At 40.9% G+C, this 56,498-nt stretch overlaps 8 protein-coding genes and 1 pseudogene across 12 annotated transcripts; 4 read left to right on the forward strand and 5 right to left on the reverse strand.

Annotated features, from left to right (window-relative positions):
* Positions 1-4,383: 4,383 nt before the first annotated feature.
* Positions 4,384-10,209, forward strand: LOC120294897 (annotated as a pseudogene). Its single transcript, XR_005552245.1, has 8 exons — positions 4,384-5,069; positions 5,192-5,307; positions 5,520-5,660; positions 5,805-5,978; positions 7,111-7,318; positions 7,403-7,578; positions 8,800-8,885; positions 9,840-10,209. The product of XR_005552245.1 is annotated as a heterogeneous nuclear ribonucleoprotein Q-like (transcript).
* A 2,104-nt stretch (positions 10,210-12,313) lies between these two features.
* LOC104433974 (H/ACA ribonucleoprotein complex non-core subunit NAF1) lies at positions 12,314-15,710 on the reverse strand. The gene is made up of 3 exons (XM_010046903.3): positions 14,592-15,710; positions 13,999-14,076; positions 12,314-13,810 (listed from the first exon to the last, which is right to left on the reverse strand). Exons 1-3 carry the CDS (start codon positions 15,501-15,503, stop codon positions 12,635-12,637), a joined length of 2,166 nt encoding a protein of 721 aa, XP_010045205.2. The 5' UTR covers positions 15,504-15,710; the 3' UTR covers positions 12,314-12,634.
* Positions 15,711-19,325: 3,615 nt separating this feature from the next.
* LOC104433975 (ferredoxin, root R-B2) lies at positions 19,326-21,420 on the reverse strand. Its single transcript, XM_039316103.1, has 2 exons — positions 21,286-21,420; positions 19,326-20,028 (listed from the first exon to the last, which is right to left on the reverse strand). The coding sequence occupies exon 2, from the start codon at positions 20,017-20,019 to the stop codon at positions 19,567-19,569; it is 453 nt and encodes a 150-aa protein (XP_039172037.1). The 5' UTR covers positions 20,020-20,028; positions 21,286-21,420; the 3' UTR covers positions 19,326-19,566.
* Positions 21,421-23,672: 2,252 nt separating this feature from the next.
* Positions 23,673-26,411, reverse strand: LOC104433976 (60S ribosomal protein L10a). The gene is made up of 6 exons (XM_010046905.3): positions 26,295-26,411; positions 25,970-26,017; positions 25,099-25,318; positions 24,619-24,784; positions 24,104-24,309; positions 23,673-23,951 (listed from the first exon to the last, which is right to left on the reverse strand). The coding sequence occupies exons 2-6, from the start codon at positions 25,972-25,974 to the stop codon at positions 23,898-23,900; spliced, it is 651 nt and encodes a 216-aa protein (XP_010045207.1). The 5' UTR covers positions 25,975-26,017; positions 26,295-26,411; the 3' UTR covers positions 23,673-23,897.
* Positions 26,412-27,520: 1,109 nt separating this feature from the next.
* LOC104433977 (protein BIC2) lies at positions 27,521-28,551 on the reverse strand. Its single transcript, XM_010046906.3, has one exon. The coding sequence runs from the start codon at positions 28,225-28,227 to the stop codon at positions 27,736-27,738; it is 492 nt and encodes a 163-aa protein (XP_010045208.2). The 5' UTR covers positions 28,228-28,551; the 3' UTR covers positions 27,521-27,735.
* A 3,934-nt stretch (positions 28,552-32,485) lies between these two features.
* LOC104433978 (transmembrane 9 superfamily member 5) lies at positions 32,486-37,005 on the reverse strand. 3 transcript variants are annotated; one of them, XM_039315343.1, is made up of 7 exons: positions 36,761-37,005; positions 36,214-36,254; positions 35,314-35,899; positions 35,089-35,220; positions 34,173-34,329; positions 33,588-34,072; positions 32,486-33,067 (listed from the first exon to the last, which is right to left on the reverse strand). In XM_039315343.1, exons 1-7 carry the CDS (start codon positions 36,922-36,924, stop codon positions 32,851-32,853), a joined length of 1,782 nt encoding a protein of 593 aa, XP_039171277.1. In that variant the 5' UTR covers positions 36,925-37,005; the 3' UTR covers positions 32,486-32,850. The 3 variants fall into 3 exon arrangements, with proteins under 3 accessions (XP_039171277.1, XP_010045209.1, XP_018724782.1); XM_010046907.3 differs by having other exon boundaries at positions 35,311-35,899; positions 36,761-37,004; XM_018869237.2 differs by lacking the exon at positions 36,214-36,254 and having other exon boundaries at positions 35,311-35,899; positions 36,761-36,964.
* Positions 37,006-37,588: 583 nt separating this feature from the next.
* On the forward strand, positions 37,589-39,503 carry LOC104433980 (F-box/LRR-repeat protein At1g67190). Its single transcript, XM_010046908.3, has one exon. The coding sequence runs from the start codon at positions 38,100-38,102 to the stop codon at positions 39,360-39,362; it is 1,263 nt and encodes a 420-aa protein (XP_010045210.2). The 5' UTR covers positions 37,589-38,099; the 3' UTR covers positions 39,363-39,503.
* Positions 39,504-45,304: 5,801 nt separating this feature from the next.
* On the forward strand, positions 45,305-50,617 carry LOC104433981 (transcription factor TGA9). Of its 2 annotated transcripts, none has more exons than XM_010046910.2 (12): positions 45,305-45,446; positions 45,714-45,895; positions 46,012-46,106; positions 46,492-46,580; positions 46,896-47,141; positions 48,016-48,063; positions 48,211-48,270; positions 48,391-48,517; positions 48,687-48,958; positions 49,429-49,650; positions 50,011-50,153; positions 50,304-50,617. In XM_010046910.2, the coding sequence occupies exons 2-12, from the start codon at positions 45,768-45,770 to the stop codon at positions 50,392-50,394; spliced, it is 1,521 nt and encodes a 506-aa protein (XP_010045212.1). In that variant the 5' UTR covers positions 45,305-45,446; positions 45,714-45,767; the 3' UTR covers positions 50,395-50,617. The 2 variants fall into 2 exon arrangements, with proteins under 2 accessions (XP_010045212.1, XP_010045211.1); XM_010046909.2 differs by lacking the exon at positions 45,305-45,446 and adding an exon at positions 45,455-45,616.
* Positions 50,618-52,960: 2,343 nt separating this feature from the next.
* LOC104433982 lies at positions 52,961-55,951 on the forward strand. Its single transcript, XM_010046913.3, has 5 exons — positions 52,961-53,589; positions 53,676-53,956; positions 54,457-54,668; positions 54,740-55,001; positions 55,194-55,951. Exons 2-5 carry the CDS (start codon positions 53,708-53,710, stop codon positions 55,524-55,526), a joined length of 1,056 nt encoding a protein of 351 aa, XP_010045215.1. The 5' UTR covers positions 52,961-53,589; positions 53,676-53,707; the 3' UTR covers positions 55,527-55,951.
* Positions 55,952-56,498: the final 547 nt, after the last annotated feature.

A 56,498-nucleotide genomic window follows, 5' to 3' on the forward strand; every position in this document is an offset into this window, starting at 1 on the left:
GGTGGGATAAATGTGGCTAGAATTTCTAATGTTCATAATATGAAAGTTATTTTTCTCGTATAACAAACTTATTAAATTAATAAAATTGAAATTATATTTCAATATAAATAATATTTGAATTCTAATTTAAGAAATTAAAAATGAAAAAATAGAAATTTATTATAAATTAATCTTATTTTAATTTATATATTCAACTTTAATTCTATCTTATAATAAACATTCAATTTATAAATTAAATATTTATATTTATTATATATGTTAGGTATTTTTGTATTTTAGGTATGTTAGTACAATTTATTATTTGATAAAATTTTATTAAATAATGATGAAAGGGAAAAAAGAAATAATAAAGAAAATAATATAAAAAGAGGAAAAAATAAAATAAAAATAAATTAAGAAATAATGTTACGAGAGATTTTCACCATATCCATTTATGAATATTTAGGTTCATTTATAATGATATGCCATTTATATTAAAAATGTACATGATATGATGTGAATATATCCGACTTTTAATACTACTGATTCACCAAACAATTGATTGAATATAAAAAATTCCGGGATTTCATATTTTATTATATCCAAATTTATTATGATTAAAAATCCGAACGACCAAACGTAGCCTTAGGTTAATTATCTGATTAAATGACTACACAAACGATGCCCAAGAAATTGAAAAGAAAGAAGAAGAAATGGGTTAGTTTGTTAGTGTAATTTCAAATTATTTTAAAATATTTTGTAATAAAGCTCGAAAACAGACAATTACTCGTTTCCAATGTACGTGTGTGATTCAACTGGAATTAGAACATTTTTTTCTAATGGAAGTTAAGATATTAGAAGATGGAGTAAATGGATATATTTTATCTCTATGAATATGCACGTTTTTTCGTATTGGCGAGCAAAGGCCATTTTGCAATTTCTTGTCATGTATAGTTTTCCGGCTCAATTTCTTGTATACTTCATTAAAACTCAAGCTATATTTCGTGATGACCTAGACTTGTTGAAACGACAAAAACTTGAATTTTAACGATCATTAATGCGGTGGATTAATGGAATTCAAAGTGAATTTCAAGTTAAAACAAGCGAAAAAAACAAGTTGAAGGTTCCAAAATTTATACTAGGGATAAATTAAAAAGAAGGTTCTAAAATTCGAAGGACGTGGTGGATCGAATTAATTAACGAGGCTATAAAATTGTCGATTCTGATCTAGTGCAAATGCTAAGAAATGAAAGGTTGCAAGAGCTCAAACAACTTTGGAAATTGAAGGTTGCTCGGATTGTAAGTTATTTGAAAAAAAAAAAATTCATAAAATTGCATAACAATAGAGGTGAACATGGTTTTGGAAGTACCGGCGCGGTGGGCCCCCATTGGAAAGCGCAACGAGCATGGCCGAGGTGAAGGGTTTAAAACCAGGGAGGCGGTAAGTGTATTAAGTGTGACTCCGGAGTGGTGGGTTTCGCTTAAGTGTCACGTGGCGGTTTCTGCGCGCGGTGTCGCCTATGGCCAGGCTCTCGACAAAAAAAAAAAAAAAAAAAAAAAAAAAACATGGTTTTGGGATAACCGGACCGGTTTGATTCTAGGATAGATTTCAAATTTCAAAAATTAGGAAATCAGTTGTAACAAGCAAATTTATGGTTTCGGGTGAAGCTTATAATTTAAAATAAGTTTTAGTGTTTTTCTTATTATGTGTTTTCGTGCAATCCTACACTTTCCATGGCATTAACTAGAATTGCTAATCCGAACTTCCATTTCCAACATATCTATAACCGATTTATTTTGTTAATGCTTTATATCATTTGTGCATTTAAATATGAGTTTTGGTCAACGGATTGCCGTGACAAATATAGTTATTAGAAGTTATTACTCAAGTGATGATTCACTCTAATAATTTAATTAAGAATATAGATGGAACCTTAATAGACTTTAAAACCCGCGGCATGATAAGTGTCACAATGTAAGTGTGAATGAGTTATATTAGAAAAATATCATATCGGATAATTGATGGGGTGTAGTTAATATATTACGGTTGGTTCATAACTCATTAACTTAAATTTTTAAGTGAAGGTAGGCTAAATTGGATATGTAGACAGGTTCGGACTTGAGCTCCTTCTTGGCAATCTTTTACTGCATATCCTCAATAAAATGGTATTAGAGTCTATGGTTGTGATTTTCGGACAAATGGGCGTTATGGTATAGTAACGCAAGTCCTTAGAAAGTTTTATATCCCACCAACGACAATTATTGCAAATAATTATGGATTCAAAATCTTTAAATAGTTCCCAAATGTATATGCAATTTAAACACGACGTTCTATTGTCCAAGTGATGATCATTTACAGGAAATTATAAATCCTGAGAATATCCCTTTATATCTTTTAGAAAAGATAGTTAGTATAAAATATTTTCACTAACTGGAACTATTTTTACGAAAGATAAAAATGTTTTCTATTTATTTATTTATTTTTAACAAGCAATACAAATCACTATCCTCGTCAGTTTTTCCATGAAATAATGGAATAGAAAAACACAATCCACCAGCCGCATCTTCATTTCAGAATCCATCATACGACCCTTTTCTCGAAAAGGGAAATGGGAAATTTATTATTTTATAGGACGGAAAACAGCAGAGAGAGGAGAGAGAGAGAAGTCGACGCTGGTGGTCGTCTCGAAATTGAAGAGAGAGAGAGATAGAGAGAGAGAGAGAGAGCGAGGTCAGCGAGGGTCGAACTCCAGCTTCCACTCGCGTTCGCCTACCTCGAACCCTAAATCTCCCTCAGCTTTCGCTCTACGGTATACTCTCCCTCCCTCCCTCCCTCTCTCTCTCCGTCTCTCTCTATTCGCATGATGTTGTGGAGTCTCTGAATCGCGTGCGGCGTAAGACGTGGCGTCGGCGTCGCTTTCTCCGTTTAGCGGACGCCCGCGCGGTTTCGCTTTCCGATTCGCGGATCAAAGGGAAAATGCAACTCGGTCGAGCTCGATTTCGCGCGCCAGTCGGAGTAATTTGGGGATTTTTCCGTGCGGATTCTGTCGGAATGATGCTCGGCCCTAACTGTTAGATCTTGGGAGCGGGTCGTTTTGTGGTGGGGAATAACTCGTTTCCCTTTGATAGTGACGCTTGGGCCTGTTCAATTTGAGGGTCGGTGTTTTAAAAAAAAAAAAATTGTTTCGGTGAATTCTGGCGGCATCTTTGATTGAACAACGAAACCAGTGCTTGATGTTTGATGACGACGAACATGTAATCTCAGGCATGCGATAAAAAGAGCTAACTGCCGAGTTAAGTAGGTCATTTATCATCGCGAGGAGAAACAAGAAGAACTCGTCCCATCGCATCCCGCCGTACGTGGGATGTTTAGATGTTCATCAATTGGAATCTAATTACGGATGCCGCCGATACTGAAACTCGTTGCCCGCCGATAAAATATGGTTACCTTATAGATTACCTAATAGAAAAGATATGGGATGAGTTACTTCGGCCTCACTTCACTTCCTCATATTCATTTCATTGAATTGTTGTCGGTCTGTCTGAATGTGGATTATTTGTTTCTTCTCTTTCGATCAGTAATTTCTCGCCACGTTGTATGTTGGGTATCGCCGATAACAGTGGGTTTCAGAGGCCATTGGTTATATATTTTGGGGATTGTGTTAGCAATCTAGGTTGTTCTTCTTTGGAAACCTTGCATAGTCAGCCTTTTTCACGGTTTCACCCAATTGTCATGTGTTGTTAAGATTCTATGAGAATTTGACCATTCTACAACGATGTTAATTATGTTGATAAGGGCCTTTGTATGCAATTGCTGCGATAGCAAAATAATGTCACGATGCACTCCAACATGTTATATCACTCACAAGAAATTCTGATTTCACAGAGAATAAGATACGTTTTATTTTTTTCTTCGAACGTTGAAATTCTATCTGATAGTAACTTTGGCATATCGTGTACACACCAATCTTAGTCCTTATCAATTTATTGCAGGAAGGTGCTCAGATTGGTACGTTTAATTTGGAACTGGTATTATTTGTGTGAGATTGGACAGTTGTTCTGGCTTGAATCTCCTAGTTGTTGGGACAGTCACTTCCTTATTATCTGAGTGGCTCTAAATAGAATCGTGGACGACTTTTCTCATTAACGTTGTCTCATAATCTTTTATTACCTTCAAGCGCCATGGCTGTCTCCATACAAGCTTCTGAACTCGTCTGATTCTTTGATTCTTAATTTTGTTATGGGGTTGATGCTTGCCCCTCAAATGAGTATGATGGGAACACCTAAACTTGTCATCACCTTTCTTGCAGCATTCTCATTCTGTTCAAGATTCATTTCTTGAAATTGCACCGACCTTTACTATCCATTTTTGTCATTCGGACATCAATTTTGGCTCGACTCTACCGAGTCCTACTTATTTTAGCATGATCTCCAATAATAACTCTTTCGCGTGGCAACACTCCCTTTCGTATCTCATAACACTGGCTCAATTGAGTTTGATGCTCTTCTGATCTTCCTTATCACCTTTATTGCTTTTCTTCTTTTCGATATTTATATTCTTCTTCCCATGGATTCTTCTGGACCCTTTGCCTTCTCCACAGTTTCTTGCAAGCTTTTCTAGTTAGATACCTAGAATGCCAAGGGCAAAGGCAAATGCATCATCAGCTACTAAGCCAGTTGAGCCGGAAAAGCCAGTTGAATCCGATGAGAGGGTTGACCTTGAAGAAGAGAATGATCCTGAGGAGGAAATGGATGAAGAGGTTGAGTATGAGGAAGTAGAAGAAGAGGAGGAAGTGGAAGAGATAGAGGAAGAGGCAGAAGAAGAAGAGGTGGAAGTGGAAGAAGAAGAAGTGGAGGAGGAGGAGGAGTTGGAGGAGGAGGATAATAATGATAATGCCAATGCAACTAATGCCCATAAAACGCTCGATGGAAATGATACAATGGTTGTGGATGAGGACGAGAAGAAAAAACATGATGAACTTCTTGCCCTTCCTCCTCATGGTTCTGAAGTGTACATCGGCGGTATACCTCATGATGCTTCAGAGGAGGATCTGAGAACTTTCTGCGAGTCCATTGGAGAAGTTACTGAGGTGAGCCTCACTACTCTGTTTTTCTTTTGAATAAGACGTGAACTCCACAGTTATTTACAACATATCCTTTCTGCGTCCTCTTTGAGGATAATGGAAATTTATACCTTCATCTGTGGCTGTAGGTCCGGATTATGAAAGCCAAAGATTCAGCTGAAAACAAGGATTTGCCTTTGTTACTTTTAGAAATGTGGAATTGGCATCCAAAGCCATTGAGGAGCTGAATGAGTCTGATTTTAAGGTACTAAGACAATATGGCCATGTTATATAGTCCCTATCTTGACAAAAGCAAACAGTAGGCATAAGGCCGAAAACCAAAATGTCTGACGAGAAAATTGAAAGAAATAATTACTGAAATAGTATGGTAAACTCTTCTTTTCATTCCTTTTCGTTGTTATGATTGTGAGAAGTTTGAGGACCACTCAAATACAACTTTGTTCATATGCTACTCAGGGTAAGAAAATAAAATGTTCAACGTCGCAAGCAAAGCATCGATTATTTATTGGTAATGTTCCTAGGAGCTGGGGAGATGAAGATCTGAGGAAAGTTGTCACACAGATTGGACCTGGCGTGACTGGTATAGAGTTGGTGAAGGTTAGTGAGATCTGGAGCATGACATGATAAGCTGTGCTTCCCAAGTTCTGCTTGTACCACCTTTGCTGCATGTGGAATTTTATCCCCCTTCCTATATGAAACTTTACAATCTGGTTTATTTTCCCTTACTTTTTTCCTTGACAGGATTTGAAGAATACTAGCAATAATCGTGGCTTTGCTTTTATTGATTATCACAACCATGCGTGTGCTGAATATTCTAGACAGAAGATGATGAATCCAAAGTTTAAGCTGGACAAAAATGCTCCTACTGTTAGCTGGGCTGATCCTAAAAATTCTGATTCTTCTGCTTCTTCTCAGGTTTGCCGTGATACTAATCTAATCTATCTATATTCTGATAATATCGAGATTGAGGACATTTGATGCATTTTTAATTCTTTTACGTTCTTCTTGTGTATGATTGAGGACATTTGATGCATTTTTAATTCTTTTACGTTCTTCTTGTGTATGATTTCATATCTAATTTATCTCTTAGAGTGTCCTACATGCATCGCCATTATATATCAGCTGGAAAAGAAAGATCCTTGTCCAGATAAATTTGATCTTATTGCCTTAATCTTTTTAAGCTCTGGGACCACCTAGTGACTAGTGAGTCACATTTTGTGTACTTTAGTAGGTATGTACTGGTTGAGCTAGTAAGACCAAATGAAAATTGAAAAGTAGGAAATGAGTTTTGGCAATGAATGAGACTGGATCTGAACAATCAACTGCACACCATCTCGTGGATAGATTTGATTATTGAAGCCTAAGTTGCTTTTGTTTATTATGTGGATTACAGTGCTGAATTGTCTATGAGTTGTGCTTCCCCACTATATGCATATTTCTCCATGTCATTCATATTATTGATTTCATCTTGAAGGGCGAATGCCTTGTAACATATAGGGGGAGAGGGAGAGAATTAAAACTTTGGCTCCAGTTGGTACAAATAGCTCTTCTGACCCTATGGCATCTCATTATTCCCCTGATTATTAGTCTTGATGAGGTGCGTGGTCATGCTGTGCAAATTTTTTGGTCTTATTGGCCACTAAGTATAGATAACAAAGCAAAGAAGCAATTACTGAGTACCTGGGGCTTGCTTATTGGATACTATCTATGGATGACAAAAGGATGAGTTGGAGGCCTTTTGTTTTAAAGTCTAAGGAGGAGAAGAACAGATGATTTGGACACACTATGGTAAAGCATTGGCCCTAGTCTAATTCTTTATAAAAAGCATTAGAGATATTATTTCTTTGGCATTGGGGTTGCAACTAAGCTAGTATTTACCTGCATCTGGTGCTTGATTGTCAAATAGCTATCATCTGAAATGGGACAATGAAAAGTACATCATGTTCCATTCATGCACATCATGTTTCACTCATGCTGGACATTATTGGTTTAGTATCGCTTGCTGAATATTTAATTGAAGTTCAACTATTAAGTTCATCTCTTGCAGGTGAAGGCAGTATATGTGAAGAACCTTCCCAGGAATGTGACACAAGATCAATTAAAGAAGCTATTTGAGCACCATGGAAAGATAACCAAAGTAGTTCTGCCACCAGCAAAAGTTGGGCAAGAGAAAAATAGGATTGGCTTTGTACACTTTGGGGAGAGGTCAAGTGCCATGAAAGCACTGAAGAACACAGAAAAATATGAACTTGATGGTAACTTTTGCTTCCTTGTGCATACCCTTTATGTTTTTCTTGGCTAAATGATTAAGTTCGCACTTGCTTTCATACTTAATTTAGGACAAGTCCTGGAGTGTTCTCTTGCAAAGCCACAAGTAGATCAGAAGTCTGTAGCAGGACCATCTTCTCAGAAGACAGGCCTTCTTCCAAGTTATCCACTCCGTGTTGGTTATGGTCTACCTGGGGGTGCATATGGTTCTCTAGGAGGAGGCTTTGGTGCAGCAGGCTTTGCACAAGTAAGAAAACTTCTAGTTTTGTTGAGATGTTTAATTTAGTTTCTTTGGAGTAGATGATTATTAGCGACCTTTTATATACTATGTTTTCTCAAAGTACTTCCATTATCTTATTGAGATACTTCTGCCGGTCATGATGTGATAGTATTACACGGCTTTAACATTTGAGTGGTGACATTGCTGTTGCTTCAAAATAATTATTACATCTACTGCTGGTTACAAACATACCTATAGCCGGTTAGTTTTACTAATCATTTCTCTGTCATTCTTATATTTCATTCTCAGTTGGATGATTGTGTGGTTTCTCTATTAATTTGGCTCTCTTGTGCTCAAAGTTGGGATGCCTGGCAGTTTGCCAGATTATTATATAGTGTCTTATCATATTAAATTTTGCTTGCTGTTGAGTGATGTCAAAGTACCTCCTGCAAAGCAGCCCACATGTGCAATCTCTCACAAAAGTTCAAGTGCGAGAGAGTCAACCAGCAGTGGCTGAAAGGATATCCATATTATCTTGGAGTTTTGCAATCCTAATTTGCATGTTGTCTATTTTTGCTTTGAAGAACTTTATTTTTGTCCCGAACTTTCACGCCAAGTCCCTGTACTTTTAATATGTCTGATCAAGTGCTTTTACTTTCACAATTTTTTCCATCAAGTCCTCTAAAGCTAAATCTGATCAATTCACTGATGTAATTTTGCAGATAAAATATGTGGATGCCCTTTGTGTAGACAAATTTAGCCAATTTAGACGACGCCAGAGTCTGATGTGGATAACATTCAACTAATGTAGATGCTCACTGTCATGTCCATGTTGGAAAAATTTTATTCACGTTGCACTACGACATCATCTGCCACTACATCCGTCCTACTTGGTGTAGGAGGGACTTGATTAGAAACTTTGTAAAAGTAGGACTTGATTAGACAAATTAAAATACATATACTCGACAAGTGAAAGTACAAGTATGAAAAAGAGAACTTTTCCCTTTTGCTTTATCCATAATCATATGGGCTTGTTTCCTGCTTAATCCACTTATCATGAGTCACAAGCTGTAATTTGTTTCTGTGGGCATTGTGCATATCATTATCTTGAGTGATGCACAATAATATAGGAATCTGTGAATGAGAGGCTTATGCTGTTTTAGAATACTCTCTTGCCTTCTCTGACTGACTATCTGTTTTAATTATTGGAATGTCGCTGATGTTGAAATTCTACTTGTTGCAACACAGCCTATGATATATGGAAGAGGACCAAGCCCTGCTGGTATGGCAATGATGCCAATGTTTTTGCCTGATGGAAGGATTGGATATGTCTTGTAAGCCCATCTACACTTTTCTACTTATTGGAGGTGCTGGCTTCTATATGTTTGTTTCTTTGGCACTGCTTTTCGTTTTTGTGAGACCGATATACATTGCAGCAGATAAGTTGGTACATTGCTTACAGGGTGTTTTTTGAGGAGGGTGGGACTTTAACGCCTGTCTTTTATACACCTCTTCTCTCTATTTTGTTGTGGGGTGGTTATATTTAAAGAAAAATTAAAGGTGGTTGTTTCCAATGAGTAGTGTGAGTCAGCTGCATTAATCCCTTCTGAGTATTGTTTGACATGTTTACTTTGTGGAGAACCCTTTAAACTGGCCGTTCTTATGCTGTGGATAGTCTTAAGTGAATGTGGGTCTCAGATATAATGCATTTCTGTAATCGCTTTCATTTGATCGTTGGAGTTTGAGAAACTTATTTGCTGAAGGTTGGTCCTGCAATCATGATGATATGCATTTGTTGCTGAATGAAAGCTGTGAGATTTCTAGATGTCATAGTCCATGTGAAAAGGAGAAAACATTTACCTTAGTGTAATCTTAAAGTATTTTAGTGAAAGACAGTTTAGACTATAGATGAAGTGTATGCACTTAACTTGAAATTTTAGAGTATGATGGAGAAGTATTCCTAACTTTGAGCCTTTCAAATGATTAAAGCCTTATTTTGTCCATTTGGCCAAAATAGGAAAGTCTTAAATTTCCATGACTTGTTTTCAGAATGCAGCAAATGTTTGGTCAAAGTGTTAAACTCATGCTTGTGTGTCCTTATCATGATTCTCTACATAACTAAGGGGTAAGGGGCGCGTGCATAGTGTCCGTCATGCATAAGTTACATGATGCAACTAAAAGACTAGCTTGTGTTAGCTTTAATTCTTAATGGGCATTTTTGTTGGGTTATATTGCTCCATGAGACCTTTTTCCTTGCTGATTTTGTTTTTGGACATGGAAATATTCAGGCAGCAGCCTGGAGCACAGCCTCTTACTCCACCTTCACATCAAAGAAATAGCAACAGGCCTGTTGGTGGGAGTGGCAACAAGAGTGGTGGCAGTTCAAGCCGGGGAAAACATAATAATGATAGTGGCCAAGGGCGAAGGTACCGCCCTTACTAGCGCTGGAGGGAGTTTTATTAGTGTTAGATACCTTGAAAGTTGTTTGTTTATTAATTTGTATCACCCATTTTCATGTTTCTCTATTTTTCTGGGCGCTTTTTCCTGTGACCCTTCTGTTTTCCTGAAGGTGATCATATCCATTCCTATATATTTACTCTGCTGATCAAGTTGCTGCATTAATATTATGGGTTTTTAGGTACTCCTTGAAATGCGAAAGCTATGATTTTGCGAATGTTTCGAAAATCCAGAAAGTTTTTTTTTTTTTGGGTCTACGTACTATTCTACTATGTATATATGATGGAGGGGCTGTTACTAGCATATCGAGTAAATATCTTTTCCCACGAACCCGTACAGAGTACAAACATCATGACTGCTATTGGGGCATACAAAAAACGGGTGCCGTCTAGAAAAATGCTGATGTGGCCCACGACATAGGTCCCTCCCTCCCTACTCCTTCCCCTTGCAGTTGCCATGGCTGCTTGAGATTGAGTTTGCGACTGTGGCTGCTTGAGCTTGAGCTCGATGGTGCAATGGCCAGTTGAGCTCAGCTCATAGCCATGGGCGGGTTAGGCTTTGAGCTTGCTGAGGCAGCCAGGCTGGCTTTCTACGAGTTCCTCTCAATCAAAATCTCCATGCCAATCGAGATGGCAAGAGAGCACACAGCGGAGGCAAGGGCTGTGAGGACTGCCATGGATGCAAAGTTTGCGAGGTCCTCTCAAGGTTTAAAGGGGAACTAGATGTTCACATGAGAGAAAAAGGGGGTGAAGACAGAAGAATATTTGATTTGGAGTTATTCTGGGAGTGAAGAGTTGATTTGAGTGCGCATAAATCATTTGGTTTGTAAGGCTTTTTGAACTCATTCGGACCAAAGAGTCTGCCGCGATTGCGAAGGTTCGATTCTTGGGATTTGGGGCGGTAAAGGCTGTGAACAAGATGAGTGGCAGTCACGCATGGCGGCGGTCTCTCCATGAGCAACTATCTTCTTCTGTCATTACGTCCATGGCACTCGACCTGGCGATGGCTGCTAAATCCAACATCTCGCAGCCATGGTCGTTGGCGTCCGCGGCTAGGGTTTTGTGGTTTCGGTTCGAAATTTCTGTTTTTCCCCTTATTTATGCACTTTATTATATATATATTATTATTATTATTATTATTTTTGGGTTCCAGCAGTGACTTTGTGTTCTTCCCGGCCGAAGCGATCGGTTCATTAGATAATTTTTCCTCATAAGATGAGTTTGATCTTTTCTGCACATTAATCCTCGTCAAATTTCCGGGCCCTAACTCAGATTTCCGACGGTCTGCATCAGCAATAATAGATAAAAAGTATAAAGAGATTAATTGAAGAACAAATAGCCGTCGCCATTTAGAAGGCACCAAGGACGGTTTTGCGTCTTCTCTATGTATGGAAAATGACGCTGTTAGCTGTAATTTTGCTTACCGTTAGCTGCAAAATGAGACGGCCAGTAATTGATGATCGCATCACATCAATTAAAGTTAGATATATAAAAATGACTCATAAATTCATTTCCTAAATCTATATTTTGTACTCAATCATGAAAAATTATATTTGATGAGCTGATTTGTTTTATGAATAAGTTATATTTAATAAATTGATCATAAAAAAAATTTTGGCCCAATTTTTGAATCATAAATGGATTTAATACGTATGTTAAATGAATTCACAAATAACTCAAACTTAACCCATTTCTATGATTCTCTTGATCTTGCGCTCGTTTACTCTGCGCTTAGTTTGGATATGAATTTTCTTGAATTCGATTAAATATATAAATGTTTTAATAATATGAGTTGAGTGGGGTCAGGTATAAATTGGTATGAGTTACTAATTTGCATCACATGAAAATGGCTTAATTTTTTCAATTAGAGGCACCCGTTTGACTAATCAAAGTTAAAGAAATGCAACAAGCACAAAGGAAAAATTCATCGGACAGCGGTTTTAATCACTCGACCGTCTCTCCTCAGCCAGGAGGGTTCGCACATCATGTCCTCCCATGGAAGATACATTTCAATTTATCATGCTCCATCAACTTTTTCCTCCGCCATCGACAGTGTCCGGGAAAATTCAAGAAGGCTAATGTCTTCCGTATAAATGATTGCCTTGCATCAACGCAGCAGAGAGCCAGCATGTACAAGTAGACACTGACAGCATGCGATGCGTCGCAAAACAAAAAATTCACTAGAGACCAGGTCGGCTAAAGATGACGAGGCAGAGTTTCTCATATTGAACCGCAATCTGTGACTTACCACTTCTTCAGCACATCAAACGTTCTTTTGTAAGTTTACTTTCTCTGGCCAATTATCATGAAGATCTCTAATCTCTGAAGCTTTATATATATTGAAACTATGTCTCGCATCAATACAGCAGAGTGTGAACGCAAAAATTGTGAATAGAAACTCTAAATACAAAGATAAAACATGGGATGCCCACAAAACAAAATTCACTGGAGACAAAGTTGGCTTACATACCCAGGGGATTTTCTCATATTGAACCAGAAAATTACGAATTACCGCTTCCCCTGCAGCATCACATTATACATTCTTTCTCGCTAGAAGGCTCGAGGCATGATTGCTGCAGCTTGCAATCAAACTACTGCACAAACACTACGAACAGCAACCGCAATTGTCAGCGAGGTTGCTGCTGGCTTCTACCACCCGAAAATCGACCACCTCTTCCACGATATGGTTTCTTCCCACGGCCGAAGGATGGACCGCGCTGCTTGAATGGCCCCGGAGCATCAGCTGGACAAGGATTTGCAGGAGGTGGCTGTGCATAGCTGGTCTGATCAACTCGGGTTCCATTGAACTGAAACCCTTGTCCTCCAGCATTGAAAATTGGATGACTACTTTGGCCAAATGCACCAATCCCAACTGTCATTTGGTTGCAGTCATTTTGACCCATGGGATTGGGCCAAGATGCCAAACCAGGCCGTAAAGCATTTGACTGCCCCATCGGTAGGACCATGTTGGGAAGTAATCCCTGGCTCAGATCAAACTGCTGCTGAAATGGCATTTGGTTGGGAAGAGGCATTTGAAATGGAAATTGACTACCACGTGGAGGCCACGGCATTCCATTTGGAATTCCATTAGCAAAAATAGCACCCATTGGTTGTTGCAAGGGCAAGCCGTTCACCCAAGCTTCATGTAGCGGTAGAATGGAGCCACTGTTTGGCTGCATAAGCGGAAATGGTGAATTTGTGCCGATTCCACCCATATTACCTGGTTGAATGGCAGAGGATGTCGTGAAATTACTGTAGTCCAATGATGGTGCTCTAGGTGAGATTTGATGCTGAGTTTGATTTGATACGGGAGGAGCCACTCTCGCCGGCAGTTGCTGTGGCGAAGGTTTACCATTTTTCCAGTTCGATTCCCTACTTCTGACCTTCTTTTTGTTGTTTTTCCTGTTTTCAGCTCTCTGGTCATCCATGTTTGTGCCCCTCTTTGCCATTCTCTGCATTCTCCTGTACTCGGCCTCTTTTTCATCATCTGAAAACTCTGCCTCCTCCGACAACTCTTCGTCATTCTCACCTGAGGCATCATATCCTTTCTTGTACAGATTTTTCTCATTAAGCACATAACTGGCAAATTCTGGAACAGAAGAGATCAAAGTGCCTTGGTGGATGCTGGCAGGGACTTCAGCTTCTGAATTGTATCTTACCATATAGTAAGGGTTTTTGACGGGTCCAAAAATTTCATCCACCAGCCCCAATGGGGTTCTGGTCTCAGTGATCCAAAGGATAGAGCCCTCATTAAGAGGATTGTGCTTCTCCACCCCTTCAACAATAACTTGGGCTCCTAAAATCTGTAAATTATTCCAGTAACATTACTAAACAATCTTGCCCAAAAGAAAAAAAAAACAAACTTTGGCAAAATGATTCTGAATGTAGATTACTTCCAATTATACCAAAATTATGGACTTCTAACAGTAGTTGATCATACATATCATGAGGTGGCTTCAAAGAGTACAAAATGTAAGGAATGGGCCTATACCGATAGAACAACTCCAACTGGCGACATCTGATGATGCGGCTGCAGTGTTGCATTTACAGGAGGAACTGGAGGGAGATCCTGCAATTCCAAAAGACAGAAAATGTCAAAAAACCACTATAGCTATATAATTTGCATCATCACCACCGACAAATTGCTTCCTTATGAAATAAATTTGTACAGACACCTAAGAATAAGCTAGTCATGTGAAAAAAGGTTTGCCTGTCAAGCTTGTGAAGGTCAATGAAGAATCTAAGAAACAGCTATAGTCACATCATATCCAGTAATAATTTGAATTCACGCTGATCAGTCCCTACCACTCGATCTAAACAACCGAAGCTACTGATACCAGATTATGAAGATGGTAACTGCAGATTCACAAACTCGATAAATATCCACATATGAGAACAATAACACAGAACAAATTCAGTACCCCTACATCAATTGGAATGTCAATATGGTCTCTAATAACCACTGCACTAGTTTACTCAACGAAATCTAGCATTCATCATGATTCCAACAAAGTTGCAAAGGTAAGAGGAAAAAAGTCAGCATCAAAAACAAAACAAATATCAGCTATAAGAATCGAAATTTACCTTGACCTCATTTTTTGACCTGATGGGTCCGCCCTTAGCACCAGTGCCAGCAACACCATCATCTTCATCTTCAACATCACTCCAACTAACCATATCCCGTACATCCTGACGATCTTCATCACTGTCTTTATTATCGTCGCCATTCTTCTCCTCACCAGATTCCTCTCCCCCATCAAGTTCCCGTATTTCACCTTCTTCCATTTCACCCGTTTCATCCACCTGTCCTTTTTCCTCCATCCTCTTCCTCTCTTCCTCCCCGTCGCTGTCACCGTCGTCATCACTACTACTGGAGGATGACGACGAAGCTGAACGAGAGCCGTGGGGCTCTAAAATGCTTCCTCTCTCATGATCACCACCAATCACCTGTTCCCCCTTCACAGCATTCACTCTGTCATCACTCTCGAAACCACCAGCAGGCACCAAACTCCTATCAACCCCACCATCATCACTTCCCACTTCAGTCTTCACACAGACACCGTCAGCAACGACCGGAACGCCGGAACCGCAAGCCAAACTGACCCTCCCCATGTTGTCCTCGATCGAACCGCCCAAAGCCCCCACCTTTTCCCACTCCTCCTTCTCAACCTTCACCGCCGCCGCACCCGAAACTCCAGCCGCCGCCTCGCAAGCGCCCGCGTTTAGCTCAGACCCGGGTACCAACATCTCCTCCGCACCTTCCTCAACCTTCGCGGCGTCAAAGTCCCCGGGCAGCAGGGCCACCGAATCCATGGGGACGTCCTCGAACCAGTCCTGGATGGACTCGAAATCGAGGAAAGAGTCGGCGAACGAGAGGTCGCCGATCTTCTGGTCGAGGAGGGCGAGGGGGTTGCCGAGACCCTTCGGGTCGGAAGCGGCCCGATCGGGGTCCTCTTCCCGCCCTTCAAAGGCGGGGCCGGAGACAAAACCGACCATTTCCGACGGAGTGGGGACTAGGGTTTTGCAGGAGGATTGAACCGGAGCAGAATATCATGATGGAAGAAGAAGGAAGGAGGAGGAGGAGGGGGAGGGAGAATGGGTTTTTATTTAAGTACCTGTAGTTTTGGAAAGGCGAAGATGATGGGCCTTCTTCTTTCCCTCCTCCTGCGACCAGCGCACGTCGCTAAAACCCTAGCGCCAGAGAGAGAGAGAGAGAGGGTTTTTAGCGGACCGCTATTTATTTTTATTTTTATTTTATATTTTATTTTATGTTTTTTCTTTTATTTTTCTCCCAAATTTCAATTGACCCCTAAAAGGTGCGCAACACCAGATATTTTCTACAGCAATTCTCTTTTATCGGCAGGAAGGCCCTGTTTGTTTGTGTTTTTCTCTTTTGGTCATGAACATAATTTTTGATTTTTTGTTTCAAAGAACAAAAAAAGAATAGAAATATGGTTGTTTGCATTTTTATTCCAAATCCATGTTTTTATTCTCGGAACAAATTTAATGTAAACAAATAAGAAAAACTTATATTTTGTTCTTAGAATACTTAGAAAAACATTTTTTTTTAAATTTTATTATTCTTTTTCTTTGGCCAGTCGCCGGCCATGGCGAGGCTGATGACTGGCCAAAAGGAAGAAAAATAAAAAAAAAAAAAAGGAAAAAATAAAAATATTTAAAAATTAAAAGAAACAAAAAAATTATACAAGTTTACAATCGTGTTTTTAGTTCTTTTTTCTATTCAGGAATAAATTTACCAAACGCGTTTTTTTATTAAAAATTGTCCCGAATAGAAATAATTTTTATTTTTGTTCTAAACAATTTTGAAAACATTACCAAACGCATCATAATTAATTCATATGAAAAATGTTCCAAAACAAAATATTTGACTCCACCGTCTATGCTCTCAACTTTACATTGCGTGAAGTTGCTTCATATTGATTATTCTTATTTACATAACTATTAATCAATCGGTTTGTTAGTTGTTGATTCTACCTTTTTACATTATTATAGATATAATATTTCCGAATTTTTCAAGTTGAAAATATATTTATATATATTCGATGAAAACAAAAAAAACACGGGTCAGTGCCCATCTTTTTCAATTTTCACATTGTTAAACATTAGGTAACATTTCAAATATGACCAGGTGATTATTTTTGAAATCGCTAATTTTGTAGCCATTACTCGTCCTCTTCCATATGCTTCTCATCAAGGAACCGCCCGTCGCTCTGATCCACCTAACCGCTCGCCATCATCCCGCGTCCGGAGCAGAGTCGAGCTTTAAACCTTGGACACAGCCATAGATGCTCTAAAACCAGGGGACGATGGAGCAGCTGATCAGCGACTCTGACCATGCCAGGGGTTCAGCAGCCGTAAACCGGATCAGAAAAGCAACAGAGAAGGAAAAGATCTAACGCATTGCTGATGTTTTGCGATAATATGCCGAAGAAATCGTTACAATTTACAACCATATAGAAATAGGACCATCCGATCGCTTTTGTAACTGGCTCTGTCTCGTAGTCTGTCTGGGAGTGCGCTCGAGCTAAAGCAAGGATACATGCTGCAGCCCACTTGCTCGTTTCATAAGAAGGCGGAGATGGCCAGATCCATCGAGTGATCCAAGAAGAGAGCACAAAGTGTAAGCCTCCCGTGCGAATTCGCCAGGGAATGGAGCTGAAAAACTTCCCAGTCCCGTGCTAACGAGGCAAATCCGTCTACGGACCACCATGAGAAGATGCGAGCTCGGAGGCTCCCCGGTCCAGCACTCGACACTCCATGCGGATCACTAGTGCCTAGGCATTCTGTGTCGAAGTATCAACAGCGAATCGTTAGACGCAGTGGAGCCGCACACAGGAACACAGATTACAAGGGTTGGTGTCAAAGTTCCTTTTCTTTCTGAAATTGCACTACCTTAACTCGGGTGGGTTTAAAACGAAATTTTCATAGCTAATAACTTGGCAAAACTGCGATAATAATCACTGAACGGTACCACCATCGATTTTGGAACTCTGTAATCTCCAAGAACAGATTTTCTCCGCGTGGAATGGCAACTTCTACAGGTAGAAAAGCAGAATGTCCACCCTACCATTACCAGGTTTGCTTGAAAATCCATCGACATTAATTTGGTACTCAAGTATCCCACTGGAAAAGCCAAATGTTGATCGCAGCTATATCCTGATGAACTGCAAAAGACGAAGGTGCTGTTTTCGAGGGGCGGAGTCTCCATATACAAGAACCCATGAAGTGAATGAATCGAATTCAAACAGAAAGGAACTTGCCGGCCTTGTTTAGTTAGACCAGGGCCTAGAAGATGGAGGTATCTGCTTAATTACAGCTTCTGGAGCCACAAAGGCATGGTACTTCCTTGCCAGTTTCTTGTTCTCGTTGAGCTTCTTCGACATTTCCACATCCATATGATCCAGTTTCTTGCTCTCGTTGAACTTCTTCAAGGTTTCCGCATCAATATAATCACATCAAAGGGCCAAAAATCTCTGGATGTTACAGCAGAAACCAATAGAATCGAGAAATCAAGAAAAGGTGAAGAAGGCTTGTGAATTTGACGATCAACCGGGGCTCAGTATCCGCATAAAGCATTTGATTTAACCTCATAAACAAGCAGAGCAGCTGAGGGAAAAGAAAGGAGCGCGGCAAGCATTAGACCACGTTGGGCTCACACTTCAAGCTTGTTATAACAGCACCACATTGCCTCGTAATAAAGGGAAACTAAGGGCATGTTTGGTAAAGTTTCTATTAAAAAATTGTTTCCAGAAATAGAAATAGAAAAAACTATTTTTCTTCTGAAAAACAATTTTGAACAGAGAACCGCATTTGGTAATTGTACAAAATTTCTGTTTTTAGAATAAAAGAACATAAACGCATTTGCTCGCTTGGTGCAAAAAAGCGCTTGAGAGCTCCGAACATTGAATCTGAAACGCGCCGTGTTTTGGATGCCTCGGCGGGCCTGGTTGGGCCAGGCTCGGCCTGCCGAATCGGGCCTCCTTCCTCCCGGTCCATCGCACGGAGCGGCGATCTGCCCGGAGGGGTGTAATCGAGCTGGGTCGAGCCGCGGCTTGCGTGCTCATGTGCTCGAACTCGATCGAGTGCTGGTTTTTCTACTCCGGCTCGATTTGGTTAGGAAATCGAGATATTCGAACTCAACTCGGGTATGATCAGCTCATAAATGAGACTCGAGCTTGAGTTTTATAGCCTCGAGTATTATGTAATTTTAAAGGGTTCGTGTCTTTTTTTTATGATTATTAAATATTTTGTAAAAAATAATGAAAACTCGATGACATTCTTAAGCCTATCGAGTTTAATGTTAACCAGCTCGAACTTAACTTTACAAAATGCTCGAGTAACCTAAACTTGAGCTTCACTTAAACTTAAATGAGTAGTAACCTAAACTTGAGCTTCACTTAAACTTAAATGAGTAGTTATCAAGTCGAGTCCGAATTATTCACACATAATTTGAATCGGATTGCACTCTATTCCATCGTGTAGAGATAAGAATAGAGTAGGTTTTATCAAACTCCTTGTCCATTTGGAATTTAATAAGTTTATATATATATATATATATATATATCTTTTAGCCCAAAAAGGGGTTTCCGATATTGTGAAACTTACTTTTAAGCCAGGAACTAAAAATGATTAATTATGATAATAATGTAAGAGCTCTGCCTATCAAACTTTGACGAGATTCCAAACGCAACAACGTCCAACTTCGGCGAAATCTTCATCATCTTCTATGAAGATTGCACCACACTTTTGTCTTCCTCTCCCTAGATTCTCCGGCAACATCGTTGAAAGAAGGCTATCTGAGTAATAAAATGATCAGACAGGAGAGCCTGAGCAAGGTCTTCCATTATCTTCAGGGAAGGTTATTGCAGAAAGCATGCAACACAATCTCCGACAGAACAAAACAAAACAAAGAGCATACACCAGAAAACTACATGCGACAACCAAGAGTTCCTTATAGCCATCATCATGATCATCCCCCTGCTGCCAAAAGCTACAAACGACATGAGCAAGCCCTACTTCGATCCGGACGCAACAACATTCAGTACAGTTCACTTTCCTTGTGGGTGTGAATCACACAATCGGAAGTCGGGTATGATACGCAGGTTAGTAGATAACCCTCTTTCATTTGGTTCTCATCAAGGAAAGAGCCGTCACTCTGATCCACTGTACCGCTCACCATCTGCCCAGCGCAAGTAGAGCAAGCTCCAGCCCTGCATGAATAAGGCAGCTCAACCCCAGCGTTTTCAGCGGAGTCGAGAATGTACGTATCATCAGGAGCTTCAAACTCATTTTCTTCGCCGTTGGGTCCGATGAGCTTAATCTTGTACACGGCCATAGATGCTCTAAAACCAGGGGATGACTTCAAGCGGAATGACTTTGAGACGCTATTCACGGATCCAAGTGAAAATGGGTTCTTGATGATGGCGCTGTTGATCCGCTTTGGTGGTGCGACTCTTACCATGCAGGGGGAGGACAGAGACACAGTCGACATCTTTAGCAGCTGTATACAGAGTAATACAGCAGGTTAAGCAAGAGTGCTTTCATAGTCCAATCAGAAAAGCAACATAAGAAAGGAATGATATTTCGCATAATTTGATGTTTTTACAATAATATGCTGAAGCAATTATAAATAACAATGTCGAAATAGGACATTATATCTAAGAGTACGTTCAAGCAAAGCAAGGATACATATTACAGTCACCTTGCTCATCTATAAGAAAAAAGAGACAGCCAGTCCTTTTCATGGAAAAATCAAACGACTAATAGATTTTCTCAACAATCAAACTTATCGATCTCTTATGAAAACAATAAAAAGACGGGGGGAAAACCGAATTTTTGTAAGCAAATAGATTTCACAAGGCAACCATCCATCAAGTGATCCTATAAGAGAGAGTAAAGTGTCCGCCTCGTGTGAATTCATGAGGAAATAGCCGAAAAGCTTCCCAATCCCATGCTAACAAGGCAAATCAATCTACGGAGCAATATGAGAAGACACGAGCTCAGAGGCTCCCCCGGTCCTCACTTGACGCTCCACACAAATTAACTAGCGCCTAGACATCCGATGTCGAATCATCAACAGCAAACCGTCCGATGCAGTAGCGACGGACAGACTCAGATTACACAGGGGTCGGTGCGAAATTTTTCCATAAAACAAAATCACACTACCACAGCTCAAGCAGCAAGGCATAAAAGTTCCAAACGAAATTTCACATAGCTGCCAAAATTGCAAATGATAATCCTATTCCACAGAACAACCACCAGCTACAAATTTTCAAACTCCGTAATCTCAAAAAAAACAAATTTTTTCAACGAGAAATGGCAAATTCGGGAGGCACGGACAACGCATGATTCCTCTCAGCAAAACAAAAGCCAGGAAAGCAAGACGCTCTCCATCCTCTTTTCCATCCGGAAGCCGGGCCGAAGAGAAACTCGAGGTCCCGCGTCCACCGAAAGGAGGGATCTTTCAATCCGTCCAACCGACGCAGAGAAACGCCGTCCCCACCACCGTCGCGATCGACGGCGATAACCACCCACGTGCTCCAAAAGCACCAGGGAAGATCGAAACCAGAGAACACCAAAAAAGGCGGCGGCTAACGCCACCAAGAAGCAGGCGAAGACACGGCGCGCAGCACCGAGACAAGATCAAAGACTTAACAGATGCAGAAACCAAGCGCAGGAGGAGATCAAAAGATAACGATGCACATGCACAACCTCAAAGAGACAGAGACAGAGATAGAGAGAGAGAGAGAGAGAGTACCGAGATGGAGAGAGGAAGAGGTGGAGGAGTGTGGTAGGGTTTCTAGGAGGAGAGAGGAAGGTGGCGTCCGTGTTAGCCCCCCACCCCGGTTTTTATATTCTGCACCTGCGGGACAGACCACCTCCCCCGCGCTCGTTACTGCCACCTCCCCTGTCGTTCTACGTTGTTGGAAAGTGCCGACCTCAAATTCAAATTCAAGGCTTGATCCACGTGTTCTGCGTCTTCCTTATTTCTTTGTACCGCTCTACACGCATTGTGTGTATCACGTGGATATGGATCCACCCTCGATGTGGAACTAGAACGATTGAAATTAGGGGTGTGCATGGTCCGGGCGGGCGGTTCCCGACCTAGAACCGGGAACCGCCCGCTAAGGACCGGTTCGAAAAATTAGAACAGGATCCACCATTTGTTGCATGGATCCACCAGGGACCCAGGACCCATGGGAGTCCAGGTCCGGTTCTGGGTGGATCCATGGAACCGATCTTGACGCGAAAACAATTTTAATTTTCAACATAAAACGACTACGTGACATCAAAGCAAGCAAAAAAAGAAAAACCAAATTTAAGTACGTGGAACAAAAATTCATTTGTTGCAACTATAAATGCAACCAATGAAGGAATGGATGTAGAGGTAGAGAGAGTAGTAAGTGTTTAGGAAAAATGGGTCTCTCTTAAAGCTATGAACTGGACATATCCCTCATTAGGTTCGGTTCGGCAAAATATCACAAGTCGCACAAACAAATCAAAAGAGGTGAAATGAGGCACCATTCAAACACAGGAAAACAAAGGAAGTGCAACTAAACAAGACTTTATTGAATACATCACCTTCATCATTATATTAATAAATAAACTAAACAACGAAAAAGCATAAGAATTCCCCAATATTTAGCTTTGTATTCATCCTGCAACAAAAACAATTGCCACAAAACAATTGCTTTGTATTCAATTTTAGTTTTTTTTTTAATATTAAAAGGAAGCAACCGGTCCGGGTGGGCGGATCCGCCCATGTGGCAAGGAACAGGACCAGGGTTCCCACCGGTTCCCAAAGTGGAATCGAACCGGACCGGTTCCTCGAAGCAACCGCCGGTTCGGGTGGTTGGTCCCGGTTCCGGGCGGTCGGGCGGTTCCCGGGTATTTTGCACACCCCTAATTGAAATAGAACGGTGCTTGTGCTGATTCTGTGACCTTGACATTTTGATTCGACCCGGGAATTGGAAAACAACATTTGGCTTTTGACATCTGGCGAAGGGCGAGAGAGCCTGGATTCAAGAAGATGCCCCCCCCCGCGGGCCACGAAAGCGCCAACCCTACCTAACCCATTTTCAAGTCCAGCGAGTCGCTCTCATTCATTTCCTTCAGATTGCTCCGATTTTCTTTTTCTTTTTTTCCAACTTGAATACGCTTGATACCCTCTCCCTAAATATGCAGTGCTACATGATATATTTACACAAATATATACACAGCAATATAAAGTGTAACTAGACAGCAGTTTCATATCATCTCCATGCATTAACATTCGGTAATTTGGAAAAAAAAAATTGGGAAATTTAAAGATTATATAAGCCAAGGTCAAGATTTGGGGAGTCCTTTAAAAAGAAAAAAAGAAATTAGACGTGTCTTTCTAATTGGGGGAGAGTTGTTTAGATTTAGTTGCGCAGCAGCCCTGACTTTTGGACAAAAAACCCAAGTAGTGACCTGTCTTTTTCAGTAGACAGTGGACCACTGTTGTTTCGACGTGCGCGAGGAATCAAAGGAAGGGCATCACCTACCTAACCATCAACGCAACCGACCGGCCTAAATTCATGGAAAATATAAGACTTCTGGAGCACCAACTTATCTATCATAGATCCTAACCTTAGCACAGCTGATGGGGGAGACCCGACTCAACTAACATTCATTCTTGCTTTGGAAAAAGACCGAATCTACGTAGAAAGAAACTCAAGACCCGCATGGCGACTCCGGCAAGCAGTGGTGGAAAAAGCCACCGCCGAAAGGCTTGTCGAAGAAGCATGCCGAATGGCAAATGCACTGTAGAAGAGACCGGATCGGATTTGAAAAGAGAGGTAGGCGCATCGATAGAGTTGGCAGGCCCATCTCATGAGACATCATCGTCGTCATCCAAGGGCTTTTCTATTTTCATGACGCTCGGTGTGAACTTCCATCTCTTGTTCAGAGGTCATCTTATCAGCCCTCGCACTCGTTTCATGTTTACAGAGTTCGGATCAATATGACTGACATGCAAACCCACTGCACATTGGCCTGTGATTTATTCCTGTACAAGGGCATCGTCCCTCGCGACAGGCTATCGGGCGATCCATTTCAATTCCTCAGTTATGCATTTCGCTCCTCTTTAGCTCTCTTCGAGAGCAGCATGACAGAATAAGCATATTCAATCCATAAAGAGCATTCCGACATAGATTTATCGTTTACGAAACTGTGAAGTCAAGAAGAATTCAATATCTTCAAAAGCGAAATTTCACAATAAGACAGATGGTATTGAATAACATATTCTTTGGGGAAAAAAACCAACCAAAAGAGAACCATCCACATCAGCCACCAAAAACTGACTAATTCTCTGCCTACAAAACTCTTCAGATGATCGAGCGAAATGGCTTAGAAAACGCGATATGGCTTTCCCATAGTGCTTTTCAAGTGCAGACACTTGACCTGGTAAAAAAAAACATATGATTTTTATTAGTACAAAGAAGGGGGAGGGGGAGAGGATCAGAAAGGAAAAGGTACTGGGAAGGGAATTGAGGTTTTGTGAAACATTTGAGAAGAGATGAATTCAAAGAGCTGAAAATAGTAAATAAACTCACATTTTGCCAGTTTTTCTTCAGCAAGGAAACAAGGAAATTCACGCTGAGCTGAACATTTTGGAAAACCTGTTTTTCTTCCATACTGAGGTTGCCAATGGCAACACCCATGCAAAGGACCTTCTTCAGTTGGAACTTCACCATGGCCTTTGTCTCGTTGACTTTAGATTCCAGAGATTCCTGATGAGTAACCAGGGTTGGGAACTTCCCTGTGATTGCAAAGCAGAGAATGGCAGGTCAGGTGTGAATCATGAATGGCGACCCTTCCAAATGCAAAGTGAAAGGTCATTCATGTATTAGCAAATAAAGCAGGTCCCACTTATCTCCCCCACACCGGAACAAAAAAAAAAAAAGGCAGGCCCAGAAGAAATCCTATTTGCACCAAACGTACAGTGACAATGTCAACCACAGCCAAATCCCTATGAAATGCAAAAGATGAAAGACTGTATTTGAGGGGCAGACTCTCCGTATACAGGAACCCATTAAGTACAAACAAGTTTAAACATTAAGGAACTTGCCTGCCTTGTTTAGACCAGGGCCTAGAAGACGGGGGATCTGCTTAATTACAGCTTCTGAAGCCAAAAAGGCATGGTACTTCTTTGCCAGTTTCTTGACCAGTTTCTTATTCTTGTTGAGCTTCTTCAACGCTTCCACATCCATATAAGCCAGGCCTATCTTCTCTGCCTGAAATTAATATCTCCAGATCGCATCAAAAGGCCTAAAATCTCTTGATGCCTTAGTGAAAACCAATACTATCAAGAATAGGTAAAGGAGTTGTGAATCGGAGGGAGAAAATTCACATAAAGCATTGTATTTAACCTCATAAACAAGCAGATCAGCTGAGAAAAAGAAAAACCATTGGAACAAGCATTTAACCACATAGGCTCACACTTTAAACCTATTATTGTTTAATAGTGAAATGTCGACAGGATTATTTAACAGCATTATATGCCCAATAATTAAGGAAACTAACAGGGTGAGAGCAGTAATGAAGATACCTCTTCCACATGCTGTGCATCACCCAGCATGCAGACCTTCATCTTTGGACGAGGAATGTGCGGCAACTTAACGGAACCACTGAAACGCTTATCTTTCTGGGGATCATAATTCTTCAACCCAATCTGGAGTTCAATGGTCTCGGTGAACTTCCTTTTCTTCTCATTGCAATCACTAAAGATCCCCGAGATAGCTTCTCTAAGAGCGTCACTCTGAAGCTTACTGCAGGAGAAAAAATGTGCTCTCAGAAGCCATAACCAGAAACTCACATATTCTCTAGAGGGAAAATACTCAAACTATGGTAGCACTTTCGACTAGTTCCACACGTATTTGGGTAGCCCCCAGAAATCAAATTTTCTAATGCCAGATTAGCGGTTATCCTGAAAAATTATCAATGACTTTATACCAAAGAAACTATTTTCTCATGGCCATTAGCAGTACACTACTACAGAAGAGAAGCTCCAATAAGTCATTACTCATGAGGGCACAAATCAAGTAAAAATGCAAGGAGCTCTAGCGCAAACTTCCATCTGGGTAGCTTCTCCACACTACCAAATACGACACACGACATTCTTGCAGATCATAAACACTGGCGCCCAACCCAAACTATCGCCTACACCTAACTTCCAACTCAAACAATGTCAAAGGCTAGTTCATGCCCGCCGTCAAACTCAATGAAGTAACTCAATGACACCAGCCGCTTAGAACGATTCGACAGAGAACATGCGCATCGTATCAATCACCGGTCACCCACCATAAGGGTCCTAATCACTCGGCCATTTTTGCAAACACAACACGGGCAACGACACTCACCCACGAACCCACGCAAATCAATATGCAACATCACAAGCTTCAGAGCATATCCACACGTACCTCATGTTGAGGAAACTCTACGGGACCGAACACGAACGAGTCGCTCTCCTGGGAACATAAAAACCAAAAGGGGGTCAGCAAGAAACGCGGAAAACAACACGACGAAAGAAATGCGTAGACGCGGCGCGGCGCGGCGAGCTACATCGCCCAATCTCGCTCGATTTCCGCGGTGAACCGGAACTCAAAAAATTCGTCCTACTTCTTACACGCTACGGATGAACAGATGGGATGCTACAGATCGATGCAACGGCGCGGATTCCGATTAAACTAAGCGAGCCAGGCGATGAAGATGAAGATGAAAGAGAAGAGAGAGAGAGTAGAGTACCCGAGAGAAGATTGATGGCGCCGGTCAGGTTTCTTCGACGGCTGATGCAGGAAGCATAAATACGCAGCGCGCCAGGAACCCTAGCAGAAATAAACAGCCTGCTTGCTGGGCCCAATTCTCTGGGCCTGGAGTTGAGAGAAGCCCCAACCCATGTCGAGAGATTTCTTGTGGCGCGCTGGGCCTGTCAAACGGGTCCGGTCGGGTCGGGTTTGATTTGGCCCGACCTATCTTGGCCATTTCTAGGCAATACGATTTTGGTAACCTATGTTCGATCCAACCCGAACCCAATCTTGTTCCGACCTAACACGAGCTCTAATGTTCAATAAATTTTCTCCTAAAATTGTTGCCTACGAAACTTGAGCAAGTCCTTGGACCAACTCACGAAGGTGGTGAGGGAGGTCGGGTGCATCAATGGGTCGTGAGCTAGGATTTCTCGTGGAACATAAGCATGGCGGAGATGCAGGTAAGGGTCGTACCAAGAAGGTGGCAGTGAGGTGAAGGATGGTGGCTTTTGCCCAAGTGACAAGCAATGCCCTCATTCTTGGGTTTGCTTTTGAGAATGACCAGAGTAAAATTGTTCTCTCTCTCTCTGACACTCGTACTAAAATGTGATTGGAGAAAATTTTTTAACTTTCATTATCACATGTAAATCTCTCTCGTTGTGATGCTCGTACTAAAATGTGATTGGAGGGAACTTTTTAACTTTCATTCTCACATATAAATTGGAAAGACGGTTCGAATTAGGCTGCTTAATGAAGTGGAAAAATGACAAAATCAATCAATAATAATAAATACGGCATTGGTAGAATGCAAAAAATCTATGAAACTTGATGTAATCGGATATGAAATTAAGTAATTATCTCTATTTTACCATGTCTAAAAGTAAAATTAAATGTTCTTATTAGTAATAAAACGATGAACTTCCATCGCAAAACCTATAAAAAGTTTATGATAGATTACCTCTTCGAATCAAATTTCGGGGGGGAGGATGCATATCTATGTTGGCTAAGTAAAGATCAAGCTCAAGATAGTACGAAAGTCTTTTAAAGTCCTTTTTTTTCCATGAGTTATTCTTCTATTATGTGGATCACCACTTTAGATGCATGATTCGGAATTTTATCTTTCTTGCACATCATGGACAAGGAACGATGGAAAAATTACATTCGGAATCTCACGATTTTTTTTTTTGGGTGAATTAATCTCACGATTTTTTCATTTCCAAAAGATAAAAAAATCCCAGAAATTGGCATCAACTCATGTCCTTAAATTCTTCAAGAAAGCAAATTGCCAGCAATCACAGCGTTTATTACAATAGAAGGAAGAAGAAAGACAAAAACAAAATATGTAGTTCACTAAAGTTTAACGCCGGCACGATTCAGTCGAGGTCCATGCGAAGATTTCTATGAACAAACAAGATCTCTCTCTCCTCATCATCAGCACCTCAGCACCTGCCCTCTATTCTCAGCCTCTGATGCTGAGGCGCCGCCCCCCGCCGCCGCCGCCCCTCGGCCATCAACGCCTCACGGGCCGAGGCGATCCCCCTCGGCGCCAACAACGTGTCGAACGCCGAGTAATCCATCCAATCCTTCAAGAAGCTCTCTTGACCCCACGAGTCGGGTATGGGGACTCGACCCGCGACCTCATCTCGGTGCCTCTTCAGCTTCTCGCGCCCGCTGCACGTGCTGTCCTGCTGAGGCTGCGGCTGCGGCTGAGGCTGAGGCTGTGCCTGTGCCTGTGCCGAGCCGGCTTTGGCCTCCCCAATATTAGCATAATGCTCCAAAAGCCACAGCGTTTGTGGACGCTCTAGCGGTCTCGGAGACGGAGGAGGAGACTCCTCGCACGATGCGGCGGTCTTGCTTGCCGGCGGACGCGCACATGCAGGGACGGGGCGGCGCGGACCGTTCTCGTCCCCGACTAGGGACGCCGCTGCCATCTTTGAATCTTCTCTAGCAGCGGACGAGAAGTCGACGTTCTTCAGTCTTGCGGCCACAGCAATCAGCGCAGGGCTGGAGGGAGGGATAACGTGGATATATAAATGGTTCAGTGCGCTAGATATTGTCGAGGGAGAATGTCAAGGGCAACGGGTGGGGAGATGATGTACACGTCGCGAGCTTCTGTTTTCTGTGGTGCGCGGGAATCCTACGTTGGCTCGTTGCTTTTTCCTTCGTGGACTAGGGTTGTCGTGTGTGTGGTTTTGTAAGATTTTAGAATCGGGTCTTTCTTATTTTCTTGGTCTTTTTTCTTTTCTTTTTTTCATTGTTGGAAATTTGCTGTGGCTTTGTAAGGTGGCCATGCAACCGGCGGGGGGAGGGGAAAACGGTGGGTGAAATTCGTGAGGTGGAATGAGAGAGCAGGGCACACAGAAATTAATTTTCTTTCTGGAGATGTGGACGTCGGTGAGGATATTGGCTTCGATCCATCGGGGCAGCAAACACAACCAACCAATTTTTCTGAATTTCGATGGTCGTCCTCGTTTCGGTTTGGATGGACCTCCTAGCTGAGCAGACACGAGAGGGAGAGAGTGAATTGGATCCAAGAAGCGGTCAAATAGTCGAACCCTCGATTCTGAAGTGGCCCGACTTGTGCTCGAATTAGGAAGGTCGATTTCTAAGTGGGTCAGTTCCTGGCCTGAACTTGGGAACTACTCCTGAGACTCCTGATTCCAAAAAATTGGAATTGTGAATTGAACCGATTGGTTCTAGTTAGGTAGTTAGTCTATTTTTTTTGTTTTGTCAAAAAAAAAAAATCAAATTTTAATATTGGTGAAGTAGTCATATTGCTTTTGTTGGAGTTGAAGACTATGGTTCAATCCTCCGTGTCCGTGGAAGTGATTCTTTTTGTCTTTTTAAAAGTTTAGTTCCAGGGTTTTTAGGTTGAATTGAATCCGATGCTCAATCCTAGCTCATATTACAATGTTTTTATTTAAAATAAACAGGCAATTCACATGACGCAAATCCGTGTGATCATAAAAAAATAGTCAAATTAAAGGTTCTAATGTCTAATGCCATAAAAGAAAAAAAGAATCGGGACAAACTAGTTTTGATAGATTCAATGTATGTCAATGACATTTCAAATGAGTAGTTGCTTTCTGGCAGCCTTCTTTTTTATCGTCTTTTCTTCGGTTGATATGGTCATCTCATTTGTGCTTCCAGCAACTCGCCAATCTGTGACTTCTTTCAATCAGATACCCATTGCTTGGCTGCGTTTGAAAAGCCATGAGATGACTTACAGGAAAAAAATAAAATAAAATGCTTTCTAGATATGTGTTGTGTCTCCGTAACAAATGCTCCATTTATTGATAGGGAAACAGCGGCGATTAAACTCCCGCGTGGTGAATTATCGACCACTACCTTGATCGACTGGCTACATCCACTCTTATTCTGCACACGTTTCAGTCTCTATCCACGATCGGATCCTTCCTAAACCCCCAGCTATTAAAAAGAGCAGCTTTCCTATACTCACGTTTCACATGAGTCTGTTGACATCAAAGGTTCAGTCATGGACAACACCATCTAAGGCATCTTTCCATCTGTGTTTTAGTCAAAATTTGTAATTAGTTAATAGATAAATTAGAAAAGAACATCAACGAAGGAACAAGAACATCCATGTTAGACCATTTTTCACCGTCATTTTAGTCTGTCTTCTAACATTTTTCCGTGCTACTAGGAAGAATCAGGCGAAAAACACCACTTCATTACCAACAAAGAAAGCATGATAGTAACCAATATTTTGCCAGAAATAGTTGAGCAAATCACTCCAAGGGCATGCACTGTTCGGCCTACAATGCATATCTATGCCCTTCATCATCTTGATTTTCTCATGCTAAGAGCCAGTTCACTGTTTTTGCCGGACGTTCTAATCTGTGACACTCTTAGATCAGCGAAGTCAACTAACTTTTTGGTCAATCATACATGAAGGAAGGATGGAAGAAATTGCCTTCTCTGTGTGGCTTCCGGAGTTCTGGTTTCGCTTCATGATCACAGTAGTTTCCAGGAAGTGACAAGCACGGGCAACTCATATTGTACGCATTGAAGCAATGACTCATTCACTCTTCACAGCTTCATAATTACAGCCGACGAACATAAGCGAAGGAATGAAACCGACTGTACCGAGTATGAGAAAAATTGCATAACACATTAAAGCACTATTGCCCAAGAAAATCGAAAGCTGCAAGAAGCCACTCATGTTTGACCTTGCAATAGGCAAACATGAATATGGCCAATAAGCCCCCACGGAACACGCACCTGCATTGCAGAAGCGGAAGTCGCGGAAATAATCACACATCCAGATGAAGAAGCACGAACACTTCACAGTTCACCAAGTAGATTTTGCAACTATTCTATTTATCCCTTTTCTGGCTCCCAAAGTTAACTATCAAAGTTACTTAAACCAAACACTAATCAAACAAGCCAACACAATACTCCTTTAATATATCCTTCTAGCATGCAGTGGAATGAAACGGAATTAAACAACTAAGTTTTAGTCTAGCAACTCCAGATTTTCTGTTCCTTTTTGGAGGGACAGAGGCTCATTGACAGTGAGCCAGCAACTGAGAGAATGCACTGTGAGCTGAACACACGTGCAACATTGTAACTTTCAACACTTAATGTTCACTCCTTCAATATAACTGATAAGTCCTATCCACTACCAACTGACTGAATTCATCTAAGATCATGTGATACTACTGAACAGGAAGGGTAATCTCAATCTAAAATGTTTCGTTTCGCACTAGTATTCTTTCCCTCAAAAACACCAAATTACGTGTATTTCAATCTTCGGCACTTGGGCGAAAGAGCATACCTCCCCCACCAATCATGGTCTTCGGATGAAAGCTGGATGTGTGTCAGAACAACACTAAGAACAGCTGTCACTATGGTGAGGATGACCAATAGTCAAATTAAAGTTTCCAATATCTAATGCTATAAAAGAAGAAATAGAATCAGGACAATCTAAATTGAATTTGATAGATGACGCCTTTGACATTCAAAAGGAGTAGTTGCTTTGTGGCCCCCTCCTCTTTGATCGTCATTACTAAAAAAAGTCCGAAAAAATTTAGTCATAAATTTTTTGACCAATTAGTCACGTTGAGTCCATCTGGGCAATTTTGGACAGCTAGCGTTGATGTAACACTACTGATGATGTCATGACAATTTTAAAATAGCATTTTGAATTTTTTTATATTTTTTTCTTTTATTTTTCCCATTTTCCCTTCCCCTTCCCCTAGGGCTGGCGAGGGTGTCTTGGTCCTCGCATGGCCAAATCTGGCGAAGGCGTTGCGGCCCTTGCCAGATGTGGCCCTCACCCAAACCAAGCGAGGGCCATGATGCTCTCGCTTAGTGCTGATAAGGGTGTTGCGGCCCTCGCTTGTTCGGCGAGGGTTGCTAGCCAAAATTTAAAGAAAATAAGAGAAAAAATATTAAAAAAAAATCAAAAACTTATTAACATATTAATTTAAAATTGTCATCTCAACGCCAGGCCAAAATTAACCAGATGGATTCAACCGGCACAAATGTAAAAGATTTAAAACTGAATTGACAAAAAAAATTAGGACTAAATTGATAGAATTGCAATATGTTAAGAGTTTTTTTTGGTAATGCTCCTTTTCTTTAGTGTTTTTTTTTTTTGAACAGGACTCCTTTTCTTTAGTTGATACGGTCATCTTATTTGTGCTTTCGGCAACGCGCGAATCTGTGGTTTCTTTCTTTCAATTGAATGCTCATTGTTTGGCTGCTTTCGAATGACTTGAGATGACTTGCAGAGAAAAAAAATGCTTTCTAGATGTCTCGTGTCTCCGTAACATATGCTCCATTTATTCATGGGCGAATGGCGGAGATTGAACTCCCACGTGGTGAATTACCAACCACTGCCCGGATCCACTTGGCTACATCCACCGGTACCGCTGCGCAGGTTTCGGTCTCTATCTATGATGGGATCCTTTGTGAACCCGCAGCTATCAAAGAGAAGCCTTTTCCTACAGTCATGTTTCACATGAGTCTATCGACATCAAAGGTTCAGTCACAAACAAGCCATCGAAGGCATCTTTCCGTCTGTGTTTTAGCCAAAATTTGTAATTAGTTGATAGATAAATAAGAAAGGAACGTCAACTACGAAACGAGAACATCCGTGCTAGACCATTTTTTCATCATCATTTTAGTCGTCCTCTAACATTTTTCTGTGCTACTAGGGAAGAATCAGGCGAAAAACATCACTTCATTACCAGCCAAGAAAGCATGACATTAACTAATATTTTGCCAGAAATAGCTGAGTAAATCACCCAAGAACATATACCGTTCCACCTACGATTCATCTCTATGCTCTTCATCATCTTGATTTTTTCTTATGCTGAGAACAACTTCACTGTTTTTGCCTGACGTTCTCAGCTGTGACACTCTCAGATCAGCAACATCAACTACCTTTTTGGTCAATCATCCACGAAGGAAGGATGCAAGAAACGCCTTCTCTGTGTAGCTTCCAGCGTTCTGGGCTTCGTGATCTCAGTAATTTCCAAGAAGTGACAAGCACGGGCAACTCATATAGTACACATTGAAGCAATGATTCATTCACTCTTCACAGCTTCATAATTACGGCAGATGAACATTAGTGAAGCCATGAAACCGACTGCACCGAGTATGAGAAAAATTGCATAACACAGTAAAGTACTATAGCCCAAGAAAATCGATAGCTGCAAGAAGCCACTCATGTTTGACCTTGCGTAGAAGTACATGCAATAGGCGAACATAAATATGGCCACTGAGCCCCCACGAAACACGCACCTGCATTGCAGGAGCAGAAGTCATGAACATAAGCACACATCCAGATGAAGAAGCATGAACACTTTACAGTTCACCCAGTAGATTTTGCAACTATTCTATTTACCCATTTTCTGGATCCAAGTGAACAATCGAAATTTCTTAAACCAAACACTAATCAAACAGCCCAGCACAATGAAACAGAATTAAACAACAAACTTTTAGTCTAGCAACTTTAGATTTTCTATTCCTTTTGGGAGGGACAGAGGCTCATTGATAGCAAGCCAGCAACTGAGAGAATGCACTGTGAGCTGAATACACGTGCAACATTGTAACTTTCAATACTTAATGCTCACTCCTTCAATATGCCACGGATAAGTCCTATCCACTGCCAACTGACCAAATTCATCTAAGATCATGTGATACTACTGAACAGGAAGAGTAATCTCAATCTAAATTTTTTTGTTTCGCACTAGTATTCTTTCCCTCAAAAACACCAAATTACAGGTATTTTAATCTTCGGCACTTGGGCAAAAGAACATACCTCCACCACCAATCATGGTCTTCAGATGAAAGCTGGATGTGTGTCAGAACAACACTAAGAACAGCTGTCACTATGGTGAGGATGACCAATGTCACAAACAAAGTGCCTGGAAGAACACTGATCTTGAAACCCCAAAGGGTCGAGTACAGCTCGTATAACTCCAGAACAACAGAACTAAATGATAAGAGACCTCCTAGAATCATTTGACATGGCAAATTTTTGTACCAAGCTAGTGGTGGAATCTCTCTCAAACTTTTCCTTATCATGGAAGGTGCACGAACTTCTGTCCTGAAAAAGCATCGTATTACCCCGCCAAAGGAAAGCAACAGAACAGTAATTGGCACAAAAATGAAGGTGATTATGAAAATGGTGCCAACTGGAAGTGCAGCTGTGGCTCCATAAGCCATGGAAATTGTATTAAGGACAAAACCTATTGCAAGTACTGGGCCCAAGTAAACTATCCCAGTAAGGGGAATGGTCCACCCCTGAAAGTTCGAATTCATTTGTATCAGATAACTGAGGAATGAAAAAAAAACCAGCATCACAAAATATGTTTGACTTATACAAAATTAGTAGATTCAGTACCGATCCAGTTTCAGCAAATTGACTTTGAATAGAAGTTGCGGTAAATCCACCAACCACAGATGTGAGAATATAACTCAGAACCAAAGCAGTGCATAGGGATCCACGGCTGTATGGATAGAGGACACCGAGGAATGCTAGGAGAGATAAAAAGCAAACCCTGAGCAAAGTGTATACATGTTAGGTAAATGCTTCGGTGGACAATCTGTCTGGGTCAGCAAGATATATGCAAACCAAAAGTTCTGGGTTAAGCACAGAATCGGTCCTCAACGCTTTCAACATTGGTTAATTTTGACCTTCACCTTTTTTTATGGTGAGTTAAGTCTTCAAACGTTTGAAAAAATGTCTAATCAAATCAGTGGTTTCCTGACACCGAAAATCGTATATGTCTCTCATGCGGCTGTTTTGAATGTCACGCAGCTGAGGACCTAAGGACCACATGGGACTTCCAGAGTTGATGGCAAACTTAGGACTTAATTTGATAAAGATAACAAGTTAGGGACTCAATTGACCAACAATCAAAACATTGGGGACTAATTCTGCACTTATTCTGAAGAGTTCCCTACAACCACTGCAGTGTGAATTAGAGTCTTAGGAAATTAATCTCCAGATCCCAAAGTTCGCAAATTTACAAACAAGTTCCATATCGCTGCATACCATTTCTCTTGTAGTAAATCTAACTGACATTTAGTAGTTATATTCTGAAAACTCAAAGATGCATAAGAAACAGTATTCAGTGATATGCAACTCGCTTTTGTAAATTTGCAAACTTTGGGATCTGGAGATTAATTTCCTAAGACTCAAGGGGCATAAGAAACACTATGCTCACAGCCATTTGAGGCAGCATATGACAAAAGATGCTGGAAGTTGGTAGCAATCAACAAATGCAATTGGTCATATGATGCTTGAAGGAGCTTACATAGTCAATAACTGCATTCCTGAGCCTAAGACTGCGCAAAACAGGGGAAAATGTGATGGAGGCCTGAATAATTCGCCACAAACATATGTCCTGGAAACACCACTTTCTTCTTCTTCGTCTCCAGCAGAGTATCTGTAGCACATCGATACAGATGTATGTCAGGAAACAAAACTGTCACTATCAACAGTAGTATGAGAAATAATATCGGTAAAAGAGCATTACTGCCTTAGGTCATTTCTTAAGCGCCTCATGAAAATAAGTGTCAACAAACCCATCAAAAGAATCAAGATGACGGTAGAGTTGATGAGTGAGAACCAATGTATCCGGCGGTGGACTGGCAGTAATGCAGCCCTTGAATATTTGCTCATTCTTTCCTCAAAACCAATTGCGGTTGGACTCCAGAAAGCTGAATAAGTAAACTTTACATTGACCTCAACATCATCAGTTATATCGACAACATGATTTGGGTCACTGAAAGCATTTATTTCTATAATTTGGTTGCCATTGTAAAAGGCATCAAATTGCACATGCTTGAACAAATAATATCTAGGTCCCTTTTCGACTGGACTCCAGCTACTATTTTCCACTTTCCCAATGAACCCCCACATTGGAAGATCATCATAGTACATCTGGAAGTAAAAATCTTCATTTACAGCATTCCTTAATCTTGCAACATCACTAATTTTTAGTTTTTTCTCGCACAGAATCTCCCCATCCTTAACCTCCCGAAATTTCAAATTGTACAAGGAATTGGTTAAGCGGTCGCCATTCAAAACTTCCCCAAGAGATCCCTTCTTCCAGATCAGTGGGTCTGCAAAGGATATAGCTAAAGATCAATAACCCGAAGCACAAGTGCCTCTATTTTCATATTTACTGGATAATGAATAAGTAACATTGATGCATTGTCTAAAATCACGAACGATATTCCTTAAGGCAAAGGCCACAACAGAACACCGGGAAATAATGTCTCAGTACATTGCTCAAAAAAAAAAAAAAAAAATGCACGCTTTCAAACACACAACTGCAGCTTCTAATCAGATTAACAAAAGGACAGTATAATTTCAATTTGTCTCAAGTTATGTTTGATCCTTACCATTACAAACATGTATAAATTAAAAAGCTAACCTGGGCGGCAAAATGGGAAGTCATGGTATTCGTAGGTCTCACTGCAACACGAGAACACATTGGCTCAAAAGCGATTGGAAACAAAAAAAGGACGGAAAAAAGAAAGGCCTCATACTAACATTTTGGCAAATTCCTTAAACTTGGGTGTTGCAAGAAAACAACCAAGCAGAAACAGTAGCCAAACTAGGCAATTCTTGACAGGACACTCGCGCACCCGACTAGAATACCGCACAATTTTACCAAGGGAAACTCCGAGTAGAACCCGACACGACACAACACGAGTATGACTAACTAGAAATTGGCTAAGTTGTATCGATATCGACATTCCAGTAGCGACACGGGACGACACGAATCACCGATGCTCCAAACTAAATCAACACCACGCCCAATCGGATCATCGCCACTCCAAAGAGCGACAGCAGCTAAATCCCCAGGCGCGTCGCTACCTAGCCGGCGAAATCCAGGAACGAAAGAGCTTCGCGACCGACTCAAGAACAGCGGAACGGGAGGTATTCATACGCAGGACATAACGCTCGCGCGAAGGTACCTGGGGTTGCGGAGCGGGCCCACTCGGTTGGCGAACAGAGGGACGGGATCTCCCACATTGTAGCGGTGATCCTCCGGCGACGCCGCCGCGAACCGATTCCCCGGCGACACGATAAGCACGAGCAGCGCGACGAGGAGATTCCGGCGGCGGGTGCCGGACGCCATGGATGCACAGAGAGAGAGAGAGAGAGTGTCAAAGCGAGAATGGATGCAACGGGACCAAGATGTCAACGCGCGATTTGGACTTTGGAGAGCTCTGGTGCTTTGGCCCGACCCGACTTGACCCGGGGGGAGTGTAGAAGAAGATCTAAACAGATGGAGCATTTAATATTAATTTAATTAAAGTCGCAAAAGTAGAAAATAATCTTTTTTTCCCGTGACAAAGGAATTAGGAGCTCGCGTAATTTTTTATATTCAGACGAAATTCTATAAACCATATTGAAATGTACCTGTAAGCGGCAACTTAATCTTCTAATTAGATAATTATATTGAGCGAGATTGATGCGTAATTTATTAGGTTTTATAATATTGATAACAAATCTCGCCTTATGTCCACTTAATTAAATTCAAAGACAATGTTAGAAAGAAGGATAAATTATTCTAGTCTGTACCTAATAACCGACCAAAAAAAAACAATCTGTACCTGATAAATTATTCGCTAAAATACAGACTTAGAAATCCCAAAAAAAAAAAAAAAAAAAGAAGGAAAAGAAAAATCAAAACAAGAGGCGCGAACGCCCTCCGGGGCCCGCGAACCGACCCGACCCGACCCGTCCCCATGAGCGGGTTCCTTCCCCATGACCTGACATGAATGAATGAGTCCTTCCGTCTCTTCCTCTCTCTCTCTCTCTCTCTCTCCCTCCCTCTCGCCCCTCCGACGAACCAGTCTCCGCATCAACGTCATCGAGCGCCGCGACCGGACGGTCTTGATCGGCGCCGCCGATCCTCCTCCTTCGAAAGGCCGAGAATCGGTCCTCCCGCGAGGCCCCTCCCCAATCCCATTCGCATCGAATCGCGGCGAGGATTCGTCTGTCAGTCGCGAGCGATGCGGATTCCATATTCCGTTGCGATCCTCTCGTCCCGCGAATAGCCGCATCGTCCGCACGATTTCATCGTCGTCATCTCGTGCGGTTTCGATTCCCCGGCGCTTTTACATGATCCGACGGATTTGACGGCGGTCGGCGTCGTCGTCGTCGTCGTCGTCGTGCTGTCCGCGCACTGTTTGGATTGGGTATGAGCGCTTTCGGTTTCGAGGATTATATGTCCGTTGCTTGATCCGTTGAGGATTTTATGTTCTGCCTGCTTGAAATGGAGTTTGTAGAGCAATCGGTTTAGTTGGTATGGAGAGCCTGCCTATTGAAGTCATCGGGAGCATACTGTCGCGGCTGGCCGCCGCCAGGGACGTGGTCGTGGCCTCCGCCACGTGCCGGAAGTGGCTAGAAGCTCGCCGCAAGCACCTCCGTAGCCTCTCGTTTAGTGTAGGCGATTGGTCTGGTTATCGTGACTATGGCAGCAGTCAGGCAGGGATTTGGATAACCCAGACCATATTTCAGACCGCCGGATTGGAGAGTCTCTCGCTTCAATTGGACGACGTCGATGAAGAGCTTTCGGCTTCTGCAGTGGTGGCTTGGCTCTTGTACACTAGGGAGACGTTGCGCAGCTTACGTTATAACGTCCGGACGATCGGAGATGTGAACATCCTCGAAATTTGCGGGAGGCAGAAGCTTGAGAATCTGGTCTTGTCGCATAATTCCATATCAGGGGTCGAACCGAATTATTACAGGTTTGCTGGCTTGAAGTCCCTCTCTTTGAGTCATGTCAGTATCTCGGCATTGGATTTGAGTCTTCTAGTCAGCACGTGTCCGAAGCTTGAGAAATTGGATCTCATTAGTCCAGTCATTGCAATGTCAGATGCACAAGTCACGGTTGAGGTCAGTAGCGCTACGTTGAGGCACTTTTATATTGAGGCGACAAGTTTGGACAAATTCGTTTTGGAAGCAGATAGTATCGAGTCTTTGCATCTAAAAAGTTGCTCCCTTGAGCTTTTCGAACTCATTGGAAAGGGGACTTTGAAGCATTTTAAGATTGATGACGTAAGCGTTCTACATCTTGATATTGGTGACGCTGTTGATAATCTTGACACAGTGGATGTTAGGGACTTCACAATTACGTCTCCAAAGTTCTTTCAGATGATTTCGAAATCAGCAAAATTGAGGAGGCTGCGCCTTTGGGATTTAATGTTTGATGACGAGGATGAGATTGTGGAAATAGAAACCATTGCTCTTTGCTTTCCACAGCTTAGCCATCTGTCGTTGAGTTGCGACTTGAGAGATGAAGTGCTTCTATATGGTCTTCATGGATGTTTTCATTTTGAAAATGTGGTTGTTTTGGAGCTTGGATGGACTTTTCTGAATGATCTCTTTTCAGACTGGGTCAAATTAATGCTAAAATGTTGCCCAAATCTTAAGAAGTTGATTATTAATGGAGTTGTCTCAGACCTCAAAACCCATGAAGAACGTCAGTTGCTGGCCAATTTCACCTTGGCTATTGTATGTGTCATGCGGGAATATGTCAACATAGAAGTAGTGTTTGTGTACAAGTAGAGGCTGTTTGCAGAATTTCAATTTTGTGTCACAAATATGTGAACAGAGTCCAATTTTTCGTCACATATACCAATGAACAAGCTACAGATGATCCCATTATACCTTTGTTTTCATTAATGTGATTTTAGAATAATTTGTTAATTGAGAGTCAAATTTGAAATATAGCTTCATTCTGTGAGCTACAAAGTCAAACTGGGTTTGATATGTGCTGCAAGATACTTAGCAAGACTAGGTGATATGGAAATCTTAAGCAACTAGGTCTATGGAAATAATAAATATATATATCTATATATTTTAATAAATTGCTGGCTCTAATACATTACTTGAATATGTAGATTTTCCTTATGTATGAACAATCAATCAAGTGCCACAAGATGCTTACGAGTGGTGAGATCTATGAAAATATTTATCCACCACACGTTGGCTTTAATCCTTTTCTGCAACTTTTGAATTTTCTGACATATGTGCTTAATCAATTGTTTGGGTTTGTAACGATCATTCTTCATCTTACAGGCTTCTTTAAAGAAAGCAATAAGCAGACTTCTTGGAGTGCAATGATATAGTTGTCCTTTATTGCCGACTATGTTACTGTCAGCAATATTATTTAATTTGCCTGCAGCATTTTTCTTGATATGCTATTTCCTGCTTGGTTTTATTCTTTTGGTTACAACTCTTTATGCTTCATGGGTTGTTCTTTTCTTTTTCTGAACTTTTTATTTTTCCACAACTGTGGCTAGCTCTCGCATGACCAATTGATCAGGTATGAGTCAGATTCTATAACTTAATTATGCATCACCTTTTTTTCCACGTTTATATGTATCTGCAGCGACCCTGGGAAATATGGTTTAGTTTCCTTCAACATTTTAGTTTCCTTTTCTCTTGTGATGGCTTTGCCATCATTATCCAATGTGAGGAACTATTTTACTTTGATTTGTTTAATGTTTAGTCAACTCAGTTAGCTGAGCTACCTTTTCTTAACATGTACACTTGTAAAGACTACTTCAAGTGCTGTGATGGATCACACTAGAAAACTATGACAGTGTGAGCTATATGTACAGCTATGCTCCAGACTTGGCCAGTTAGTTGCTTGAGAAATGGGAGGCAGTTGAAGATGTAGTTACTTCATGTTGATAGTGAAACCTGGAGAAGATTGATGATTTGATGGAATCAATTTAGGTCGTTAAGGAACTCCTTGTTCTCATTTGCTGGATCTGGATAGTCAACTTATTTGGCAGCTGAGCTAAGTATAAGAACATCAGCAGTGTGGTATCATTAATATTCAGTACTGCAGATGATTCTTTTTCAGACTCAAAATTGATGGGTATTAATTGAATTGAGACATTTGATTATAAAAGCTTAAGCCTGTTTTCAGACTGGAATATGATTATGTAGGCAATTAAGAAGTACCATGATTGTTTTCTTTTCTTAATCGTTCCTGAATCGACCTGTAAAGGTAAAATAAGATGATGGCAAAGGCATCTTTTTGCTTCCCATTAGATCTCTGTGTGCGGAAGGCTTATTATTCACAATGACTTCACACCACATCATTGTCGACAGTCTAAGTAGGAGTAAAGGTGTCATGCAAGCACTGGGTTAAGTTCAGAAACCAAGGGACCTAATCTAGTTTTAGCTTTCCTCTGTGATTTATGTGATTGCATGATGATTCACTAATTATTACATGGACATGGTCTAATCTATAATTGTGCAAGCATAACCGCATCTGGCTCTGTCATGGCTTCCCACTCAGAGAAGGCAGTCAATTTTTCATATGTAGCATGTGATCAGACTTTGCTGAACATGTAGCCAAAGGGAGACTGTCTTCACTCTCAATGGCTGGCTGAAAACTAGTGGTAGCTTCAGTATCAGATGGGTTACTTCTATTTGCTGTAATCTGCATTTGTGTGATGAACTGGTGATGCAGTAAGAGTGTCACTTAGATATTTCAATCTTGCATTCTAAACTGTTTCATGTCAATCTCTTTAGCACGGTTATCAGTGATAGTGCCAAAATTGAAGAGAGAAATTCCTGGAACTATTTCAAAACCTGCAAAGTTCCATTAGTTGTTGAGCAACAGATTGTCTCTAAGATAGTGGCAATTCCAGCCAACGCATCATTCAGGATTTATGTTGTCAGTATATGTATAAACATGTAATTTTTCTGGGTAGAAACTAAGAACCTTGCATCCATTTGCGGGGTTGAGGTCTAGAAGTTGCTTGGAAGGATGAAGTCTTGTGCTGCTTGGGTGAGAGATTGTGGCACTGGATCTCAAAAACGCCGCCAATTTCATCACATCGATATGATCTTCGAAAGCTTCCCAAATTATCAATTGTAGATATAACTGGCGCTTCTTAGTTTTCAGAATGATTAAATCTTGTTCGGGTGGTTGAGGGTGTGTAAACTGCAAAAGATGCTGCTTCTCATGATGACTCTGATAGGTTGCAGGTATATCTGATTAAGAATCCCAAAGAGAGAACGGTCTTCTCCATTCTTGTCCTTACGGCTAGCCGAGTTTTCTCCATCATTTCTCTCAGTATAGACACTGGTGAGTTTGAAGAGGTTAAAATAAATCAAGCATCGCCCCGCCCAGTTACTCAATGCAATTTTCATGAACTTTGTGGGATAAGTATACTAAAAGTGTCAAAATTGGTGTATAACGCTCACTTTAATCTTAAAAGTTTTTTGCTAACTCACTTAAGTACTAAATTGGAGAAAAAACAATCACAAGTGCCAACAATGAAAAATTCCGACCAAATTTATTATATAACATTTATAATTAAAATTATAATATGACTTAGCAAATTTTTTCAAAATTCTAAAGTGATCACTTTTTAACAACGGCTAATATTGAAGTGATCATTTTAAACAAAAGTTGGCACTTAAATAATCACTATTTATAACTTTTAGACAATGTCATTTAGAGATTATCTGTTGATTTAGTATACCGATGAGTCATATAAGATTGAGAAATTAATAAAATATAATCACGTCAAATTTTCGGTGACTCAGATTGAAGTTGACGCTTAAGTAATTACTCTTTTAAAAAAGTGGCTCTTAAGTAATCTAAAATTTTTTGTTGATACTAAAGTGAGTGTTGTATATGATTTTTGACACTTTTAGTGTACTTATCTTGGGATTCTATAAATCAATCGTTTACTTCGTCTCCTCGAGTCTAAAACTCAGGGCTCGCCATCCGTGGCGGGTCAAAGAAGGAAAGGCTCTCATCAGTAATCACCTTCTTCAGGGCACCTGTCTGCAATTTGCCAAGTTACCATCAATTAGATTATATGGGCCCATGTTCATCTTCCATGCTTCCAACAGAAGCAAAATCGCCTCCATACATCTTTGACCATTGGGAGATCCCGAGGGAATGATCTTGACCAATAACATCACCCTATACACGTGCACGAAACACCTGATCGTTGAGACCTCATAAGTAATTGACTTTACTAAATGCCAATTCATTGCAAGATCCTTAGAGTCTATTGATTCAGATGGTCTCTCCAAACGTCAGATAAGAGAAACGGGTTGGGATTGGGAACTTGGGATGTCCCTTAAACTACATTCCGAAGTAAGAATAAAGGTTGGGATATAGCATGATTTATCATTATCTCGTATTAGTTTCCTATGCAAGAAAAGATAAAATTGGATATAAAAAGGAATTAGTCTAGATAAAAAAAATCCCATAGAAAGGCAGGATTAAGGTGGATGTTATATCCATGGTATAAATACTAATTTTTTTAAATTAATAATTTTTTTAAATTAATAAAATTGAAAAAAATAACTAATTTATTTACTAAATTATATTCTTTTATTCTGTATATAATGTTTTTTTTTATGTTTATTGCATATTTTAGGTATAATAGTATAATTTATTATTTTAAGAATTTTTTTTTATTAAGGAATGGGGAAGGGAATAAAAGAGAAAATAAATTGACAAAAAGAGGGAAAAAAATAAGTAGATAGAAATGAAGAAAAAGAACTAATATTTTAATTAATCAATTCAAACTTGAAGACAATCTTTCTAATTCTCAAAAAATGAGGGGCAATGAGATGTTGATAAAAATCCTTACCCTCTTTGTCTCCTCCAGTTCATGTTGAAGCCTCATGACTACTTTGTAGTTCTTTGATTCATGTCAAAGCTCAATGAAATCAGCGAAAGAATCAATGCTTCTTCTCCTGCATAGCTCTCCGATTCAAATCAAAAGTCCACATAAGCAAAGTTGAAACTCCTCCTCCACAACTCCATGGTTCATGCTGAAATTTCATGGAAGTGACAAGAAAGTTGAAACATTATATTTTTTTGAATTGTAAAAATGAACGATCATGTTTTCTCTCCTTCTAGATTTAGCATTCATTGATTGATCTGTCTCATTGATGTTGCTAGGGCTCATTCATTTCTTGTCATAGTCAAACATGTGTTCTTGGAATGCTACAATGAGCTCCTATGCCGTTTAAGATTTAAATCATACCATAATCATGAATTGATTGATGGAAGTTATCTTTGTTTATGCATTCGTGGTTCCTAGAGCAATGAACCATAAGAGATTCTTATCATCTCTGTTTGTGTATTTTAAGGTTCTTGTACATTGATATGTCATTCATACCAAATATTAAATCATATTGGATAATAAAGTATCTAGTTTTATATCTGCGATTTACCAAACAATATATATGATATGACAAAATCAATGAAATTCATATCACATTCTTATTAAAAATCTAAACGACTAAACGCAGTATTATAGGACTTAAAGTGTACGTTTTTACCTAATTCACGAACCACGTCTCTGACAGGCAAACCTTTGTGTTGTCCAATTGATGATTGGTTTTTAGAGGGGAATTATTGGTTTGTAGGTATACTGCCACATATGGTAGTAGATGCACCACTATTCTTGCTTTTTTAAATGTGAAAGTTGCATCCACCTCTTTATGAAAAGATCTCATGGGCCCCATTAACCTAAAAGTCTCCGTCCAAAATTAGGGAGACTAAGCCCTTTTATAGAATTTATCTTCAATAATGCTAGCCATTGACATGTAAGTCCAAACAATCTCTCTCTCTCTCTCTCAAGTTCTTCTACACTCTTTTGGGCAGGACACTTCCCACAAGAATATGATATGTCAAGGGTCAGGCTAAGGCATCGTTTGCAATAGCCACGTACATGATGGTCTCGATGTAAACAAGTGAGGGACTTACATCTCAATGGCATGCCTGGAGCATGCACCCGAAGACCTCAGGGAAAAGGAAAAAAAAAAAGGAGATAATAAATTTCTATTACTGGAAAGGAATCTCAATGTGGCATGGTTTTAGGTGATGACAGGGAATAGATGTTGACCCATTAACAAAGGTGATAATACCAAACAAGTCCATCTCATCTAGCAGGGTTTTTAATTGTGCAAGTGGCCATCTTTGCCTGTGCTTTGATTATTCAAATGTTTTGGTTGAAATGGGCATTGGATCAGAAATTTGTATAGCCTTTCTCTCCCTCTCAAGGTTCTTGCGTTAGGTGTCATAGTTAAACGAATCCCCTTTGACGGCATTGAAAAGATTTGAGAGGGGAAGTCCTTTAGAAATTTGTATAGCCTTTCTCTCCCTCTCTTACCTTCTTCTTCTGAGAGAAAGATGTTGTCTCACCTTACTAATTAGAGCATGTATATATTGTTCTTTACTCATTTTTAGGTACAACAGGTTCTTGCATGCTGATGATAAATGGGCCAATGGAAAAACACAGGCGGTTGCAGAGAGAGAGAGAGAGAGAGGACCAATGGAATGACGCAGGCGGTTGCACAGAGAGAGAGAGAGAGAGAGAGTGGAGTAGGAGTCAGTAGTGATTCTAGTGGGTTCCTTCTAGAGACCCCACCTTCCTATTTTAAATTTCTTGCCTTTCCAAATATTTCATATTGTATTGCAAGAGCATATAAATAATTTTCCAAAGGGTGGCCTGCGAAAGGTCTGCAAGGACAAGATTTTCTGGACCTATGGGCCAAGTCTCAAAAAACCTGCTGAAGGCGTTCACGGCAGAGGGTAAAAGCAGCACCCAAAACCCAAAAGTAGGGACCTGCGATAAAAGTTTCTTCACCTAAAAGGTAGAGGAGCTGAGAGAGAGAGAGAGAGAGAGAGGTCCATGATTTTTGTATCTACTCGTCTAAAAAGAAAGTTTCGATCTTTCTTGCGTTACTTCTGTACCTCTCTCAACTCCAAGTCATGTCCTGCTCAGAACATGCCATTACTTCCTCTTAGAATTTCCTGAGCCAAGGTCAACCCGCGTGTTCTTCGCCACCCGCTGAATCACAATCTCTCGGTTCTTCGAGCTCTTCGTAATCTAACGTGTTTCTTGGTTTCTAATGTTTCAGTTGCTTATGAGGAGAGAGAGGTGAGCACGGTTTGAGCTTCGGAAAGTTGCTGGCATGGCGAGTCAGAGACTCGGAGAGACCGGTTTATCAGAAGCAGGACCCTCAAGCGATCATCATCATCACCATCACCACCATGTTCCTTATTCAGTTCTTGGAATTAATGCTCCTTCCTCCAGTTTCATGTATTGAGGAAAACCGCGACTTTTCTTTGCTTCTGAATAATGGTCAAATGACTTTTGCGCTTCCTCTTCTGACATGCACGGTTCATTGTTGGATCTCTTTTGTCTTTCCGGATCAGCAATCAAGAAGGGCCAGCTTTTGATTTCGGAGAGCTAGAACAAGCAATAGTCCTGCAGGAAGTCAGTATCAGAAATGATGAAGATCACAAAGCCGGTATGCCATTCTCTTTGAAAACTGCAGTATTTCTATATTTTCTTTCCACTTCATCTGGTGACGTCTTATAAGCACAATAAATCATTTCCTAGAGAGAAAAGAAAGATGGTCTGAAAATGCCTACAGAGCGCAGAGACCGAGAATTTCCATTTCCATTACAGCAATCATTTTTAACACAAAGTAGACTGGAATGGCGTGAAGCTACATCCATATAGAAACGAAAAGCCCCATCTTTTTTTCTTTTCTTTTTTTTCCGCTTGGTGAAACCACTGCTTTGAAGAAAAAGATTGATGTTGGTTGGAAAAAAGATTCAGAATATTTGGAGGGGGGGTGTCTTTAATGTTTGGACGATTCTCTGAGATTTTGCTTTGGTGATATCCTGCAGCTTTTCACTCATCAGGCAGGCCTTCAGAGACTCTGGAAATGTTCCCTGCATGGCCAATGAAATTCCAGCAAACCCCAACAACGACAAGAGTAGTTTTTCAATCCCCTTCCTCCATTTCTCGAAATGCCCTTTACTGTTCTCGTTCTTTACTATATCTTTTGGTGAATATTTTAAACGTTAAAGCACGATACCAGTCTAAAACACAAGCCCTTCCATCAATTTCCCAGGCTGGTCATATGTATATCTCTCTCCCAGTTCAACAAATCTTTTAGGTCATTTTTATTATGCATTTCTTATTCTTTTTTGGTTGAGGGGTTGCTTTTTTCGAAAGACAAAACGGGGTTCATTTAATGCCCTTTTTTTCCTCCCTTCTGATTCATTTTATCTGTCTAATTTGGATGCAGGGAAGTTCAAGGTCGGGAGGGGAGAGCAGCGGTAACTCAGAAGGATCGGGTGCGAACACCCTCAGCACGGCACTACTTTCTTCGAGCAAAACTGAGACGCAGCTCGAACTAGAGTCGCCCATCAGTAACAAGGCTTCTTCTTCTTCTTCTTCAGCTCATCACCAAAGGCCGCAGCAGCAAGAAATGGCGGGTGTCGTTTCCCAAGATCCGCCTGGTTCTTCAAGGTCGCCCCAAGATAACAACAAGGTTCTTCTTTTCCTCTTTTTTCTCGTCGAATGCTTCTCTGGCTGGGATCAAAAGCTTTTTTTTAGCATTTGTTCTCCCTTTTCTACTACAATTCTTATTTCATATCATAGAGCCTACAGACCGTTTCTTTCTCTGGGCATCATGAAGCTACCTGTCTCATAAAAAAAAATCTCTCTATATCTCACAAAAAAACTCCTTTTTTTCAATATTTTAGGTGTCTCGGATATCGTTGTGATTCTGTCTGTCCTCTAGTGTTCTCGTCCTGCGTGAGAGAGTCTTGTCTTTGTTTTAGATGCCTTGCACGGATCCCAACAACTACCTGAAAACCCAACAGAAGTCCTGTCCTGACAAGAAAGGCCATTGAGAGGTGAAAATCAAAGCGTTTCTGTTCCTAAGATGCGACGCCTTTGAAGCAGACTCAAAGAAAAAAGCACTTTCGCCGAGTGGTTATTGCCACTGTTCATCGTAGTACTAACGACCAACTCCCACTAGCTCAATGAAAATTACATTAGCAGCATAATCCCAAAAGGCAAAATTGAAAAACAAGAAAAAGAGAGAGAGAGAGAGAGAACCAATTTGCAAGACAACAGACTTGTATGTGATTTGAGTCATGATATCATTACCTTCCCCCTGGCCATTTTGTTCGATACATTTCCTTTTGTCAAAGCTCCATTTCATACTTGTTTGGATAAGAGAGAGAGAGAAGAGAAAGGCCCTTTTATTTTCAGTTTCTTAATGACTGACGCAATCGAAGCAACTATCATTATACAAATAGGAAATGCATCATGCTTCATAACTCTTTCTCTAGCTATTGCGATTTCCATTCTATTAGTTTTATTCATTTTATTTATATAATATCAGTTCATTTTTGCAGAAGAAAGGATCAGCTGGTTCAACCTCCGAGAAACATCTCGATGCCAAGGTCCTTAAATCACTAATATACTATCATATACTAGATTCTGATTCTAATCGTGAAGGACAGATAGCTTGTTACATGCGTCTGTAGACAGTACAGAGTTTATATTTATCTGGGTTAAAAGAATGGCATTTTTTGGTTAATTGATTGCAGACATTAAGACGTTTGGCTCAAAATAGAGAAGCAGCAAGGAAAAGTCGTCTCAGGAAGAAGGTACATAATGCGCATTTTCTAGCAGCTCGAAAGTCATTTTCTGTCTTATATTCTGAAACATATCATTATCGCACCCCCTTCAATAAGCTTTTATTGACAAAAATTTTGTCTTTTGAACAGGCTTATGTACAACAGCTTGAATCAAGCAGGATCAAGCTTACTCATATGGAGCAAGAACTTCAGCGCGCGCGATCGCAGGGCTTGCTTTTGGGTGCTTATGGCGGCGCCAGTGGGAATATCAGCTCTGGTGAGTTTAAGAAGCAGTATGCTTTTGGTCATCTCAGTAGAAAAGCCTGAGACGGAGTTTGATATCAGTAGATATATTAGATCGTAGCTCCTTCATTTCGAGTGATGACTAAATAACTGAGGCGAATTATGTACTTATTCGTTCTGAACACCGAGCGTTTTGTTTATAGGGGCTGCGGTATTCGATGTGGAATATGCAAGGTGGCTGGACGACGATCACCGGCACATGTCGGAGCTCCGGACCGCGTTGAAAGCGCATTTGTCGGACAGCGATCTAAGGATGATCGTGGATGGTTACATCTCCCATTACGACGAGTTTTTCAGGATCAAGGGGGTCGCTGCCCGAACCGATGTCTTCCACCTCCTCACCGGCATGTGGTGTTCTCCCGCCGAGCGCTGCTTCCTCTGGATGGGCGGGTTCCGGCCCTACGATCTCATCAAGGTCGGTAATGGTATTTTGAGTTCATTTCATATCATTCTACTACATTCTTATGACTATTTATCTCGATAAGTAATGTAATATATTTTACTATCGTCTTAATATCATAATTTGAACGAGGTGCAAAGAAAAAAAGAAGGGATTTAAAGAAAGTAGACTTCAGCCATCATTGTCTTATGATGTGGACGATTCAGCCGACAGCCGTTGACCGTTTTCCCCTAAAATCTATTTTATCTGTTAATTATTGTCCGAAAGAGAAGGGGTACAAACTACAAAGGCATATGAGGCTAAAGTCAATGGACCAAATGACCAATACTACCCCCAGAAAATCCAGAATTCGCCTTCAGCTTCTTCTGTATGATACATATCATAAAACTCCAATCTTTTTTCAACTGACGAAAATAAAAATGGAACAGAACAGTTCAATGTAAATCTAAGTTTTGTTACTGATGGATTCGAGTAGTGTGTTTCAGATGCTGCGACCCCAGTTGGACCTGTCGACGGAACAGCAGTTCATGGGGATATACAGCCTCGAGCAATCGCTGCAGCAGGCGGAGGAGGCGCTCTCGCAAGGCTTCGAACAGCTCCAACACTCGCTTATCGACACAGTCGCCAGCGGGCCCCTGGTCGACAGCATGCAGCTGATGGCCGTTTCCCTTAGCAAACTCTCCAACCTTGAAAACTTCGTTCTCCAGGTATACGCATAAGAACTCGACACACCATTAAAATTTTGAGGTTTTTACGAGTGTTGCGTAAAATGTACACGACGGGAATGAGTATAAAAGGATGATAAATTTTAATGTTCATGTACACGCGACTGTCTTGAAAGCTAGTGCTTTCGTTAGATCAGCTGATGTGTGATGGGCCAAACTTTGGAAAAGATCATGAGGTGACAAGTGCAAGTTCATGTCCACTGATGTTCTTGAAAAGATACTCTCAAAGCAGATTCCTCCTTTCGAAGTACTTGGTTAGCAAGGAAAGATTAGTGTTACATCAAGAATAATTTGCATCTTTGTGATGGGAAATTTCAGTGATAAAAATGATGTTCCCTGCAGGCTGACAACTTGAGGCAGCAAACCCTTCACCAGCTGTGGCGGACATTAACGGTCAGGCAGGCAGGGCGCTGCATTCTGATGATCGGAGAGTACTACGGCCGATTACGAGCCTTAAGTTCGCTATGGTCATCTCGTCCGCGAGAGTAAGATCAAATCTAGAGTTACCATCATCATCGGCCGCTCATCTATGCATGAAACAGTTTTGACAGATTGTTTTGCGATGAACTTAAAATACTTCTTCATACTCAGTACATAGATAGTGCTCACTCACTCACACTATTGCAACTGCACAGGAACTCGATGAACGACGACGGGTCGTGCCAAACGTCAACGGATCTGCAAGCGTTTCAATCTGCTCAAAGTCACTTCCCTCCTTTTCGATAGCCTACAGCTCGCGCGACGTATTCAAGTGCATATACGCTACAATCATGAAATGTAGGCGAGGTTCCAACGCCTATGCTAATTAGAGGGAAAAAAATATATATATAGAGCGGTCCTTTCTTATTATTTTTTTACCATTTCAGTCGCTTTAATTTTCTTGTATTAAGATCTTCCATCAGTGAATATTATGATGTAATTATGCTGTAAATGTGAAATTCTCTGCAAATTACATAGCTGCTACTTGCTTCGAAAGAGAAACGAGAATGATTTCTATATCGATATATATTTCCGTAAAGAAACAGAGAAAGAAATATCGAGTTTAGGTCGCATAGAATTTGAACACCGTCGATTTCCAAATTTAGAATGAAATGGAACTCTCATTTATTAATTAATTGAATTCAATCATCGGTATGAAAACTTGTACACATGCTGGCGACCCAATCCTGCTTATGTAATAATGTTTTTGGCAGGGCTGGTGTAATGAAGAAAAGTTTCAAAAATGTCCGAGTCCCTGTCGAGTCCAGTCTCTTAATCATGCGCCTGTAACAATGTCAACTCGTCAGGATCGGTCAAAGACCTCCTAACAATCCTGATAGGAGTCTCGAACACAAAATTGTTAACAATGTCTATTCGTTTCTTAGCTAACAAGTCAATTCGCTGAGTGATCATTCCATCTTGTTCACCCTCGGGATCTATCAGAAGTTATGAAAGCACTGATTGGACTAGTGATGGGAGGTTGGCATTGCATCGGCGCCGTCGCTGTCGGCGTGCCTTTCGGCCTCAGCATATACGAATTCAAATTGCAACTTCCCTTTCTAATCTAATTATTGCACACGTCCCTTTTCGAGATTAGGACTCCGATTTAAATAAACGATTTAGAAAATGAAGGGGGGACGGAGTGACCTTTGCTTTCCACGTCATTACCTAGCACAATCTGCAAATTTGGGAAATGACAAAATCTATTTGACCCTTCATCGATTAGAGTACTTAAAAAATGATAAACAAGAATCGGTGAGAAAGTTCGTGACTCGACACTAATTGGCTCGTTTAAACAGCAATCTTCTATGATTAAAGTGGAGTTTGTGCTGGGTCGGCGCTGGCCGTTTGCGGTGTGGCTTGTACTCGGCCGCAATCACATCCTCTATGGAGGTTAGAAGTGACGATCGAGACTGACTCGGATTTGGGTTCTCCCCAGATGACTTTTCTAGATTCATGCATGACATCGATTTTGTATTGGAAATTCTTGTCGTTTGCTTTAGATATGCTAAAAAATTAGTTTTACTTATTGTATCACCCGGCTTACCAACAAATACTAGAGATAAATTCATTCCGTGTTCAAATTCATTTGTGCTAGTTCATGTCATTTTCGAATCACCAATTGAATAAAGGAAATGAAAATATCAGATTGAACCACCAGAGCACGTCTTGTCCGGAGTCACGTCTTGATTAGGGATGAGCATAATTCTATGGTAGAATCGGGAACTTGAAAACCGACTTGATTTTAAATTCTAGAATATATAAGGTAGGTTTCAAGTTTCAAAAATTATGAATCTATTTTGACAGAGCCTAATTATCGTTTAGAAGATTTATCTCATATGAATCGATATTGGTTTGATACCAATAATGGGAGTCGTAAGTTCTGGATTCTTTATGGAATCAAGAACTTTGAACTGGGAATAAGTCGGTGTTTTTATTGTTTTATATGTTTGCACTGCTTGTGGCATTTTATGATGTCCAATGATGAATATTTAATTTGAAACCACTAATATGAGTTTCCATTTTTAGCAATATACATGACGAGACTTTTACTTTATTAATATTTTATAATCTTAGTGTGTCTAAATATGAGTTGTTATTAGTGAATTATAGTAAATGATGACGATTAAAGATGATGATTCATCTCAATTATTCAAGTAAGAATATATAGAGAACTTGAATAGATCCTAAAATCTATGTGTTCGGAAACTTATGACATGGTAGATTTCAAGTTCCTCGGAATGCATGGTAGGTTTCGGATTCCAAAAATTAGAAAATCTACTCCGAAGAGTAAGTTTCAGATTTTAAATGGAATCTGAACAAAACCTGGAACCAATTATTCTTCATATTGATCATCCAACACCTTCTCTTCTCACTGCGGAAAAGCCACAACCGGCCCAACCTTTATTGGGATCTTCTGGTCCGGTCCAGTCCAGCCCTTTCAATGGAAGTGCCTCACGAGCTGTTCTTCCAGTTCGCGTCCCTCCATTTCGATCCCGGCCCATCATTTCCATTCGGTCCGCCGATAAGATGATGCTGCAATTATCTCTCAATACGTGCGCATGTTACTCCATGGATGGTCCTCAAATGGCCTCGTCTCGAGTTACCCAAAACTCGCTTGTCTCCCCACTTCGAGGCAGAGAGGGTCCATTGTCCAGTGTCCACGCACTCCTTCTGAATCTGCACGAGAGAAGCAAGGTCTTTGGCCGTTGGGTGGGAGACATCAGACAACAGACATCGTCATCTGTCATTCGTGGGAATCCTCTTGTTTCTCTGGATTTAGCAACGTTAAGCTCCAAGTCATATGATTTTCCATTTGGGGTGTAACTTCTGATGAAAATTGTCGTTGGATACGTTGAACTCGGGCTCTTTAAAGTGAGGAGTGATGATGGTCTTGGAGTTAAAGGGCAGAAACAGAGTTGGAAATCGAGCATGTGAAGTCCTGCAAGATTCTATCAGTAGTGCCTTTCGGGTTCATAAGGGACTGACTCGTCCTTAAAATCTTTCCCTTCTCCTGATTTTTTCTCTTCATTTGACAAAGAGCAGTCGCTAGACCTACTAGTCACGCACGGAGGAGAGAGAAAGAGAGAGTCCAAAAGCATAATGGGGCATTGAACTCCATTTTCTTATTAAGTAGTTTAAGGAATCAGATGGACGTAATCAGGGGTGGCCATGGAAATTCTTATGGGTCGTCTGTTTGAACACTGTTTCTCCAAATGATGGAAACCACTTCTGCAGGCATAAGCAAGAAGTGCCATAAAATATCCACTCGGAAATGACTTTATGAGGCAAAGCATCCTGATGCGGTCTAGTCAAATTTTTCGGGCGGCCTCACATCTACAATGGCTCAAATAATGCATCTCTCGTGGAAGAAGACGATCTGGACTACGGAAACCCATGAAAGACTGGAGCTTTCCTAGCCATCTGTTGTAGTTTCTTCAGGTAAGATGGAGTCTTGCCTCCTCTTCTTCCTCTCCTTCTCCCCCTCCTGCTTCCTTCTCCTGAGGTGCTTCTCTCTTGGATTGTAGCTAACTCGTTTTCTAGACCACTAGTTTCTGGGATGATCTCGAGAGGGGTGGCAGTTTTGCTGATGGGTCTGATGGTACTTTACAAGGCCGCACAGCTTTCTCCTCCGCAGGACGCTGTTCTCCCTGCAGATACTGCAACTACCTGTACAAGAATCAGACTCCGTGACGGAAGGTATCTAGCTTACAGAGAGAGAGGCGTCGCCAGAGAAAGATCAAGCTACAAGGTCATTGTCGTGCACGGCTTTGGGAGCTCCAAGGAGATGAATTTCCAGGCACCCCAAGTACGAGCATGAATTCCCCTTGCATTGTATCTGATGTGATTTACCCTGTAGGTTTGCCATGCCAAATCGGCAACCATTTTAATAGCAAGATGATGTTGAATATTATCGAAGCACTGAGCCTGACGAGGGACACAAATAGACATTGAAGCAACATCCAGAACCACTCTATATTTCTTCTCCACATATAATTCGCATCTAGGATAATGCAATAACCTGAAGATGAATTCGCCTGTATTGTGCATTTGTGCTACTTTTCTTTTTCAGTTTATAATTTCGTCCCCGACTTTAAGGAAGGAAAAACAGCAAAATTCTAATATGAAGTACGTCTAACAACTTAGTCATTTTCGCAAAGGAACATACTACCCTATCAACGGCGACATATTCTGGCCAAAAGAATGATAGTAAGGCGACACAACTAAGAAAGCCATCGAGTTCATCAGAGGACAGTATTTGATTGACATTTAGATATCAATGTAAGTTTCTGAGTTTTAAGTTTGCAGGAACTGATAGAGAAGTTGGGTATATACTTTCTGCTATTTGATCGAGCTGGGTATGGAGACAGTGATCCCAACTTGAAGCGCTCCACAAAGAGCGAAGCTTACGATATTCAGGAACTTGCAGATCAATTAAAGCTGGGGCCCAAGTTTTACGTGATCGGGGTTTCAATGGGATCCTACCCTGCCTGGAGTTGCCTAAAGTACATACCCCAGAGGCAAGTCTTACAACCTTCAAATAACTTGTAGCCCCTTCTGGAAACAAATCTTATGGTCCAAGGTCGTGCAGACTAGAAGGCGTGGCTCTAGTCGTTCCAGTCGTAAACTATTCCTGGAAATCTCTTCCTGAGAATTTGACTAGACTGGACTTCAGGAGAAAGCTCATCCAGTGGACTCTCTGGCTTGCAAATTATACCCCTGAATTGCTCTACTGGTGGGTGACTCAAGAATGGCTCCCTTCAACTACTTTCGTGGAGAAGAACCCGATTTTTTTTAACAATCGAGACATTGACGTCCTCAAGAAGGACCCTGGATTCCCAATGCTCACCAAGGTACTTCGTATTTCCAATGTGCATGTAAGGTTTACCTGAATGGCCCTTGTTCTGTCTATCGGCGAAGAGTAGAGTTTAAGAAAAGAGGGTGGCATCCTTACCAGTCTATGGCAAATCCTTGCTGTGGCTGTTATGATCCTCTCTTCCCATTCTCAAGGTTTCTTTCTGACTATAGAAGGCCATTGTGAACAGGATAAACTACGGAGACGGCAGGTGTTTGACACACTCCTAAATGACTTCATGGTCAGTTTTGGCAAATGGGAATTTGATCCCCTGGATCTAAGCAATCCGTTCCCACAGAATGATAGCTTTGTTCATATCTGGCAAGGATACGAAGACAAAGTAGTGCCCTTTCAACTTCAACGGTATGTCTCGGGAAAGCTACCCTGGATTAGGTATCACGAAATCACTGACGGCGGACATCTGATTGTGCATTACAAGGGAGTGTGTGAGGCAATTCTCTGGGCTCTTCTAAATGGAGAACACCTTCCGGAGAAAATGACGACAGCCATTACTTTACACTGATTGCGACTCTCGCAGCTTCTGCAGCTCTTGTCATCAATAATATATGTGCAAGTGTACTGATCTCACCCTGATGCATTTACCACTGAAAATTTGGGGGCCCTTGAATGAATTCTTCTCCTCTCCATCTGTCAGGCTCAGGTGGGAAGCGACCCCTCAATAGGCCACCCGGCTACCATCCCTTACCTTACATTTCAGGAAATCCAGAGCAGTTCTCACTGAATTATTTACTATTGTCGCCCTTTCAGATTTGATGTTTGAACAAAATTGCAGTACTCCAGCAAGGCAATGGCATCAAAATAACCAGCAGATTGATGATATTTCATCAGCTGATCAACTCCCAGCATTTTCCACCAAGAAATAGATGAGCACAAAAATTTGGCATTGATATTAGGAAAACTATATTTAGAGCTCATGCATCACATGATTAGAACATTCAGGAGGATGAAGCCTGAAAACTTTGTACTTCCACCTTATATAAAGAAGTTATATGTGCCTAGGAATAAATTTTTAAAATCTCTAGATTGAGGGGGGAAGAAAGGAAAAAAGTAGTCTTCAGTTCTGCTGGGCCTTTCAAGAAATAAGTTCGAGCTCACGCGAAGCTCTGGACTTCGAAAACTTAACAGCATTGCCTAAAAAACGCCAAAAGACATGGGCTTAAGCTAGTAGCACACCCAACTGAACATACATCTAAAGCAGTCCGAAAGCAACCAAAGAAAAGAGAAAAGCAAGCAAATAGGGCCAAAAATTTGCGAAAGCGACGACAAAGATGTGAGAAGCATACCCAAGAAGAGCTGAGCAAGAATCGCTATGGTGTCCATAATATTAATGTTTAGTGTTATATAGACAGGGTACAGTGTTCTTCATTCACCTGCACTACACACTTAACAAGCTAGCAATCTAAAACTCAGCACACTATGTGAGGTTTGAGTGGAACTAGAAGAAACAAGCAAATGGTACTAAAAACTGGCAATA

The sequence above is a fragment of the Eucalyptus grandis genome, chromosome 6 (assembly GCF_016545825.1).
Source record: "Eucalyptus grandis isolate ANBG69807.140 chromosome 6, ASM1654582v1, whole genome shotgun sequence".
Lineage (NCBI taxonomy): Eukaryota > Viridiplantae > Streptophyta > Magnoliopsida > Myrtales > Myrtaceae > Eucalyptus > Eucalyptus grandis.

What these genes read in the sequence shown, in the direction of transcription:
- LOC104433975 (XM_039316103.1), bottom strand. Translation starts at nt 20,019, where the DNA reads ATGTCGACTGTGTCTCTGTCCTCCCCCTGCATGGTAAGAGTCGCACCA.
- LOC104433974 (XM_010046903.3), bottom strand. Translation starts at nt 15,503, where the DNA reads ATGGTCGGTTTTGTCTCCGGCCCCGCCTTTGAAGGGCGGGAAGAGGAC. An exon ending in GGTCAAAAAATGAGGTCAAG is followed by an intron (nt 14,077 to 14,591) that starts GTAAATTTCGAT and finishes TTGGAATTGCAG; the next exon opens with GATCTCCCTCCAGTTCCTCC. An exon ending in CAGTTGGAGTTGTTCTATCG is followed by an intron (nt 13,811 to 13,998) that starts GTATAGGCCCAT and finishes AATAATTTACAG; the next exon opens with ATTTTAGGAGCCCAAGTTAT.
- LOC104433982 (XM_010046913.3), top strand. Translation starts at nt 53,708, where the DNA reads ATGATCTCGAGAGGGGTGGCAGTTTTGCTGATGGGTCTGATGGTACTT. An exon ending in TGAATTTCCAGGCACCCCAA is followed by an intron (nt 53,957 to 54,456) that starts GTACGAGCATGA and finishes TTAAGTTTGCAG; the next exon opens with GAACTGATAGAGAAGTTGGG. An exon ending in GATTCCCAATGCTCACCAAG is followed by an intron (nt 55,002 to 55,193) that starts GTACTTCGTATT and finishes CATTGTGAACAG; the next exon opens with GATAAACTACGGAGACGGCA.
- LOC104433976 (XM_010046905.3), bottom strand. An exon ending in ATGCACAGCATGTGGAAGAG is followed by an intron (nt 24,785 to 25,098) that starts GTATCTTCATTA and finishes TATTAATTTCAG; the next exon opens with GCAGAGAAGATAGGCCTGGC. An exon ending in CCCTGGTCTAAACAAGGCAG is followed by an intron (nt 24,310 to 24,618) that starts GCAAGTTCCTTA and finishes TTGCAATCACAG; the next exon opens with GGAAGTTCCCAACCCTGGTT.
- LOC104433980 (XM_010046908.3), top strand. Translation starts at nt 38,100, where the DNA reads ATGGAGAGCCTGCCTATTGAAGTCATCGGGAGCATACTGTCGCGGCTG.
- LOC104433977 (XM_010046906.3), bottom strand. Translation starts at nt 28,227, where the DNA reads ATGGCAGCGGCGTCCCTAGTCGGGGACGAGAACGGTCCGCGCCGCCCC.
- LOC104433978 (XM_010046907.3), bottom strand. Translation starts at nt 36,924, where the DNA reads ATGGCGTCCGGCACCCGCCGCCGGAATCTCCTCGTCGCGCTGCTCGTG. An exon ending in CTTCCCATTTTGCCGCCCAG is followed by an intron (nt 35,900 to 36,213) that starts GTTAGCTTTTTA and finishes TATCCTTTGCAG; the next exon opens with ACCCACTGATCTGGAAGAAG. An exon ending in TTAAGAAATGACCTAAGGCA is followed by an intron (nt 35,221 to 35,310) that starts GTAATGCTCTTT and finishes GATGTGCTACAG; the next exon opens with ATACTCTGCTGGAGACGAAG.
- LOC104433981 (XM_010046910.2), top strand. Translation starts at nt 45,768, where the DNA reads ATGGCGAGTCAGAGACTCGGAGAGACCGGTTTATCAGAAGCAGGACCC. An exon ending in GCTCCTTCCTCCAGTTTCAT is followed by an intron (nt 45,896 to 46,011) that starts GTATTGAGGAAA and finishes TTTCCGGATCAG; the next exon opens with CAATCAAGAAGGGCCAGCTT. An exon ending in GGCCCTACGATCTCATCAAG is followed by an intron (nt 48,959 to 49,428) that starts GTCGGTAATGGT and finishes AGTGTGTTTCAG; the next exon opens with ATGCTGCGACCCCAGTTGGA.